This window comes from Mycetomoellerius zeteki, unplaced genomic scaffold, assembly GCF_001594055.1.
Source record: "Mycetomoellerius zeteki isolate Tzet28-1 unplaced genomic scaffold, Tzet1.0 scaffold327, whole genome shotgun sequence".
Classification (NCBI taxonomy): domain Eukaryota; kingdom Metazoa; phylum Arthropoda; class Insecta; order Hymenoptera; family Formicidae; genus Mycetomoellerius; species Mycetomoellerius zeteki.
The window spans coordinates 757,652-829,740 of record NW_017257313.1 but is presented as its reverse complement, the minus strand read 5'-3'; the positions used below and the strand labels follow the sequence as shown (position 1 = coordinate 829,740).

The following is a 72,089-nucleotide window of genomic DNA, read 5'->3' as shown; positions in this document are numbered from 1 at the left end:
GAGAAGAAAATAAACAATTTTTATCTCTAGCAGCTTTTCTGTAAAGTATTTGAGTAAAAAATTATTGAAAACCAATATTCAGCGATTTTTTATAATTAACATCTTGTTAACTATTGCGAAAATTGCAAAATGCTAAACTTTTCGACTCAGTTTTTTTATTAGGAATAGCACTGTATGATTAGTGTACGTTATTTTAGATATACCCTGTATAATTCAAATATTTCTTCAAGATACGAACGGTATGCCGACGTTATGGATTGGCACGTCTCTGGGATCTGTACAGACTGTTGTATTCAACACGCCTGCCCACAGCGAACGCCATGCTCACCCAGTGGTTGTGTCTACTTGTAGTAAGCGAATTTTTCTAGTATTTGATAAATTTTAAAATCTTACAGCTTTGACCAGTAAGTTATGAAGCACTCCTATAAATTAATAAATAAACATTCTATATCTAACAGAAAATAAAGTTGAATAATGTTTATTTTTATAACAATTTTAATATTAAATAAATTTTATAAATTTTGTAAATTCTCTTTTGGCTTTTATTACTGCCTTTTTCAGGAGGACAAAAAAGTGTAATAAATTGAAGGTGTTTAATACTTATAGCCAAGACTGTATTTATATAGTTGTAATTTCTTTTTAACTTAGTTTTAAGTCATACATAATGTGTGGTTTAACAAATGTTTTATGTATACAGATGGATCTACTTTCAAACTCAAGGGTTGTATCTTATCGATGTCATTCTTAGACTGCAACGGCGCTCTGATCCCGTATTCATATGAATCTTGGAAAGACGAGAACACGGATGGCAAAGAACGAAACAGTAGGCTTTATTTCCTGTACTAATTACATATATACACGAGAATAGAAGATGGATGTATTTCTCATATATTCTGTGATTTTTGCGTTTGCTTTGAAGACTCTTTATATGCATCGCTTAGAGTATATTGCATTAACGATATGGATTTTTGTTAAAGAGAGTCAAGGAAAATGTACAAATAGCCGAATGTCACCGTCGACGAACACGCAAGTCAGCGGGGACAACTTCGAGGACAGACAATTTGTCGTGCTTGTATCAGAGAAGCAAGCGAGAGTTGTGGCATTACCTTCCCAAAACTGTATATATAGGCAACAGCTAGCGGAGACTCATATCGTAATTAAAGCAGAAGTTACCTCACTCAAAGGTATAATCCATGTTATTTTTTAACATTCTGATTTTTATTCATTATTATATTTATTATCTAATTATCTTAAATATGCAATCTTTTTGAAATTCATCTTCACGAAACATTTTTGTTTAGATAACGTCTGCCTGGTATGTTATGTTTCGAATGGTCACATCACAACATATAGTTTGCCCAGCCTGAGACCGCTGATAGACGTCGATTTTCTACCTCTTGTAGATTTGAGGTAAGAAAAGTAACTCCTTTCTAACTCTTTTATTTTAGATATCAAAGCAATATGATAGTGGCAATATTTGCACATGATGCGTTGCACTATACGCTATTGTAATATCGCAAAAATTTCTATACTTTTTACTCTTAATATAATACATATATTTACATATTAAAAAAAATCTTAAAAATTACATATATATACTACATAATTCAAAATGATATACAAACATTATACATAGATCCAAAGATTATATATTTCATATATATATACATATATATATTAATATATGACGCAGTCATAACTTAGCAATGCTATGCTAGTAATGTTAATATTTGTAATAATTTGATACGTTTCTTCTATATATTTAAAATCGATAAAATTAGCTTTTCAAGAGACACACTAAGCTTGCATAGAAATTATTTTTATCATTAATCTTGCATTAAGGCTATCATATAAAAATGTAAAAATCTTTTTGGTGTAAGTATTCATTGCCATTGAAGCTATTTTCTAACCAATGCTTTACAGAGAAATTACAATTGATAGGTTGGAAAACGGTTGATATTATATTAAACTCAACTTTTAAATGTGGTAATTTTATACGTAATTATTGCTTCTTATTAGAAAACAGAAATAGGAGCTAGCTTTTAAAAGGTAAAGGGAAGTCCAGAAATTCTTGTTTAAATTAAACAGCGGCGAATCTTTTGTCGTTTACAATCGAAGGCTTATTTACTGCATTCAAATATTTTTAAATCGGTATATCTTTTAATCGATTATGTTTTAAATAAGTTTCGTAGCAAAATTTATCTTCTGCATTTGCATAGCTGATTATTACAAGTTATTTTTTCAACATTTTATTATTACGATGCATGAAATTGGTTAATCTTATTAAAATTTTGCTTATTTTCATCATCGTTTAAACTTTATATTTATTCGCAGTAGAACATTAATAAACACAAATTTGAAATCGACTAGCATCATCGAGTAGATCTAGATAAGGTACCGAAGCCAGAGATATATGCGCTACTGTCACGTAAACGATATTATAGTTGGCTATCAGGTACTTATATTCTCAAGAGTATTTCGATTTACCAATTATATTTTCTATCAAATTCTATTTATAATAATATACTATACTATTTATATATGTGTATAATACTTCTCTAGGAGTGTGCAATTATCAAACGTTCTGTGCAATATAATTTAAAGATTCATCTATTTATAGTTATACAAATTTTAGAAGCACAAGTTTATAACTAAACAATTTAGAAATGGATAATATGGCACACTTCTAGAAATTTCTTTTTATATTAAGGATATTACGCGAATGTTTAGGAGCTAATAAATTCACAGCAGCTTATCTTCTTCTTGATGTTTAATAACATTGCTATTTGTGAAATCGCCTAAAAAAATATGAAGAGTTGACGATAATTTATACACGTAATATATCTATACATATAAATATTGCTCTATATTTATACTCAATATTTATCAAGAAGTGAATTAATAATTACTAACAATAATGTTAGCATGTGACTTTTCTCTATGCAATAAATGCACTCGTTAACCCTTAACACAATTAAAGCATGTGTCATTTGTAGCATTTTTACGAGCACTTCTACTACTGCACTCTTTATCTCGAAGCATATAAGCTTTCAGAGAATGCAGCATTGTGAAACGAATGAAAATGCGGATTTGCTTTTTAAAATTAAAATTGAAAATATTTTTGATCCTAATTCGGACTTACCTATGTTTTTTCGCATAACGTTTCACAATCACGCGATATAAAATTGTCTATCTGTAGCAATTCTTCATCTGCAAATTTTAACTTTTATTTTGAAATTTTTCTATCTCATTATATATGTATCATATCTATTTAACAAAATCTGCCACTACACTACGAACTTTCAGGCAACATTTACCATATTATCGTCTGTTTCACTTACAAATTTTTCTACATGTACAGATAATAAGATCGTGCGAACATATTATGATGAGTCTTCTTGAAATTAAAATAAATATTGGACTGTCTGTGTGTTTTAAGGGTTAATGCTAATTAACGATAACTATATCTAATATTAACCCGTGAATCTTATATTAACCCGTGTACGGTCGAGCGCTCACTTTTCTCCTGTCTCTAAAATCTCTAACAGTTTTCAGACCACAAAACACGGCATTGTAGACCCTATGTTGACCATATGGGGTCATCAACTCTTTGTTAATGGCGATACCGATCAGTAAGTCATCTACGAGTATAAAGTACAACTAACCACACGTAAACCTTGACACAACACAACACGAGTGCCTTGCGTGCAATGTACTATCTCCTTTCAATTTCATGATTTTTTTTCCAGCTTCATAATGTTTCACATAGGAAAGCGTTCCTCCCGTCACTTGAAACCTCTATAACTATCAACCTAATTTTTATGATAGACCATGATATTGTAATTTTATATGCAGTCTATTATCTATGAAACAACGCATTGTAGTAAAGCTGCCTTGTGCATATTTTTTGCAGGATCGCAAAGACGCTTTGCTTCAGCAATCGAGGCCATGGTTTATATCTCTCATCACCAATGGAAATACAGAAGTTCTCCGTTTCGAGTGAATTCTGGTATTGTTTTATATACACATCACTTCTATTTAATTCTATAAAATATGTAATTTTTATACTGAATTTATACTGATACATTCTTTTATTTAACATTAAATTTTACTTAAAATGTAAGTTATATTTTTATTTGGTTAGCGCCGAATTGACGGAGATGATGGGTGATCTGTTTATTGGCCACGATATGCCAGAACCGCCTAAAGAGAGTTTCTTCAAAGGTTTATTCGGTGGTGGTTCGAGGAGTCTCGATCGGGAAGAGTTATGTAAGTAGACATTTTTACTGAATTAACAAATTGAAAATAATAGAAATGAATAATTTGGAGCAAGCTAACTCTTATTGATGCTGATTATAGTCGGTGAATCCAGCGGTCGTGCGTCGCGCACAGTGGCGAAACATATTCCAGGACCAAACGAGGCTCTCCGAGAACGAGTCTCTAGCGCAACGGGCGAGGTAAATATGGCACATCAGATGGTGTTGGAACGCGGCGAGAAGCTATCGCAGCTCGAAGACCGGACCGCACGTATGATGTCGGAAGCTGAGAATTTTTCTCAGAGCGCTCATGGATTGATGCTCAAGTACAAAGACAAGAAATGGTACCAACTATGAGAACGCCATTCGATCCGAGCCCGATGGGACGACGCATGTTTCTTTAGTTACTTAGCGTTCGTGTTTCGTCTATGAGTTTTGTCGTATTAAGAAACTAAAAGCTAGCTATACTACGATCCTCACGCACACATGGGAAACTTCTACACGAAGGGAGAGAGATAAAGCAGATATATGTACATGCGATCATCTGTGCGACGCACACGGTACACACGCACATGTTGTAAACGAGAAACAAAAAAAACATATATTTCAAAGCGGATAAGTATTGCGACGATCTCTCAAATGTGTAAATCTTTGCGTATGAATGAATAAAAGAGAGACGTCAGCGAGATAAAAGTCGCGGCTACGCCGTGATGCATTTGTGCGGATGTGACACACATGTACGTATAATTATTTAAAATATAAAGTACTTATATACGCAATGATGCGACAGAAATATACGCGAGTCAATATAAGCAATTATGTAATAATTCGCCTTTTAACCGGTGGCACTCGTTAATTCATTCGGACGTCCTGTGAACGTGTTTAATGGCGCCTTGCCTTGTTTGCTTCTCAGCAAAGAATTGCCAATAAGTATTTACGAACGTCACATTGTTGCAGAGTTTATGCACTTTCAGGTAGATGGAATCGAGTGAAACGCTAAGAATCGCATTAGTTGTAAATCGACAAAAAATAGTACTTATATATATATATATTACATGAGTTCTCCTATATTAAATTAATATATGTATTATAAAAAGAGAATATATATTATTGGAATAAAATACACATGGCTATTCATATATCATTAATGCCATTGGAAACTCTTACAGTGTAGTATAAAACACATTTTAGAAAAGAGTTGTTATTAACTAATAATTCTTATTCCGCAATGTAAATTTTATAATCATGTACATTGTAAGAGCTGACTTGTATTTAAGTATTTATCGTTACACGATCGTAGACATTTTCTTAAATATGCGTTAAGGAATAGAATAAATGATCAATGCGATTCTTAAAATTCGTAAGTCTATCGAGTTATACAAGTGCAAATGAGAAATTTGTTAGGCTCGACAGAAATGATTTTGTGGATACTTCATGAAAGTTACGAACGCAGGCAAGACGGCACAGCGACACCATTCCGAATGCATTGACAATAAATGTAGTTAATTACTCGGTGAGAAAGAGTATTGAATAAAAGTTGAATGCAATGAAATATATTTTATCCAGAATGGCGGGTGTTGCGCAGGCCGCAAAAGCTGCTATACTCGCCACGCTGATAAGAATGTATTAGTTGTTATCGATTGTAGTTATCGCTAGACATGCTATGTATATAAAGAGATGAATACAAGTAGGACAGATTTCGCGTTATAAAGCTGTTTATATAACAATGTATTATGAGTTACGCTATTTCGATGCCGACGATAAATTCAACTGGATTTACGACACATTTAACCGACGTGACATGAATTAACAACACTATTGTAATTTTAGCACTACACATATAGTTTAGATTAAAATTAAAGACAATATATAAGATATAAAATATACATATATAAATAACCAAAATATGTATATGTATATATGTGTATATACAAGAAGGTATATGTATATATACATATATATGTGGTCATATGTATATGTATATGTTTAAACATATAAGTATGTATGTGTTTAAACATATAAACATATGTATATGTTTATAAATATATACATATATATGTTTATACATATATATGCGATAAATTCGTTTGAATTTATCGGGGCTCTGAATCGTCGTACTGCTTCCATAGCAATAACTGTATAGTTGATGTTTATGGTACTAATCACTCGTATACTTAATAATGTGGCCGCAAAAGATTACTTAGAACGCATTTTTCGAATTGATTCGAGCTCATGATATAATTTCCCTTGGACAATATACACGTATAGAAAATCCGTTGTCCCATTACACACTCTTATCACGGGATGTCTTCACTATTGATTACTAGTACAAAAGAGCGCGAGCTCGTTCGTCGAATTGTAGTGTACGAACTGTAGTTGAAATCCGTATATTGATGCTGAATTTGTAATACGTTCGTGAGAGTGCGCAGATTAGTGTCGAATCTAAAGTTTCGATCCCGTTTTACCTAAACTGCTAACTTTGACAAACGTTCCACTATCTTACTATCTAGAATTATTATTCCTCGAATACCCGACACTCAGTATGTAAGCAGTTCAATGGTAGATAAGATACATTCAAAATAAAATATAAAGTATCCTAAGCAGCGGAGAGATTTGTTAATGCCCGAATTACGAATGCCGGAAATACAAATTAGAGGAGAGAGGTGTTCTTTCAGTGAAGGATCGTTTACCGTTGTAATAATAGAATACATAGATTTAATGTGAGCTAGTTACAGAGAACAGGCATATTATATTATTATTTAAATGTTGCAGTAATATATTCTAACATTTGTTGCACAAAGATTATATATTCGTCGATATAGTTTTTCATTATTTATCAAAGAATTTAATCATATCTCAAAGAAAAATTCTAATAATAATAATCTACTACTTTACAAGCCATAGTGCATAAAAAAAGCCTATATGAGGTCAGAAACGCGATTACTCAACCGTAATTAATCGATTTGCTTGCCGCTTTAGTTTCACACCACTTATATTTTTTTGTAATATAGTCTTGAAACTCAGCAAATGCTATTTATAAAGCAAAGTTTTAACTCTCTCTTTCTAGCCCATATTTATTCTAATTAAATCAAATTATTGGGAGATAGAAGAAAACTTTTGTTTTCTATATCATTTTCATTATTATATCTGATTAATAATATATTGTATAAGTAATAGCGTACAACAATTATAGAATCGTAGAGTGTACAGATATGTCTAAACTATAGGTAAATATATAGCTCACATACATACACGATATTAATTAATTTTAAACATGATCTACAATGCTAGAGAGATTATCGCTGGGCTGGACAGAGATAAACAGAACATATACATCTTAAAGTCCTCTTGTAGACATCTGCAAATAGAGATATAACAGTTACCTTTACCATGTATTTAATCAATTTTTGTACATCGACATATAATTTTTTAAATCATTAATTAGACGTGAATAAAAAAAACGGGAGAGATTTTTTTCATAAACTCGAGGCCGATTTTATCAATATATGTATCATGTTCCTCTCTCTTTTTAAATTATAATATCTTGCCTTTTTTAAAAAGGCTTTGATATTGTTGCATATAAGTTTTGATTCACTAGTTTTGAGTGCAAGTAGTAGCGCTACTAAATTCAATATTATAAACGAAGTTTATCTTTAAGCGTCGAAATACCTAATATTCTCAATTTATACTATTAACTATTAACGATCTAGTAGAATTTTTATTTTTCAACAGATAGACGATATAGGTATCATCTTATAATTGTAAGAGTACTGCCTCGATTACAGACTGTATCTTGGCTCCAATTTAATAAATGAGTTTTACTCGAAGTTCCAAAACGACATATCATCTCTATATTATTGTAATGTCGCTTTATATCAAATATAATTAATTTTGCATAATACCTTTTTATCTTAAAAGAACATGATTGTCAAACTTGTCCTCTTCTGAAACAAGAATTGGGTGCATTCCATTTGGTGATACAAGTGTCTTTCTATCTTTGTTACTCTTTGAATACCAAGAAACATAGAATGATGTTTGTGTCGACTTGTATCATTAAATGAAAAGCACCCACTGTGTTTATGATTTGCGTGTCATTTGCTATGTGTACATATACATACTGTTTCGTTTTTATTATAATAAGTATTTAACATTAACTGACACAGTCAAAATGATTAATTTTATATATATTTTTAAATTGTTTAAATTTATAATTTAGTGTAATACTCTCTCTTTTAGAGTCGACTTTATTATCTCAGACATAAGTTCTGATTATAAAATTATTTAATTTTGCATTAGGGCAATCAAATAAAACGTAACGGACGACAAATTCAGACATTAAAATCAACTAATATGTTAATAATCATTATGGTTGGCAAGGCACTTTCTTCATTGTGAAACCAGATGACGGATGTCCTGTTCATAAAATTCTTTAGGCTGGGATCGAACCTATTCGCAAACAATCTTCTGCACTACTGCATCCGACGGAAATTTTCTGTCTTTTAGATTTTTCTTCAGATCTCCAAAGGTGTGGAAATCGCATGGCGATAAGTTCGAGCTGTAGGCTGGGTGCTTCAGTATTTCTCAGCGGAACTGTGTCGCTATGCAATTTCCACATCTTTGGAGATCTGTACCCCGAGTCTGTGATTTTTAACGACAGTGTCGGTATCGTTATATTGTCATGCAGATATTATACATGGTAAAAAAGCTGCAATGACAACATAACGGTATTGAACTGTCATTAAGAGTTACAGAATTGGAATACTGGAGAAGAATCTGGAAGGCAGGAAATTGCTGTCGGATGCAGCAGTGCAAGAGGCTGTGAGTGGGATCCCAGCCTGAGGAATTTTATGAACAGGGCATCCGTCGTATGATTTCACAATGAAAGAAGTGCCTTGCCAACCATGATGATTATTAACATATTAGTTGATTTCAATATCTGAATTTTTCATCCGCTATGTTTCATTTGACTGCTTCAATACATTAAATTATAAATTAAATGACCTTTGCGCATCGAGTTTCAACGCCACAAGTAGAATAATCTTTCGACAATTTCCTTTACGTTTCTTTTAAAGAAAAACTTCATTTTTGGTTTAGCGATCGTAATGTTCAGTATGGCAAATGAAAAGATTGCATTGCATAATAAACTTTCCCTCATGAATTTTAAGAAAGAACCGCGTAGGTCAAAGCTCTCTTGGAGAACTTCGTTCTTTTTTTGCCCTGCTCTTTAACCAGAAGGAACGGTGACTGCTATCGACACCCGATCTGTAATTAAATTAATTTCTGTGCCTCCACCTTCGCCAGTTATAGGCATCGGCATGGAATAATGCACCGGCGCGACGCGTTGCGACGCGGTGCGACGCGACCCGGCGTCGGCGAAGGTGCTCTCGACCGCACTCTCGCGCACACTTCTCATTTCCAATTTAAAAATAATGAGAATCTACCGCGAATAGGTGAGGCTGTCGCGCACAGATACCCATTGACTGCACTGGCGTCTCGACCGCGCGCAAAGTGGAATGAATTGAAAAAAAATTCAATTTAGCTTCGGGTATACCGCATAGCCGCCGACTCGTGTCGTGACGCGACGCGACTTTTCTCGCCATAAAGGGAACAATGGATCGAAATTTATTTGTCCCAGCTATTTATCCACATCGCGGTTTCTCGAATAAGATGTACACGAGTAACCGCCCTTTAGATTCAGCTAAATATATTCCTCAAATATTCATAAAATGTTCTTAAAGTCTCAAAGTAACGTTCTAAAAATATTCCGGTATATTCCCAAAATATTGGCCATTCAAGCCAGACGAAGCAGCTAGCCTGATCGTCGAGCAATTGAATATGATTGATTGGATCAACGAAACCGATATTATCGTTAAGAATTACAGAACTCCAATGCTAGTGAATTATTATTTAAACGAAATTGATATTATAAAAGAATACATTTTATTGCCTTTCATCTTAAAGCCTAATTTAGCGAGACGTCCTGGGCTAAATATTGTACCTTTTATTCCATCTTAAATATTTGGATCTTATGAGTAATACAGCTTCACCGCGTCCATTTGTCAGTGGAGGTGCGTATTGTTTGCGGGTGAGCCATTTTAATAATACGTACAAGAAATACCTACTCATATAATATTCTAAACATTCTAATATCATTTCAACATTCTTCTATTGTTCTGGAATATACATACGGATCATTTGGAGTACAAATAAAAAATGGGAGAAAAATTTAATACTATTAAATTGGTTATGCGATTAATTATTTATTTTAATTATTAAAAGTATTAGCAACAATGCTTTTAATACTCAAAATAAGTAATTAATCACTAACCATATAATTTAATATTTACAGAAATAAATTTCTCTAAGGGTGCCCAGTTAACGCTAATCATTTACGAAAAATTTGTATTCCTAATGTGCCAAATATTCCGAAACAGTAAAAAAATTTCTATAGAATGTTTAAATATTATGAAACATTCAGAATATTTTATAAACACTTCTTATCTGTATCATTTTATAAACACTTCTTATCTGTATTACAAAAATCATTCATTCGCGAGCAGTACGCATGACATTTTCGCCGACAAAGGGTCAAGGCGAAATGTATTAACTTGTAAATAAGAATTATATGAGAAATAATATAAATAGCGCAGTATTCCGCTTGTAAAGTGAGCTCCGTGAGCCCCTAAAATTGGGATCCAAGGTGAAAGTACATAAAATGTGTTTTTGACAGTATAATTTTGTTTGAAAGTTTATTTAAAGATCATCATCGGACCTGGAATTTCTAGAAAAATTATAATTTTGCGGAATATACAGGATGTTTCTTAAATAGCGGACACTAATCATATAGCGTTATTCCTCATTGAAAATTGAGTCGAAAAGTCCTTTATAATTTTGCAATTTTCGCGATGATTGACGAAATATTAATTTCTAAATATTGCCAAATAAGTCCGTATCCGGCTGCTCAAACATTAACTATCACGAAAATTGCAAAAAAGTAGAGGGCTTTTTGATTCAATTTTTTATAAGGAATAGCATTATGTGATTCGGTAATCGCTTACTCGGCAATCTTTAGAAATTAATATTTCGTCAATCATCGCGAAAATTGCAAAATTATAAAGGACTTTTCGACTCAATTTTCAATGAGGAATAACGCTATATGATTAGTGTCCTCTATTTAAGAAACACCCTGTATATGAAACATTTTCTGAGTTTATAACGATATACAAATGGAATATTTAAAGATTACTTGAACGTCTCTTTTACATTTGACAAATATTTCGGAATATTCCGGGATATTCTTGAAATGTTATTTTGGGATTTTAGGAACATTTTACGAATGTTTCCAAAATATTTAGCGTTAGCTGGAGTGATGGCCGTTCATAATTTTAAAAAAATAATTTAAATAAAAAAAATTATTTCCGTCATGAAATGCATGGATATTATTTATGGATTTTGGGGAACTGGATCCTGGATATAGTCGAAAGACTATATCGTTCGGCTACGGACGCTCATTCTTTCCGATCGATTATAGCGATCGACGTCCCGAAGATCGAGGGCCATTCTCGCGCTGCTCGAATGACAATGACGGCTTGGCAAGCACGCCGTTTGTGTCGGACGAACGTCGCGTCGGCAACGCCAGTAAATAGGAAAACGAATAAAGATCCGAGCGCGAAGGAGCCGGCAGTCTGTCTCGGGCGCGCGCAATAAAATGTAAATTCGCGGCAATTCGCGCCTCACCCTCGCCTCCCGGTATCGGCACCCGGACGCTCCTTTTCTCGCCGTTCCTCGTTCCTCGAGATCCTTGTGTAACGGTGAGTAAGTGGCGAGTGCCAGCGCGGGGCGTTCTCGGAGCCCGCGGGCTTCACCGTCATTTGCATGAGTAACGGCGGAGAGCGCCCGGAACGGTGAGGCTAAGGGGTAGCGAGACGAGTAATTTATAGTCAATAATTCTTGCCAAGGCAATTTTCGCATCGAGCGCGAACGTTTCCTCGGAACGACGGAGACGACGGCGGCGGCGGAGAAGGCGAGAAACGGTGGGAAATGAGGCGGAATGTTAAATAGCCCGTCGTCTCTTTCAGGTAGTCCTAAAACTGTGCGCGGAAATCACCCGCGAGACGATTCTACCCCAGTAAGCACAAAGTAACACAGTAACATACTACATAAATGTTATTATTTACTACTCGACATTGTAACTGTTATGTATAACATGTAGTGTTATATTACAATATTATATTGCTGAGTGGGAAATTATAATATTGATGTAATATTAGCTGTAAGCGTTATAAGTAAGTTACAAACATTTGATTACAAAAGTATTTTAATGAACGACTATGATAAAACGCGTTATAACGATTAAATATAAACGCGTATAATATAATTTCACTGTGAGATATACAAGTTTTAGTGTTTCTAATAATATTTTAGGTTATATTAACATATCTTGCATATAGCTATAGCTATACTAGCATATAACTTCTAGATATATATTAGATCTTTGAATTAATTTTTACACAGAACTAAAAACTGTACTGTCAAAATATATCTCATTATTTTTGCCTTCAAATCCAATGAAGACTGATCGTCTTCAAAGAATTATTTCGCTAAAACATAGGTGAAAAATCTCATAATGTTGTAACGTTGTAACTCTTATGATATATCCTGTGTGGTTTTTTAATTACGAGAAATAGAGCTTCTCCGCGTTCATCTGTCGGTGGTGCCGCGTACTGCTCGCGAATGAACGATTTTAGTGCTTTTTATTTTAAATATGATTAATACACTTTTGATATATTAATTACATCTAGGAGATCTAATTTTCAGTTCGTTATAAAACGTATAAAATGAATTTAAATCGCTTGAGTTTGTTCATATATACATTATCATTAATTAATTTTTCTAAACAACTAAAAAGAGACAACGTCATGCTGCGCTATCGTGGCTCTTGCTGTTTACTCCTCTTTTTCTTTCTTTCCTTTTTATTTATCGCGGCACGTGGCACTTACGTGCAGAAAGTTTAGCCGTGACGCCGAGGGAGGCGAAGATTACCCGGGCAACATAAAACGATACCGAGGATATAAAGGCGCACGGCCGATATTAGATATCAAACCACCCGCCTTAACCTTCCGCCTTCGAGTATCCCGCCGAGAGCTATCAGACTGATAGAATATGTTCGACGTCGTCGTTGTCGTCGTCGTCGCGACGGTGCTGCAGCCCCACCTCCCAAATTCTACATGTCGGCAGTATACATGTAATCGCCGTACGTACGCTGCTTTATTTAGAGCAGCTTTTATCGCGCGCTCGAGGTTAACTTGTGTCCCGAATACTCACTTACTCCCTTCGCACCCCAATGAAGCTATTTCACCTCTTCGTTTACGTTGCGACCGTACATTTATCTAGAGAGAAAGCTGAAAATATCTCATAAAGTACGGAAGCTTACGTGCGAATATGGCATTCGCGAATAAGCTCGGAAACAATGGAGAATGTAACAATGAGTGACTTTTTCTTAGGTTTGGGACTCGGCTTCTTTCAGTCCAGGGTACTTATATCATGGAAAAAAGTCGGAATGGATTCCGATCGGAATTATTCAATTATTTCCTAGATTTCTATTGTGTTTTCTAGGGAAAACGAAATAATTCCGATCGGAACCCGATTTTGTTCCATACGATAGGTGAAACACAGGTTGAATTCAGCTATTAGCAATGTTAGGTAAATGAGCCACAAATGCTTGAGACAAATTTTGGTCAGAAACTTTCAAAAATTAAGGATGATGTAACACTCGGTCTTCGAAAAAACTGCAATTGCGATAATGATCGGGTGGTAACAAGATTTTATCAGATTTCATATGATTATGAGATTCAATTTATCCTGTAGGTTAAACAAAGACACCTATAGTATAGGTCGCGGACTAAGCGCACGGTGTAAACGTAGCTAATGGCTACGTTTAGCAGAAAAAGCAGCTTTGCAATTATTGTAAAATTCTTTAATATGATTTGTCTTGCCCTTAGTTCCTCATTGGATCTAAATGTATAAACCAATCATATTCAAGAATTTTACAACAGTTGCAAAGCTGCTTTTTCTATTGAACGCAGCCATTGTATTTACGATTATTAATCGATGCGAACGTGCGATAAATTCATAGCTGTGAGCTTCGCGCGATCGTAGTAGTGAGATATACCGCAGATTGATCATGTAAATAAATTGATTGAAAGTATAGTTGGCAGTAGTGATCGTAATCAATTTCATAGGTACGCCGCTTATATTCGTTCCGTCGATGAAAAACGCGCAATTGACGTAGATTTATTATCCTTCTTTATTATTATCTTTTACTTATAAAAAAATTGTTTATGTATAATTTTATATAGAATTATATTCCTTTATTATTCTTCTTTATTTTTATCCATTACTTATAAATTGTATCAACATTACATCCGATGAAAAAGTTTATTTTACGTTAAAATTGTCTCATTTGTCGTCCCTGTGCTTTTTACATCAAATCCAGTTATATTTTATTATAATTATAAAATTATGATAAAATTGTAGTATACCACATCAGTCGTAACAACTTCGAAGGCCGATATTTCATGTGTCGTACGCGGGGCTGGGTATTTTTGCATTTAAAATGCCATTTAAAATGTAATTCTATTTAAAATGCTAAATGTAAAATACTTAAAAAAATGTATATTAAAATGTATGTAGGGAAAACCATTCTGTATTTGAAAACTATTTAAAATATCTATTTACCCATTTTACATATAAAGTGGATTCGAGAAACATTTTATATACATTTTAAATACATTTTTTTAAGTATTTTATATTTGGCATTTTAAATGATTACCCAGCCCTGGTCGTACGACACATGAAATATCGGCCGAAGAGTCAAACATATTTAGTCTTGAAGTTGGCCAACTGTGTTCTGAGCAACCACGAAACAAGTGAGAGCTTGCAAACTGAGCACTCCATGTTTCTTCCACCATGGCCACAACTGCAATAAGTATTCACGCGCGAATTAATTAATGCCTGGTTTATACTTCGGTCTTAACCCTAAAATCCTAAAATTCAGCCAATGGAATACAGATTTCCGTTAGGACCAATTAAGACTGGTAGCCCTATTAGCTGAATTTTAAGATTTTAGGATTAAGACCGAAGCATAAACCAAGCATAACTCCGCGAGATCATAATTAGTCGCATTTTTCCAACTGACGTGTGTGGAGTAACGAAAGGTGAGGCAACGAAAGCGCTATTCGTGTATCTCAACTTTTCCATACGTGAAACCGTCGACCATGTTTCGCGTTAGAGTGCTATTATATTTCATTTACGCGTTTTTGTCGTACGACAAATGTGTACGGAACAGAGAGGTCCTCGGATCTCTTTATCCCGTAGCCAATCAGCAGGCTTGAAAAATTTGTCGTACGACAAAAACGCACAAATGAAATAGCACTGTTAGGGCTTCAACACAAAAATGGTCGTAACTGAGTCGTGAAACGTGAGTCTTAAGGTGCGTTCAGGGAGACGCTATTAGCGCTATTTGTGTCATTCTATCCTTGTTTTACGTTTAATAAACAACGAAGATAGAATGACAGAAATAGCGCTATTAGCGTCTCCCCGAACGCACCAGTAGTCGTAGGTCAACGCACAATGTTTTGGTTAACCTACAACTACGACTTACGTTTCACGACTCATTGTCGGTTACGGTCATCTTTGTGCTTAGGCCCCTAATTTGCTCGTCGGTCGTGTGCAACAAATGTTCAGGAGTGCCGTGAAAGGCGACGGACGAGTGTCGAAAAAAAATTAAGTAACCTACGCGATCGTAATCAACGTGCTCCCAACAGTGTTGTGTGAAGCAACAAGCAATCTCTGTATTGCGTCTGTTTATTTATTCGCGTGCAGCGTAGTGCAGTGAATCGCAATGAGTGCAGTGAATCATAGTGAGTGCAATGAGCATGGAGAGTGCCGAAACAGGTGATTATCATGTTAATTTGACTTCTGTCAGACGAGCGTCCGAAATAATGGAGCAGGCAGGGAAACACAACAGTGGTGCTTCGACCGGTGAGTGACTAATTGCTTTATTCATTTAATAAACATAATATTTATCAAGTTAAATATGTGTATCGATGAAACTGCATAATCATGTGCCAGTATCTTTCTCTCCAAGCAACTCGATACCTGCATTGTGCAGGAAATATCTCGTATTTGTATCAAAATAAAACGCCATGTAAAAGCGAAATATCCTAGCAATATGTTTTAATCGTATTCCCTTTTTAGCAATGCCTCCATTCGGTCGCGATAAACGGTCTGTGCAATGGTGTGTAATTTATATTTAATACAAATGCAGTGGATGACGGATTTTAGCGGCTGCGAAATTAAAAGCCTTAATTAATTTTGAAGACTAGTTGATTGGTCAATCGATCAATATACAGTTTAAGTACCTCCGATATAAAAGTTTTTTCCTATGTGGAAAAAATAGTTTTTGGAATATTTAAAAAAAATTTAGCTAGATACACATCGGAAAATAATTATGTTGAATTATTTAAATAATTATATTAAACGTATTTTTTTTTTGCAATTAATTGCTAAAATGTCAAACTTTTTACAGCATTTTTACAAAGTTCGAGTGTCTTATATAATTATTTTTCAATCTATATCTAGCTAAATTTTTAGATAATTTAACAAAATTGTTATTTTCATGTACTGTTCATGTATTTTATGTTGCAAATACATTTTTACATAATTAGTGAGAAATATATCAATAATTCTCATAGTACGAATGAAAATATACGAGAATTGATAACAATGAATAAATGAATAAAAAATAAGGGAAAGCGGTAAATAATTTCTGCAGATAACTACAGATGGGTGCGCGAATGTAACAAAACGAGGATATTTTTCAGTTGAATACATTTAGTGAATCATTCTGTCAGGCTATTGTATCGGCTGCGCCTCTCGAAACAAAGCATGAAACCAACACGGATTAAGCCTATTATTTCGCTGTTCATTATAACAATTACCTGTTGATGGCGGGGCAACAGGGTGGAGTATGCGAAGGAAACCGGCGAAAGAGTAATGATTGAAAATAACAGGAATCATATAAACGTGCAATCACGCTGCGCTGGGATATTCTGGAAGGGTTGTCGGAAATGATCACAGATTTCAGGGCAGTGTGATCAGCTCGGTTCGAAGACAAGCATTATGATAATGATGCTCATTACGCGATCAGATTATAGATTATAGAATTATAAGCCTGTTATGATAAATCATTTTTGCCGTGGCTATTTTTCGTTACGCGATTTAACGATCGCGGTTGATTTACTTGATCGACTTGCATACAAATCTTATAAATATTTTGCAATGTCGATAGATTGACAGCAAAATAATAAGCTTTTTGTGAAATGGCATTATAATCGATTTGTACTTTGTGTTTTATTATGAAGAATATCCAATTCTTGTGGTCAATAAAGTAAATAATTTTTTTATAAATAAGATAACAAAGAAGGGAGCCTAAAACAATTTTTAGGCTTTAAACAAATTTTTTTATAAATTCTAAACATATTAAAAATATTATACATATATAATTGCATGGAGATAAACAATTATGTTAGTAAAAAGAAATAATAAATAAGTTAGTTATATATTCCCTGGTTATATTTTAGCGTTGTCTTCTTTTGCCTCTCTTCGGGTTTCTTATTTTTTATAGTACTCACGTAACATTCACTCGTGAAAATTATAATCGTCTAATATTTTAATCAAATACATATAGAAATTAATTTTAACTGCCTTTTTTCTTTGTTGCGATTTTGAGGAATAATAGCACATACTATAGTAGCATACGGAACGACCGTTTGTTACAAAGGATATAATATCTATGTATCAACCGAATTGATTGAGCAGCTGATTGCGCTATCTTAGGTAATACTATGAATTCACGAGATGAAACGAATAAGGCTAGGTCCACAACCTTGTTTTAAGAAGCCTTAAGTCATAAGTCGAAAGAGATTAAGTAACAATAATTTTTGTTTTTAAACTGTTTTGGCACAGTCTTTAGATTTTAACCGTTAGACTTAAGCGAATTGAGCAAAATCCAATTCTTACGGCTTAAAAGCATAAGTTCTGTGGCCGATATATCGTCACTTACAACTTGAAGCTTAAAGCAAGGTTGTGGACTTAGCCTGATGTGTGCAATAGTTCCGCGTTCATCGGAAATCATTTAACAGAAAAAGAACACTCGGTGAATTTGTTTCGCAATGCGCATTGTATATTTCGTGATTGCAATATATTAAACTAACGTTCGGCGTTAAATACTCGACGTTAATTTTTTCCGACAGAGAGTGTAACGTTGTGTACACGCGTTTTGTTTATACCTCGGTATATGTAGCGTGATGAAATTCGGACGAGCAGATAGGTACGGGATGATATTAAGCTAATATTTCATGTTGTGCAACAAATTTTTCAAGTGTTGATTACTGCAGAAAAAAAATAGAGAAATTCTCAAGCCGCCAGAAATTCTTTATTTTAGCGAATCAACACGTCGTACGATAAATTTTTCAAGTGTATTGATTGGTTACAAGATTTCTAGAAACTCCATATTCTCGAAAAATATCGCATACGAAAATATTATAGTATATGTTATGTATTACAGATTTCCTGAAAATTTTCGTAAAATCGTGCGATATTTTTCGAGAATAAGACTCCTTGTCATGTAAGTGCGTTCTATAATAATTAAAACGCAATTAAAACGTATATATATTCATGTTCATATTCATATTCATATTCATACTTTATTGCAATGCATAAAATTTACACATAACAAATAGCAAGATGTCAGTAGAACTGCTGTTACAAGTCAGCCAGTAAGACGATTAGACAAGGTATTATATTAGATATAAAAGAAACACGAGCTCGTAAAAATAAACAAAATAAACAAAAAATAAACATATTCGAGAATTATTAACCATAACAAGAACATTAGCATTACATTGCATTTACATTTACATTACAAAAACATTTGCATTACATTTACCTTTACATTTTCAATGTAAAATCGCGAGAGATGCAATGAAATCCACGGCGGAATATAATAACCCAAACTCAAGGAATGGGAGTATGTTACTTATAATGCCGTTACTTTTTATCGTTACTTTGTTACAATAACAATTTATGGTAATAACTTTGCGAATTTTTTATGACGGCAATAGTAATAAAGTTGGAAAAGTTAAACGTTATTTGTAACGGGTTGGAAAAGTCACTTATTCCTAAAAAAAGTAACTTTATTTGTAATTAGTTACTTTTATTCGTTACTTGTAATGGAAAAAGTAACTCGTCGATGTATTACAAGTTATTTATTACCCTTTTCAATAAATAACGCTTAATAACGATAATACTTTTCGATAATAATTTTCAAAGTGACTTTCCTAAACTTAGCACAACCTCAGCGTTCAATTAATTATCATTATAGTCATAAAAAATTGCATTGTCATTGTCAAATTGTTATTGTAAAAAGTAACGATAAAAGTAATGGCATAGTAACTCTTTCATTCCTTGCCAAGACTCTATAGTCTATACGATGTAAACTATTAAAGTTTTGGAACGCATCCATGGAAGATTGTTGATTGCCAAATGTTCGTGGAGCGTATGGACGTTTTCTTCCAAGATTTTTATCTCTAAAACATAACTATCGAGACTGTATCTTAAAGGACAATAAGACTAATATTTTATTTATTGTACAAAAAATTTTTCAAGCTTGGTAATTGGCTGTGGGAGTTTATTGTAAAAAAATATCTCATAGAAAATCTGAGGAAATCTATACTATATATGTAACGTCCTTGATAGAAATTTCATGTATTTGTTTTAGCACTGGACTTTTATTACTGGACAGCTATATTAACTGTGTCCAGTAATTCAGAAGTAAAATTATAATTTAGGACCTCTCAATCAAAATGTAACGCCTGTAGTTATTGCGCACAAAAGATGCTCTCTAAATCAGTGGATAATCTAATGAAGTGGCATACTTGGTACTGTATTATCAGCATATCATATTAGCACATTTGGCAGTGGATAATCAGTGAAATTCAACTATAAAAAAAAGAAGTTTGAGCATTATATAGTTGAAATACCGATATTTGTGTTCTAGCATATTATAATTCCAATTTTACAATATCATGTACGTTGAATGCGCTACATTTATACACTGAAGCAAGGTTCGCTATAGGTTAGGGATACCACCTTTTATTCATTAATTAACAGTGATATTTGGCACTGAATCAGTGATTATCCACTGATTCAGATTTAGAGAGTGCGCAAAATTTGTATCCATTTACTGAACAAAAACAGAAGAATAAGTCGACTACACAGTATTTTAACTAATAGTAATCTATCGTATTAATATGAGACAATGACTGAGCAGATCTCTAATATGATTGTCACCGAGTTGCCACCTTTTTGCCAGAGATCCCACTTCTTGTCGGTGATTGATCGCCTATCAAAATTATATCTTATAGTGTGTTCTTTAAAAAAAAAAAAGAAAGTCATCTCAAGACTTTTATTTTTTATAATGTACAATTTTGATAGGCAATCGATCTCTGGCAAGTGAAATTTCTAGAAAGAAGGTGACAACCATGGTTTCTAAGCAAATTGTACATATTTTTACCAGAAAAATTGTCTTTCAGTCATCAGGGAATAAAACTCTATCAAGTTCTTATCCATTACACAGTATAATATTGTTACAGTTAATGAAAACATAGAAACATTAGATAGTCACTGGATGATCTAGGAAATCTACGTACATTTCTATTAGAGATATATTATACTATATAGTATTTTATGATAATATTTCGTACATTTTTGTATGCGATATTTTTTGAAAAAAGAAAACAACTTTTACAGTCAATTAACACGCTTGATAAATTTTTCATGTAACAAATGAAATATTAGCCTTATTGTTGTATTGCTTTGAGACACAGTCAAGACGAGGTTTCGCGGGAGAAATCGTCTGTGTTCTATGAACATTTCGCGATGATCTACTTGCACGATTAAGGACATTAGTCTCGAAAAATATATCGTGAAAATACTGTAGAGCGTAGTAGAATAAGATCCCAGTTAACTTCCACAAGATTCGAATACATACATTCTACACGCGCTTTGACCTTTTTGCTGGACTAGATTATTCGACTATCAATTTTGAATTGAGAATAGGAAGTAATAGATAAATCAATATAAATAACCCCGATATGTCGATCGTTAGTTAATAATACGCGAAGTGTATTTCGATATTGAAGATTCGTTTAGATAAAATGTATCGCGCGAGCAGTCGCCAAGGCAATATAATCATTTCTCAGATATTTTCAGATAATACATTTCATATTTATCTTCAACTTCAATCTAAGCTTTTATATTTGTTTTTTTATTTTACAATACGAAATAATAATCGCTTTAAAACGCGAGTATATATTATTCATATATATTATTCCGAATGGAAAACAATACAAGCAACGGTCGTAGCACCTGAAGTTTGTAGTTTTCGAATTCCCTTTGCTATTCGAGAATTGGCTGTTGTGCTATAATTTACGAGAAGTCGCAGATGTCGGGCGGATCGTTAACTTTGTGCGATCGTATCTTTTAATCTTTTCCGCATTATTTTTTCGTCGTGATATAATAAAACGCACGTCGCGTGCAATTAATGTTGAGAATGCCGTGCAAAGTGCGGTTGTAATTAACCGTATTTTTGTAAGTAAGTGCGATGTGACTGCAAGGAGAAAGTGGACCTGAAAGGTGGGCAAAGACCTGAAAAGCATCAAACAATGACGGAGCTACTATAGAGTTAGTAATGCAAAATTTATTTATCATTTGCTACTGACAGAAGTAATTGTTTATATTTGTGATGATATACCTATACATGTAAAATTTTCAATGTTTGAGATTGATAACAAAATTCTTTGAATTACTGATATGAAGATAAAACTTTTATTTATCGAATATTATATAAAAATTTGTGTCAAAATCGCATGTGATGTATCTATATGTTATTATATATCTATATGTACACATATAAGATATATAAAAAATATGGAAAAATTAAATAAAAAATTTTTCTGAAACGATAATTATATTTGAGAAACAATTAATAATAAAAATTAAATATTTGAATTTATTTGCCAACAGTTTGAATCTATTTTTTTCCCTATAATTATGATATCTGAAAAGATATTAAAAAATTAAATTAAGAAAATTAAGGATATTAATAAAGATAAATCTCATTATTTCACAATATTTCTTATAAATCCATTATACAATTATATAATAACACAGAGATTTAATTAAATAAAAACATTAAATAGAATTAAATAGAGAGAGAGAGAGAGAGAGAGAAGGAAGAAAATTATTTTCCTATAATATATGTATCTAATATACACGCATCAAAATCGGTATCTTTACATACTTTAAATTATTTTCATAATGTTATTAATTTGTAATTAAAATTTGATTATCACTATTATTTATTTGTAAATCTTTTCTCTTTAAAATAATTAATAAATATAATCAAATACACGTATATCATCTATAATACAGGCGCGAGAAAATGATCGACTGATTTTATTGAGAGCTTATATTTTTCGTTTTAGTTTCTAGATGTCGCAGGTTGTCTACCTACGTCCTACACATAAATAAATCTGATGAAAGTAATAATGCTTATGTCTTAAGCGTTACTCTCATTTAAAAATTCGATCGTTAAATTGAATTATTTTAAAAATATCAATTCTAATAAATATTATAAAAAATAATTTATGAAAACACACACTCTATAGATAAATTTATCATTTTCATTTCACTAAATCGAGTACGTACATTTAATCAGAGTATATATACATACAATATATACAATAACGGATGCTTATTGTATCATATTTTCTTTTATAACCGTTTTGATTCTCAGAATTCTAATTTTTAAATATCATCGTACTATCGAAAAATAGTTGAAAGAAGAAAACGAGAAATTTTACACATCATCCTTGCTTTTACGGATAAGTATGACGGCTGTCGGGTAGACAAATCATTCAGTATTAATTGTGTCAGAAAAAGATTAATGAGGAAGCATGCGTATGAAGGGTCGAGCGGGGCAAAACGCTGAGTCAGGGAAAGATGATAATGCAACACCATTTTATGTTAAAGTCACGTATATATAAATGCTCTCCGTCGTTCCTGAAGATATTGTATGTAGAAGTTGAGTTTTATAAACTTGTATATCGTATAAATATTGATGAGGTTTCGAAGCATAATGAAATGGATATAGGAACAGAAATTAAATCATCACATTCAATGAAACGTCATTAAAATAGCACTGCATAATGAATAAGATAAATGCAAAAAGTATTCATATATACAGGGAAGATTTTTGTAAAAAGTTTTATTTGTAGAAAATAAATATACATTAATTAGTAATTTATTAATAATAAGTATTTTTTATCTTAATATAAACAAAAGAGCTTCGCAAAATAATAGCAGTCATTTCATTCATGATCTTCTAGAAGCTAAATTTTTCCATTGTATGAATACTTTTTTGCGTCTAAATACAGTTTTAATACTATTCTTCGTTTTCGTTTATTATTAAAATAATATATTTTATTTATTACACACATTCTTAAGTAAAATAATTTTGATAAATATATATATTTTATTATTTGTTAATAAATTGCTAATCAATACTTATTTTCTAAAAAATAAGGTTTTTCAAAGAAATATATATCTTCCCTGTACGAATACTTTTTGCACTTATTGTATCAACGTGTTGCGCACTTTTGTTTATCAAAGCAAGCAGTTCAGTAAACAATCGCAAACGGACGTTGGTTAAAATTCTATAATATGCAATATTACATACCGTTTAATCATACAATAGCGTTATCATACAATTTTCGTTATATATACAGTTGTGTTTGTAGTTTTAATTGGCAATATTTCAACGTTATATTAATTGATAAAAAAATTCGTACGAATGAGCTGAAGGGAGTTGCTATATCAACCGCTCTCGCTAAAAAATAGTAGGATATCGCGGTGACGATCGAGAATTGAATAGAAATAGCAGTGAACAAAGAAATCAAAGGACAGTTAGCTTCCCGGAGCGATTCTGTATGCTATCGGTTTTACTCTTCGTTGGTCGCCGTTACAACGGGCCAATTCTCACCCTAGTCGAGTTCTGAAGCTTTTCGCGGTCGTTATGGGGTATTTGTACAACACAATTTATCTCGCCCCGAGGCAACGAACCACAATGGCGGTTGTGCGACAGCTTCGTCAATTCGGCTCGAAGGAAGTATCCGCCGTATAATAATCGATTACCGGTGAAAGGAGAAAAAATCATCGAGAGATTCGTCACGCATAACGCACACATACGCACAGATATTACTGGCAGGAAAACCCAAAACTTCAATATACGCTGCGTCATCAGATTAGATAGACAATTACTCGATAATATTCAGAAAATCCAATATATACGAATTTGGAAGAACATTAGCGATGCTACGTCGCAATCGTCGACGCATTAAACAGCGAGTTACGTGCTTGTATTGAGAAAGGTTTTGGTATTTGTGACTATAATTACATTTACCGAAAGAACAGTTTTGCTGAAATATCTAAAAAGATACAAATCTGAAAATAATTTTATTAGACTATTAAAATGGTTATGCAGGACGCTCAAATTAGTTGTTGGAATGTCAAAACTTTTTGCAGCATTACTCATCATGCTTGAATTTTCTACATAATTATTTTGATGGTTCAACAAAATATTACTTTCAGATCTGTATCTACCTAAATTTTTAAACTTTAGCGAAATTCTTCATTCCGTGCGATAAATAATTACAATAGTTTAAAAAAATGTTTTTTTAAAATTACTTTGAACCAGATAAGGTGTGTCTTGTAGATTTTTGGATGCTGGAAACGATGCCGCAAATTAAATTTTACTAGCATGTTTCCGAAATAATTGAGATTTAATATGCAAAAAATGATTTTTTGTGTTATTTGACATTTTTTTGTAAAAAAGATTAATATTATCTTGAAATTCTGATCAGAAGTCATGAATGTATTATTTAATGAATGTCATTCCATATAAAATGTATTTGTTTCAATTTTAATGTCTTATTTTTAGCCATGTTATGATCAAAACATAGAGTTTTTCTAAAATTTTCCGCCTATGACAATGAAGTCAGTATACTTATAATTTTTAATTTATGACTATCGATATACTGTATAATTTATCATTATAGACTCCACTAAATATGTATATGTATAATGTATATACATATGTTTATACATATACATATGTATATATTCATACAAGATATCTTATTTTAATTGCTCACCTCAAATATTTAAGAAAACGTATTTTCAAAAAAGTTTCATATATTTAAAAAAAGTATAATTCCAAAAACGACTAATTGCATAAAATAATTATTGTTACGCACTCCATTTTTTAGAGAGTTATTACTGCTATAATATTAATAATTATATTTATAGTTCTATATCAAAGAGAATATATAGATATAGCTCTAAAAATTATAATTATTTTGTAGTCGTTTTTGGGAATAATCATATATCCTTTTTGATATATATAACTATAAATATAATTATTAATATTATGACAGTAATAACTCTCTATAAAAATGGAGCGCAACAATAACAATAATTATTTTACCATGTAATTATAATTTTGTAGTAGTTTTTGGAATTATACTTTTTTTTAAATATATGTAACTTTTTTGAAAATGCGTTTTCTTAGATATTTGATGTGAGCAATTAAAATAAGACACCTTGTGTGAATATATACATATGTGTTTATTATTATTACTAACATTATATAAAGTAGTAACTATAAAAATGAAGTCGTAACAATAATTATTTTACCATACAATTATAGTTACAAATATCAAACATACTTTCCTTCTCTCACAGTATGCAGAAATAAAATACTACAAGATATATTATAAATTTGGTCGTGCTTTTCAAGCGTGCATTATAATTCTGTAATCTAAACGATGGCTCATTCTTCGCGCCTCGACGATTTCTTTGTTCGTGTGACTGAAGATTTAGTCCCGAGTTCCCCAATACCGAGAGCGCGGTTTCAGCGTCCCCGTCACAGTCCCGTCCGGTTGTCCACTTTCGTGTTCACACATATCCCGGAGGCTATAAATAAGCGTGGTCACCCGACATGGTCGCTTGCGACACGGGAAAACTTGACTAATTGCGAGTAACCACGCTGACATCGTTGCTCATTTCTTCTCGTCAAGATATCGTCTTCGCGTGGCTATCCATGCCTTTTACGGGCTTGTAATATACAGTTGGAGCACACACCGTATTTTTTCGTCGACCGTTCATCATTCTGAGACTAATCTCTTCTACTTGGCCTGCGCTGACGCATCGTTTGTCTTATCCTTAACATAGAGTAGGTAGAGTCTTAGCCTCAGTTGGAGGGCTTGTCTGTCTCGGATCGAATCAATTTTTCCCAAAATAAAATGCAGTCGATTTTTAACTTTATCTTTTGAATTCGTATTTCAAGCGTAAGAATGTGATTTTCCATCTTTTAGTAATCTTTATTTATTATACTAGTGCAAATTTATCTGAGTGTCATAAAGACTCAGGAAAGACATGAATTTTCCTTGAGAAATAAATCTTTATTTGCTTTGGTTTATACTTCCCGGTTGTTGAATATATCTTTTTTTTTTGTTCAGACAAATGTTGTTTGTGCAGACAATTATGTGAATGCTTTAATAGCTCAATTTCTCTATAAAAGTTCCTATAGAGTTCCTAAAAGTTTCTGCAATGTTGATAAAATTCTCAGCTGGCAGTGATAATAGAAGAGAACTGTGCAGGAAATAATATTACACGCTTAATATTACTCTTACAGGGTTACATTTGTCTCACGCAAAAAAATATTTTGCTGCTCCAGCTAGAATTATAGCTGTTATATTTGTCTCACGCAAAAAAATATTTTGCTGCTACAGCTAGAATTATAGCTGTTTTTTGTATCTGATAGAAAATTATGTATCATAGAATTTATAGCACAAATCTAAATTCTATCTCTGTCACCTTTATGATTAGATGCATATCCAATATCGTAGTATTTGATAGAAATTTATCTATTTTAGCTACTTTTCGTACTTAGATCATTTTCGCTATAACTGCAAAATCACTTTTTTGAGTGCTATTCATATATGGAACATTAAAAATTTTAAACAGTTTAAATATAACTGACAATGAGTATTCAATGCAATACGTACCGTGTATTAACGTTGCTTCGCTAAAACCTGTCGTATTTTCTCAATAACAATTTCAAAGATTTTCACAAATAGCTTTGCTTGCGTGAAACCAGATCAATTTGTAGGGTAGTTTTCGGAGGAGTCCGAAATGAGGGAGTGATGCGAAATGACGAAGCCTGCGGCCACATAATCTCGTTTAGCGGAGGTAATTGCTTCCTAATCGCGCGCGACCAATCAGCCTAACTGTGTTACGTTGTCCAATTCGTTTATGCGGCAATGTTGTATCGGTCTAACCCCTCTTCGGTCCTTATAGAAGCACTGGATTACTCGGATTCTTTTCCGTATATAACTCCATTTCTATGATTTGCCCTAATTCCAATTGTGAAACCTGTCGGTCTATAGGATAGTAATCGCTTTGGCGTCGATGAGTATGTGTGTGTGTTTGTGTGTATATAGATATACTATATATGTATATGTGATCAGTTAATCGTTTTCTATTTGTTCCCTGTTGACCATTCCGTTCAGATTGATGATCTCACGATTTTGAATCTTAATATTTCGAGAGAGAAAGTTATCAAACGTCTCGATTATTGTCATATTTAAATTAGGGTAGAGCGGGGTTAGTTGTGACACTTTTTCTTTAAATTATTATAAATCGTCACATAATTATGATAGACTAATGATAAATGCTTTAAAATGTTGCATGTTTATCTAGCTCAATAATTAAGTACTTATAAATCCTTAATATACCTCGTAAATAAGAAAAAAATTACGTTCATTATAAGGATGCAAAGTGGACAATATGCCCCATCTATGGGGTATCCTCGAAGGATAAGTTGACCCATGAAGATAATCGTTTAATGAGGTTATATATTATTAAAAACATGAAAGGATTATGTGTATATTATTCAAATTTTTATTATTTGCATTTTAAATATAATAATTTGTAATGTTTCTATAATTTGTAATATTCTTTCTTTTTAAATGCTTTAATTAATAAAATTAGAAAAACTAAAATCTTTACTTTTTATAATAATAATTAAACGTAAAATATATGTTTAATCGTTAACATAGAATAAAAAGCATTGATAAAGACAGATTTCATTTTTAAGCAGCTGAGTTTATAAAATTAGTTATGAGATACTGGCCTAACAAGCCCCATATCGGTGTGTTGACTGAAATACTTTTTTATAATTGAAAAACCGTAAATAAAATAGCAACTTAAACATTACAGTTATAAAATACGATAATAACTTATATTCAATAAACACATTTGATTATTATCAATTGCTTTAATTATCATGTAGACCAAAAAGAATATTCACCTAATAATTTTACTTTCGATATACAAAAACGAAAAAGCGCACGTATTTGGCTATTGACAGCCGGACAGATTATTATATTAAGGTACAGTAATCTCTGTCTTTGTGCTACATTACGCAACCATAAACGTATCTATATATGTTTTAGTTATTTAGATATTTGCATTTAACCAACTTGTCCCTATGCTCAAATAGCCCCGCTCTACCCTACTCGATTATTGTCATATTACTCAATATGTGTTCATTCAAAATTTTTTCTTTATTGCACGGAAAAAACGGTTTTGCTGAAGTATTTAAAAATTTAGCTAAATACATAAAATCTGAAAATGATTTTGTTAGATTAACGGAACAATTATGTAGGATGCTCAAATTGATTTCCAGAATGTCTTTTGCAGCATTGCTCATTATGTTTAAATTTTGCATATAATTATTTTGATGATCCAATAAAATTATTTTTAGATCTGTATCTATCTAAACATTTTTAGATACTACAAAAAAATAATTTCCTTTTATAAATATAGACAAATAAATTGGAAAAATTCGAAAAAAAGAATTTTCGAGAGAATAGAAATTTATGAACTCAAGATTATCATTCTTATATTTTATACATTTTATGTACTTTCGTACGTATATTTATCAAATCTCAAAGATGGAACAGAAAATAAAATTGATATATTCGATTAAGACAGACATATTCGACTGATATATTCAATTAATATATGTAATAATTGAAAAAAATGTTTATATATATATATATTAAAAAAATGAATATATAAAAGAGATAATGTAAAAACATGATAAAACCGGTTTACCGACCAGCGAGCGGAAATCATTGAATTCACTGGCGCCAACTAATCCGTTTGAAGTACTCTTCAGCAAGTGCTGCTTTCTTTTACCGCCGTCGATGCCTTTCCTGATGCAAAACATTGCCGGAAGAGCACACTCTTGACTATGGTACTTGATGCGTAACTTTCTTGTCATGGCCAAGAACAGACGTACACACTTTAGTAGCCGCGAGTAGCAACTTCGACGGGAAATGATAAACATTATGCGCGCGTACATTATAATAAAAATTGATACATGGAAACAGACACTCTATCTATCGAACTTTACGAGATTAGTGACAAAGCGCGGGAAGGAAATATTTTTCTTTCTACATTTTTGCTTTCTCTTCGTACTAAAGTTGTATGAAAGGAACTGCTTTAAAAAAAGGCAGCGCCTACAAGTCTAATTGTTATTCAAAAGCTGGGATCTTTGAAGCTATTTTTCTACGTTCGCTTTTGCTTTGCGCAGTTCGATAGAAGCTATAATGCGGCTAAGGTTGGCCACTCATGAATACATTATCCTTTCTAACGAGGTGAATAGGTCAAGTAGATGGAGTCGCAGCGTTCTGTCCATAAATCACTTAGAGGGCAAGCGAAATCACCCCATGTGCACAAGCCGGTTCGACTTCTCGTGCATCTGCTTCCGCTTTTTGTTTCGTGGCGTGGTACCGACGGAAGGGACATGCCCCTTGTTCTTTTATTCAACTTGTCGCAAAATTATCGTCGTTCTAGCTTTTTTTTTATCGTCCTTATATTCACGCGGGATACCTCGTGATGTCGCGTGTCGCATGCCATCAATATCCGTTCATGCGATAGAAAAGCGATAATAACTCGCGACATGCAAATCGGAGATATGCGAATCGTTTATGTATTTTGCTGTTTTCGCGGTACTTCTATAGAGGAAATTCAAATCCACCTGATATAATAACAGTTACACGCTTCACCGTCCGTAAAGTCGGCATATAAACGCTATCCAGCCAGAAATCAATTTTATGACGTAATTTAAATAATTTAAGTTTCCAGGGGACAGTAAATTGTCATCAATTGTCATCGGAAAATCGATGCTTTTATCACGCGACCGTTTGTTATATTGCAAATGATTTATTTCAATGTAGCAACGGTGATTAAGGTTGTGCTTACACTGGAAATGCGAGTGCGCTAATATTGATTCGCCGTAACACGACAGAAACGATGACGACCATAATTTATAATTCTCAGCGGAGCATTTGACTGAACATTATTAATTTACGCAGTCGGTTGAACATTAGGTGAATTTACATACAGTCGTACATTATACATCTGCATGTAATAATTTTGCACACGATAAAGCACTCTGTCGTAGAAAGATTTTTATAATTTAAATTTTGTGCAAATATTCTATGAAATGAATCCTTGAATCTTGAATCTCGAAAATTATGAGCAACAATTTATTTGTAATCAGTTACAAGAGATCAATAATTTAAATATTAATAAGAATAACGAAAACAGAGACATCAATTTATACATTATAATAAGCCATATTTTTTATATCGTCGGGTAAACATTGTATAAATGTTTAATTATCATTTTATGAATCAATTAATGATTTAACGATTTTAAATTTCCAATTCAATTATTCAACATGAAATTTTAAACGATACTTTTTATGCTTGTGTTCGATATAATGAGCATTAAAATTTTTTTTACATATGAAATCACATTTTAAATAAACGTTATGCGTATATTGGACTACATAAATAAGATATTAAAAAATATATAATATTAATATATATTAAAAATATATTAAAATAGAAAAATGAAATATATTTCGCAAAATCGTCTAATAATTAACTAATTGGAACGTTGTGATGCAGTGATGGTGTTAATAAATACGAGAATCTTATTTTTTGTAAGAAACGATTTGCTGTATTTCAGTTTTGAAAAGAATCAAACTCTTGAGTAACATAGAATAAAACAATGATAGAATAACGACAAGTTGATGTAGATAATGACACTGACGCGTGCCAAGTGTAAATACAAAGCTTTGTAACCACATATAAAAATCAGAAATACATAGAGTCAACGTAAGAATTAGAATTGTGAGCAAATTCCTCGACATTCGCAATGTCTTTCGATTGTAACTACCAACGTTGCGTTATAATAAAGCTATTTACAAATTACAATACCTCATAATAATCATCATTCACGTCGCTCCTCAATATGTCATGTTACGTAAAGTTCGATGCGCTACGTAATATCGACAATATATCGATAATTACTAAAACTTTGGTTACGCAAAAATAGACGCAGATATATATATATTTATATATATATATTCATATGTATATGTACTTATATACGTATGGATATATGTATATCCGAACTATATTCGCCTCCTTATTAGGGATTTGTTAGAGCTTATATACCTATAAACAAATGTACAATAATTACAAGGGAAGTAGGACATTGATATAATTTATAAATAGTACATATATAGTGATACATTATATCAATTATTTATTTCCCACAATCGCAAAAACGGAGAATACTTCAGTCGAAAGTGATGAAAACTAAATTTGTTGCACTGCAGTTCTGATCAATTTCGAATGAATAAAATGTTAAAAAATATTCCATACATTCATTTCTATATTTGTTTGGTATTCAAATATTTATTTGTGCCTGTGAATGCCAAGCAAAAGTACAGTGATTGTTTCAAACAAAGATTGTTATACAACATATGTTTTGAAACAATAATCGTATTTTTTTAATCAAAAAAGCAGAAGTATTATATTGGCGCGTTAAAAAGAAAATATATGCTATAAAATACACGAATAAAAAATAATATTAAGGATTTTGGCAATCTAAATCACGTTTGAAAGATTGACAACTCGCAATAATTATAACACTAATAACAATATAATTCAAACACAATTTAAACAATAAATAAATTCCGTGTAGAAATATGGAATGTATTTTATACATTCTTTTTTTTAGTACAAATAAACGAAAGAGAAAACCTCGTTATTGTGAAGTTTGTTTGCAAAATTATCGCAATGATTTGTATATAGCAGATTTTTCGTTTCCCCAAACGATTAAAGTAAAACGCGTGATAAAATGTATGTTTATCCGATTACGCCGATTACTTTCGTTCGAAATAAAATCCCCGTAATTGCGCGTTCATTAACAAATTCTAGTCGCACACATATTCGCACGCGTATAATCTCTTTTCGCGAAGGCTCATCGCATTCTCTCCCTCTCTTTCTCTCGCAACTTTCTCACTCGGAAATCACAGTTAAACATTGGTTTTTCGACGTTTGGTGTGGCACTCGTCATCCGATACTGAGAGGTACGTCCGACAGAGCAGATGGACAGAGAACGAATAAAATATCGAAAAATTTACTCTCTCGCGCGTCACGTAACTTTTAATCGTAAATTAAAATCTTGTCGGCTCTCTGAAAGAGTTTATTAGTTTAACAGTACTGTTAAATTGCACACATCCAAAGGTACAGCCTGTCCGATGCACTGCCGTTTAATGCGGGCTTTCGTCATAAATTCGTCGCTTCTGGTTTAAGCTGATACGCGGGGATTTGTTCTCGATGCTTTCAGCAGTAAATATAAGAGAATTACGTGTCTGAAAAGATAGTGCCGAATAGCAGACGAAAGCAGTCAACTCGGCGACGTTCGCATTAGGCGTTTAACCCTCGGACAGCGGAACGTTTACAGTCGCATGGAACGCAGTATCTGAGTCCTTTCGCTCAACCGTAGTACAAATTTGTCCATTTTAAATATCTCCTTCACATTTTGATTTTATTGTAAAATTAAACTACTTTGCTACGTAAAATAATAAGAATAAACAAATACAATTATCGAATAGAAAAATAAAATAAAATAAACGACTTTAAAACTATCAAAAATAATTCTAATATTTTTTACAATTTATTCTAAAAATGAATGAATTTCATAAATTCATCGTTGCTTCTCATGCATTATCAATACTGCTGAACGAGGGTTAATCGTCCTAAAAGTATTTCAAATGCAACGACAAGATTGAATCATTACTCTTGCAAAGCTGAGGTAGCCATACGCGATAACGACGGTGTTTTATCTTTTCGAGAATAAAAGATGAAAAGACATAATATAACATTTTTTCTCTTTACTCTGCGAAATAGCATTCGCAGAGTAGAATGCTTCGATACTATTGAGTTCTATTTAAAAAAATTAGTATTTATTAAAATATTTTAATATTTAAAGTATAAAATATCGGGTCTGTTCGCGGCAACATCGAAACAGTAATGATTCGCACCTAAGGATAACTACAGGATGTTTCATGTGCATATTACTTTCAAATTCTGTATTAGATTTTCAATCATATGGTAAAAAAAGCTTAGCGTACAGCTTGCGGAAGACGCACCAAATATACTATCGCGTAAACTCAGAGAAAAAGACATAATAGCAACTGTAGGTGAAAATTATATAAGTTTTATACGTAAAATTAACATGCACAGTTGTGTGAAAAAACTATTCTATAGTTATTGCAACTATAAAATAATTTGTTCAATTATATATGAGACATTCCACGTTAACGGGGACAAGCGTCTGAGCAAAATTTGTGAAGTCGAAATAACACGTTCGAGGACTTAAAATTTTCGTTTTTATGTATGGTTAAGAAAAAACGTGGCATTTTTTAAAATTCAAAGCGGCTGCTCCAATATGGCGGTTAGAATGAATAAAAAACTTATGAAAATTATTGAAAACGAGTTTATTTCATTGATCAGGTGGTCCAAAATTCATTCGATTTCCATGAAAATCGATATCTGGGTTTTTCGAATCACTCGTGAACAATCCGTAGTCATATTTCCAAAATTCGAAATGATCCAGTATGGCGACTGTAATGAATGAAGAATTGACTGGAATTCTTAAATCATTAATCAAGTAGTCCAAAGTTTATTCAATCCTAAAAATCGATGTCTGAAAGTTTTTCGGGTCACTCATGAATAATCCACAGTCAGATTTCCAAAATTTAAAATGACTAATGCAATATGATGACTGTAGCGAAACAAAAATTGACTGGAACGTTTAGATTCTTAATCATGTGATCCAAAATTGATTTTTTCCCATGAAGATAGATATGTGAGGGTCTCCCAAGATGCATTTCGTTAAGATTCATAGATTATGAACAAAAATTTATAATGAATTGGAAAATACATTCTGGATCCGTCATTTCGAATTTTGGAAATATGACTACTGGTTGTTCATGAGTAATTCGAAAAATCCACAAATATCGATTTTCCTGGAAATTGAATGAATTTTGGACCACCTGATCAATGAACTAAATATTTTCGATAATTTTCATACGTTTTTTATTCTAGCGATATTATTGGAGCAGCCGTTTTGAATTTTCAAAACGCCATTGTTTTTCCTTAAACCACACATAAAAATGAAAATTTTAAGTCCTCGTTTTATTTCGACTTCACAAATTTTGCCCAGACACTTGTCCACGTTAACGTGGAATATCCCATATACATTAATTCTACATATAATACTTGTACAGTTGTCACCTGTATAGAGTTGCTAACACTAAGTTTTTCTCCAAGTGTAGTAATCGAGAAAAAAAAAAACATTCCTACCGCTTCGATATCCGTTTTATGACTTCAGATTCCTTCGCGAGATTCCGTGACAAAAGCACCGCGTATAGTAGAACCGATGCTCTTCGTTCACGTACTCGAATCCGTAGCAGAATCACAGTTCGCCGGCCGATTTATCTCGGAAGCGTTTGGCTCACGAGAACGCTCATCGCCGAGAACTCATTGGTGCATCCCGGAGGTGGCACCTAGACGAGATCCATAGATAGAATACGGCGAGAAATATGCTAGTCCAGCAGTCGCGTGTGGATGCGGCGGCGGTGGTGGCGGCGGCGGAAGCGGCAGCCCGAGCGTCGACAGAGACGGTGTCAAGAGCGGCGAGGGTTTCCCATAGGGATGGTAGCGCGCGGTAGCGAGTGGACTTAAAGGCGGCGTAGGGTAAGACCTCGCGAACAGAGGATGAGTCGGGTGCAACGCCGGGGGTGGCCCAGGCAGTAGGGAGAGCGCGGCAGCCGCACTTGCGGGATCGGTTGCGCCGCTCGACATGTTCGTGTGACTTCTGAGATGTTGCAGCAGCTCTTCAGACGTACCGAATCTTTTTCCGCAGTACGCGGTATCACCCGCGATCCAGTTGCAGACATAGGGTAGCTGCGTGCCGGCCAGTGCCGCCAGTTGCGCATGCGCGTAAACCAGCGAGCCGTAGGGCGAAACGCTGCCGGGTTTGTGATCACACTGAGCGCATCCAGCCGGACAGGAACCCGGCGTCGCGCCCGCACCCGACGGCAACTTGCCATTGGCGTGCCGCTGCGGCCGTCGCGGGGCTCGACAGTAGGTGCGAGTTGAGTTGGCAGCCGGTGCAGAAGGGATCACGGCATATCGGCATCAGATTGTCCGCGGGTCCACTGGTACTTTTCAATCGTGCATAGAGATAAGGGTTGATGCCATTCTTCAGGGCGGCGTGATGGGACATGAGTGAATTGGCCATCACGTCGATAGGTAGTTGACCGGGACTGTAGCCCAAGTAGGCGGCGGTGGAGACTGGTAGACTGACGCCAGGCTTAAACGTGCCCAATGGGAGATCCTTGATTGATGGATCGGCCATAGCAAGCACGCTGACGGGACTGTAGGCGGGTTTCACTTGTAACGAGGGACTACTCACGGTTGGCTGACTCGTGGAAGCGTCTGCTGTACTCGAAGGCGCCGAGTTTCTTGAAACCGGCGAGTCTCGCGTGACCTCGCCGTTTGGCGTTGCTGTTTTCCTACCTTGCGGCGTGACCGCGCGCGTCGACGCGGCACTCTGATTGCTCGGGCATCGTTTGCCGCTGTTACCGGGCGTCCTCGATCGGCCGGACGTCGAGTGGCTTGACGTCGATCGCGACTCGTCCGGCGTGCACGCCTTCTCACGTCCCAGGCAGGATTCGTATGGCTTAAAACTAGTCTTCGTGGACTCGCTCGGCACCGTGACTGATACCGTCACCGCCGGCGAGGATTTCTCGCGAGACTGTTCCGTAGTTTTGGATGATCTGTTACTCGATGTCTTGTCCAAGGAACTTAGTAATGATTTGTTGGACGGTGGATCCGCTCCTATCTGACTGCAGGTCTGTGCGAGCAATGCGAGTGGACTTTTCTTCGCATCCAGCTGAAATCAAAAGACGGAAAATGTTTATAAAATAAAAAGTTTTTTAATTCTGGAAGGGATATTTATATTGAGAAATGACAAGTTGAGTTTTCGAATACTTTGTTGATCCTCGATACAAATGTCGTGTTGAAAAATTATTTTTCTTACACTCAGGGAAAAAGACATACTGGTAGCAACTATATAGATGACAACTATACAAATTTATATCTAGAATTAATGTACATAGTTGCAACGTTCAAGGCAATTATAAAGTAGTTTATTCTCAACTATCATGTCAAAACATTAGGGCACGGAAAAAAAAGAAAGTAGCTGTCGTAACTAAAAACTACATGTGATAACTAAATGGTAGGTGTAAAATGTGGACAGCTAAAATATAGGTATCATAGCTAATGTCTTAGCTGTGATATCTATATTATAGCAGCAACAGCAAAACCATTTCGCTGTAGTATATAAATTTATAGTTACGGCAGCAAATATATTATAACAAACTAAGATTAGCTGCGGCAGAGAAAATCTTTTTTTCTGTGGGCCCGTATTCATAATCAGGCCTTATATTTAAGGCTTCTTTAAATTTATCTTCAGATGCTCTATGAATTATTTCATTGGCTATTGAGCATCTAAAGATAAATTTAAGGAAGAGCCTCAAGTACAAGGTCTGACTATGAATATGGGCATAATTCTACTAAAATTCTACTATAAAACTTGTACAGTTATCATTCATATAGTTGGCTATTATTATATTTTTTGTTAGTGTAGAGAGAGTATAGAATATAAGTTTTTTAATATAGAACTATTGATTGTACAGTTCGCAATTTTTGTTCAAAGTATGATTTCACATTGAACCTACTATGTGCGTCGCTATAATATAATTTTTAGTATCTTTTAGAACCGAACTAATGATTTTTAAAATAACCGATTATTCAATATAATTTCGACACTCCATTTTATCATTTTGAAATTCAATTCAGAGTATGTCGACGTTGACTGATGTATAAAACTTTCTTATGTTTATAAACACAATAATGCAATCGTTAATATTAATTGACTCGGCAATAATTAATATTTGTTGGTTGTGAATCTGACCATTTGACGAGTTCAACCTGTTTTCGAAATACGTAACGTTAGTGATTTAAGTGATTTTCGATCGACTGCTACACCGCAATGCACGATCTGACAACCCTCGAAACTTGGCGCGTGACGCGTCTGGATGGAGGCAAGTCCAATTAATGACGCGCAAACCGCAATCTGTAGCGCCGCGTCACTCTTTCGCCGAGCGAGAAGTGACGTGGATAAAGGGTGCGTCGGACAAACTTATCCCACGAAACGCCCGCCCTTTTGATTTATTGAGAATTTTTTACGCGAGCGACGTGTCCCCGAGATTTTTTCCTAACGACCTGTCAACGTTGAAATTGAATTACTTCTACTAACAATGATAAATCCTATAGATATTAATTCTAAACTTATGTACTTGAGAAATCGCGATTATGTCCATTTCTACCAATGTAGATTAATTTTAACCCTTTTGTCAATGCATAATTTTTCACCTTTTCACTACCACGTTTTACAGATAAAAATGTAAAAGTAAAAACCAGATGAAATTTATGCAAAACTGTTCTCTGTTATTCGTAAGGTGAGATTTTTGAAGCATCATAATGAAATTCACACAATATAAAAATTTTTATTTAATCTGTTTAAGGATTCTTCAGATATATGAACTCTACAAAAAATAACTGAAATTGAAAATTTATACTTTCAGTATAAAAATGAATGTCACATACGTGTGAAATAGTTTAATAAGGTTCATTTATATTTAATACATAATTTTATAGTTTAAATGAAAGTTTTCTCATTTTATCTTAATTATTTTTTAAAAATATGTCTACTTCATGAAACAGTTTCTTTATCGAGGTTCTAAATTACTGCCGAACTTTTTGTATTACTTTCAAATACAATGTAGAAAATGTATAATTTTTCAGTAACATCCTTAAAATTTGATCTGTACCTATACATTGATAGAAAAGGCTTTCTCAGTTATTCTTTTTATCTTTTTCTAATTTTTAAAATATAGAAAAGGTAAATTAAACCGAAATTAAAATTATTTACTAATTAGTATATTACTGATATTTTACTACCTTTAATAACCTACTGAAAGTTATTAAAGGTTAATTCTATCACTAATAGAAATATTAATGATCTTTATATGTGCGGATAAACAAGAAAAGATATTTTCGTGCGCGCATGATTCCTACTATAAATCTGGAATACGACACCACGTCAATGATGCGAAACGTTGCGACGATCCGCGCAGAATCTTTCCTTATCTTTTTGTTAAGAACGAGATTCACCGGGGGGAGAGATAATCAATATGCTATTGCCCGATACAGACGTCATTAGCGTGTAAGTGCGGGGAATTTAACATCGGCGCCTTCGCACATCTCTCGAAGTGGTCACGATGATGCACTCGCTATAATTAACGTATAGAGAAGCGATATTTCTCGTCGACTGATACGTCCACTGAACAGATGTTCCGCCGTAATTAAAATGCAACGATCATGCAACACTAACCCGCCGTCGCCGCTCACGGTCGGGTCTGTACTAATGGCGCGACGCCGACAGATATTAATGTCGTGAATTGCAACAGGCCATTACGGCAACGCGAGGCTATATATTAATTGCGCTCGTGAAAGTTAACGGGAACGTTCGAACGTAATATTTTAATCCGCTAATTCCGCCCGCCGGCTTTTGATTGTCGTGGTTAATTTATGTCCCTCGAGACAAGAGAAACTTCCCTTTATCCACGCTTTACGTGACTTCTGCTGAAATCTTTTGAATATATCCTTTTATTTTCCTATAGTAAATTTTTTACAAGCAGTAAGCATCACTTTCACAAAGTACTGAAAAAAGTGTCATGGGAAAACAGGTGTTTTTTTTTTCCCCATAAAAGTTAGACGTCGAAGAGAATAGCCTGTGCTTTGCCTTTGTTTTGAATTTGACTAGTGGCCCAGCGGGACAGTTTACAAAACGATTTTGCGATTCTTTTATGTCCTTTGCGGAGCGGAGAGTGCAAACTCAATTATTTATTCATTACATTACAAAGTCAATCACGCGTAAGAAAATTTTTACGTCTCATAACTTAAGAGATTTAAACTGCCTGAATATATACTCGTATTTTTCTGTATTGTCGGACTGATTTTCTACGAGCAGTAAACATTGTTTTTGCAAAATACTGAAAAATAAATCAACACGGGAAAGACATTTTTTTTCACGAAAATTAGATGTTGAATATAACCACTGCTTTACTTTTGTTCTGAATTTAAATAGTCCAGTTACTGCGAAACAGTTTATAATAAATTATTTTATGATCTTTTATATTCTTTGTGAAGTGGAGATTGCAAATTCATTTATTTATTCACCACGTTACAAATTCAATTAAACGCACAAATATTTTTGTTTTTTATAAATATTAGGAAGACTTGTGTATCGTCTGAACATAACTCGTATTTTTCTATATTGTCAAACTGATTTCCTGCGAGCCTTAAGCATCGCTTTCGCAAAATACTGAAAAAAATAATCACGGAAAGCCAGGAGATATTTTTTTTGCACCAAAAAAACTATCGAAGAATAGTCAGTGCTTCGTCTTTGTTCCGCATTTAAATGATCCAGCTACTGCGAGACAGTTCATAATAAATGATTTTACGGTCCTTTATATTCTTTGCGAAACGAAGACTGCAAATTCATTTATTTATTCATTACATTACAAATTCAATCATGCGCACAAAAATTTTTACGTCTCTTATAAATATTAGAGAGATCTGAATCGCTGAATATAAGAGTGCACCGTCAACATGACCGTCTGTACCGAAAAGCCGATCGAACGCTCTATTCCACTCGCTTTTCCATCCTTCATCCTCCCCCTCTTCCCTCCCCTCCCTGCGCAACAATCAGCATTGTATTACCGAATCGCGCTTTGATTTATGACGTGCGTAAATCAGCGCGACGCACGCCGTGACTTTGCCAACGCACACTCGCTGTCCCCAAAATAGTTTACAGGAGTTTGGAGCATAAAACGCGGCGCGCGTGTTTCCGTCGGGATTAACGGAACGACGACAGGCGACGTTAATGAGCCGCTAGGAAAGATATTTTTAAGCAAGAAAACTCATGCATACGTGACATTTTAAGCATTTGGGCTATTTGCGTTTGCATTAATGACATAAACGTTGCACGCGAATATCCGTGAGAGATTATTAGACTAAAATTAACATTGTTTATCGATCATACTCCGATTTTCGAATTGTCGGTACTTACGGAATGTTTACAGTTTGTTATTTCTAGCGCGATCTGTTTATCATGTTAATTTTCAACGTGATTTATTTACAACACGTTGAATCGCTTTTCTCACTTTGAACGCACATTTTTTTTTTCTCGGGAGAGACGCAAAGTAGAGAGAACGAATAATAAAGAAGCGATGTTTTTCATGCATTTCCAGGCGAGGTTTTTCATTTTCTGGTTAACTCGTGGTTTAAATTTAACCTGATAATAATGTAAAAATGGAATTTTTCTAGCTACGGTTTTGTAATGATTTTTTAAGTCACGCTACGAAACCATTAATCGTAATTGAAACGTGATTAATCATAATTATAGAAAAATATAATTTTTATATTATCATCAAGTTGAGTGAGATTAAGTCTAAATCTCAAGTTAACCAGAAAATGAGAAACCGGACTTCAGAGAAGTGGTAACAACTATAAAAGTGACAGCTATACAAGTTTTATGTGTAGAATTTTAATCTTTAGAGGACAGGGATTTATTTTTAACATTTTACAGCTTTTCGTTGAGTTAGATTTTTTGTTATAATTTATTATTTTTTATATGAATACAATATTGTATTCCTTGCCTCAAAATATGAATCTGTTTCAGCACTTTCACTGGTGGTTTTCCCGTTTTGTTAATGTACACACACACATAGTTGCATAAACTATTTCATAGTTATTGCAACTATTATATAAAATAGTTCATTCAACACTACACTAGTTTACTCAACTAAATTCACATAAAATTTGTACAGCTATCATCTTTATAGTTGCTGTCATACACGGAAAGAATGTTTTGCTGAAATATCAAAAAAAAGCTAAATACAGATCAAAATAATTTTGTTGACATATCGAAATAACTATGTAGGAAGCTGATTGCTAGAATGTGAAACTTTTTGCAGCATTACTAACCACGCTTGAATTTCCTATATAATTATTTCGAATTTATCCAATAAAATGATTTTCGGGTCTGTATCTGTCTAAATTTTCAGGTACTTTGGCAAAATCGTTCTTTCCGTGTATACTTTTTCCCGAATGCACGTACGTTGTTATTCCGTCGCGCCGCCGTTCGAAATGCAAACAGCAAATAGGAAATATCGCTCGTTAAATACGAAGCCTTTAAGACGTTGAGAGACGCGTATCTCGACAAATCGTTAACTCGCGACGAACAAACGGGCACACGGAGGGGTATGAATAATGGACTCCGTAAATAGCGACGTGGAAAGGAGAGACGAGAAAAGCGAATAGACCAGCGGAGAGAGAAAGAAAGAGACTAACCGTAGTAGGTAGCGGCGTGAGGTAATGATCAGGACGGAGATACTGATTCGCGCTGGACGTCAGCATCTTTCGCGGTCGATCCTCTCGCGCCGTCGGTCGTATTACTCGACGATAGGCACCACTTTTTCTATCACACTCGACGGCTCATCGGCGATCCAGCCGCGCGATCCGTCGCACTATCTTCCTCTTATATCCGTCGCAGCAGTGAAACAACGATATCACTCTCGAACGCGAAGCCATGCACCAAGCTTAAGCTGATTCGGTGACGAAGCGGCACTTATCTGTGCGCGCGATACGCACAAAACCCTTTTTCTTCACAAGCACTAAATCATGTAGAGAGAGGGAGGGAGAGAGAGAAAGGGGGAGAGAGAGAGGGAGAGAGAGAGAGAAAGAGAGATAGTAGGAAAACGGATCGTCGGAGCACCCTTAGATCGGCAAACCAGCGTCCGTTGAAACGACGAATCACGCGGAAACAAAAAAAGAAAGAAAACGAACTCGCGTCACAGTTACAGTACAGTTATCGTACTCGGTATATCTTCGACACGTTGACGCGGTGAGATTCGACTCGCTACTAAACCGCTCGGAGCGGTCGACGTGGAGCGCTCGGTTTGCCCTTCTCGTCGCCCGACCCTCACTCCACCGGCGTTCAGCTGACTTCCCCTACCTCGTACACCGCAGATTCGTGCTCCCCGGGGGAGCATCTCCCCTTCTTCGAGCGACTCCGCGACAACATCGTCGTAGGGTGGCCCCTCTCTCCTCCTCAGGCGAGCGGAGCGGACGGTGTATCGCGACTACGACGCGGGCTACGACGCGCGGAACGACACGAAACACCACGAGCGGTGGCGACTAACCAATGCGGGCGAAAGAGGCGAACGCAAAGGTGACGGCGACGGCCGTAGCGACACGGTGGTCGTTGTCGGTTCGCGGCTACGCCGACACTTTTGCCTGCTTTTGCCGGGTGCGAGAGAGCGACCCGGCCAACGACGTGTCAACTGGCGCGGAGTGCCCTCTCGCAACTCCCATTACGAGCCTCCATTTCCACCGAGGAAGACTCTCTTTCGCAAAGACGTCCGCAGGATTTTTCCTAAAGGAAGGCTGATCCAAAATATAATAATAATAATAATATCATTTTTAGACCGTGTATGTGAGAGATACAACCGATAAATTAGAGTCCTGTACGGTCGAAGCTAGATCTTAAAATGCTTAAATAATTCAATCTTGAATCACTAAATATGATATATATGTACTTGACATACATACCACAATTGTAATCTAACAAACTGTGCACCGAAATATTTCCGAACTAAACATAATTAAACCACTGTAGTAATTTCGCGAATTAAATTAAATACTAATAATTTCGATGCTCAATCAGGCATCATATTTCAAAGATGTTAATATGCTGAAAAAATAATAATAATAATAAATAGACAAGCTTGTTATTGCTGTAATTTCGAGAATTAGAATATATACATATATAATTACAAATGTAATACATATTTTGGTATTAAAAACTTTTTCACTACGACAGTAGGGATAAATTGAGAAAGAAATTGTATTAGAAATTGTCGCCCAGAGGGGAGGAGACAAATGCCCTCTTTTTTTTGCCCTCTCCCTTTCTAAACGCTCGTGTTCTTTCATACGTCTAGTCTGTACTTCTGATACTGTTACTCCGCGATATTTTTCGCCTAACATCGTGGCACTGTTAAAGAGATACGGACGCCATCATTATTGCCATCGTGTAGCGCCCGGCACCTGCCCGGTCCCACGATTCGCGCGGCGCGCGCGAGTGCAGCGGAGAGATAAAGGCCTACCTACGAGATTCTCGTTGAATTCGTAATCATCAAATCGCGTTCGACGTACCGATCGTTCCTAGGAAAATTGCACGCGCGGTACTTCTATTTTTACCGACGGGAAATAAGGTGTTGGCACGCAAGGAAGATATCGGTTGTTCGCGTTCCCTAAGAGTCGAATTAGACTCTCAATTCGCGTACGTCGACGGATTACTCGATTTTTCATTCTTAGACACCATACAAAGTTTCAAAATCAGAATAAAACGTCTTAACTTTTACAGAACGGGAAAGCCAGTATAGTGTGTGTGTCGCTGAAAGTATCATATTTTGAGGCAAGAAGTAAAATGAAATAAGTCTAGGTTCACAACCTTATTTTAAGAGGCCCTAAGCCATAAAGCCGCAAGAAATTGACCAATCATAGTCGATTATTTTTTTTATTTTCAACCGTGATTGGTCAATTTCTTAAGGTCTCTTAAAACAAGGTTGTGGATCTAGACTAATGAATTATAACAAATCTTACTCAGAAACACATTAAGTTAAAAAAAATAGACTCCGCCCTCTAAAGAGTAAAAATTTTTGCGAAAACCGTTATAGACCCAGTTTTTTTATTTTCTGATTAACTCGTGGTTAAATCTACCTGATGATAATATAAAACTTATATTTTTCTAGTTATTGTTAATCACTGATGGTTTTGTAGAGGTAATTTTAAAAGTTACACACTAACTGATTTTATAGTCAATAACTTTTAAAGTTACTACTATAAAATCGTGAGTTTAGTGATTAATTATGGCTAGAAAAACAATTTTTACATTATTATCAGATTAAGGATCAAGAATTGCCGTTCTCGCAATATATGGTTACCTAAACATTAAGTTACCAAGAAATTATGAATGAATTTCATTAATAAATCTCTTGCTACGTTAGTTTAATCTAAAGTTAATCACAAATTAATACAAAAAAATGAAAAACCGGCATCTTAAAGGTATTTTATGTCTCGATTTTAGATTTTGTGTTGTCTGCGTTATCTATTTTGGAATTTCCGTTTCGCGCAGAGATCGTACTTAATTTCTGCCACAAATTCTTTTGATAAAGATATGAACTTTTGTTTTTTATCAACGAGAAACTAAAGAATACGTTCAGTTTTATGTCTTTAGAATTCTTTATTTATCCAGTAGAGCTAATTCAAACGGGAAGAAAAAACAGGAGGCTATTTCTCGCGTACATACAAAGCAGACGTTTTATTTCATCATCGCGTCCTAGTGCGTAGAGCAATAAAGTATCGAACAATATAATATACGAGCAAGTAGAGCGTGAAGCAGTATAACCATCGCCTTATGCACTTAACGCAGCCTTTGTTCGTGCGTTTACGACGATGCACTCACGCTTGAGATCCAATGTACGCTAACATCATCGAGGCGCGTTATAAAGCTCTATCCGCAATAAAAAGATACCAGAACAGGTATAGATTGTAAAAGATCTCCCTGCCTAAGCACATCTGTAAACACGCGCGATGGATGTTAGGGGTGTATATCACATCCATTTTTATAAATGTATTAATATTTATACTTTAAATAAACGATATACATAAAAGTTGTATAGGTAACTCGTTTATAACTTGTGTTCTATTTTTATTGAATATTTTTTCGAATTTATTTACTTTATTTGTTATTATTTTTTTATTGTAACGCCAAAATTTAAAAAATAACAGCAAAAATCTTAATTTTTTTGTATGCTTACCTTAAATATCGAAAATAGTTTATATAAAGTTTCAATGCAGAGATTAGTTATTTTATAAATAAATTTTATTTATTTTTCCAGCACAACTAATCTTTACATCGCAATAAAACTTTGCATAAATCATCTTGAATACTTAAAGTACTTTTATATTAACAAATTTAAGATTTTTTTACATTATTTTATAAAACATTTTCATACATTTTCATTGAAGCATAGATAAAAAAAATTCTACTTATTGAAATAACTTTTAATCCAGATTTTAAACCGTTGCAAAATTTTTTGTATTACTTTTAAATACGATCTAGAATAATCTGTAATTCTTTCATACTTTTTTTTTCATTATTTTGAAGATATATGTAATATATTATACACATGTGATGAAGTTAAATTCGCTCTAACGGAAATCTTCGGAAGTATGACTTTGAATAGTGTTTCTCCTCACATAAATTTTAACAAGTTTCCTTTTGAAAATCTTGGTATTTCCATATATTGACAGTTATAGACGTACATTATCGCATTAAAATGAATTCATTCGAAAAAAAAAGAAAGACGCAAAATTAGCGTTTATACTATTTATAGTATTTTACCTGAACCCGAACAAAGGCTGTTCGTATATTACTACCAGTTGTATACATCAATACAGTATAGTATATGTAACAGAAACTATAGATTTTCAGTCTGGTAATATACGACATAGTCAAAATCTTTGTATGATTCTTTGATTTTCTCTTCTGCATTGTAAGATTCTTTAATATAATTGGTATAGAATATACATTTAGACCTAATGAGAAACTGAGGGCATGACGCAATAATATTAAATTTTACGATTGCCAAGCTATGCTTTTTCTACTGATTCTAGGAAATACTTTTCAGTCTTGTCCTTTAGCATCATATGGTAGAAATCCTAAGCTTTTTCTTAATACGTACGTAAATGGTGAGAAATTGGAAATTGGCAGTAGAAAGACCAGGGAAAGTTACAGTTTTTCGTATGTATTCAACGATTTGACACGTACGGATCTTCGCAGAAAAAAATGCTCGTAAACTTATTAGATAGGCTGTTGTAATCGTAAACTGTTTCACTTTTAGCAAATGCATTGAAATAGCGTTTTTATATTCGAGATGCGTGGGTGAAATTTAATACGAAAATAAATTCAATGCGAAAACGTTTAAAACGCTTGCACGTTGCACGCGGTCTAATGCATATTGTAACGATTAATGAATTCGACTAAAATGGATTGAAGTGGTAATGGCAGTGGTGTATGTTGGCGGATACGGATGCACCGGCGATGCATCGAAACGCATATCAATTGTTTCATGGAAATTCGAGTGTCAATTCCTCTCATTACTATACGCAAAATTATAGGATTGTATTGCGTGTCCTGTGATTGTGTTGCATGTGCCAGGCAGGAAAGGTGATTTACGTAATTCGTATTGATTATTGAATGGTACATTATCGTGTAATCTGATTTAATTCGGCACTTTAATTAAACATTCTAAGAGAAGACTGCACGTAATGTTAACATAGAATTTGGAAAGGATACATTTAATGAACGCAAAACACGATGCAGTGGCGATGACTGTGGCAATTTACGTGGCAAATTAAAAAAAAACAATTTGAAAAGTTTTGACTGAGAGCCATGAATTTCCAAAATTAATCACGTGCCCCGAGAATTGATAACGATGATTTGATATTAATTGAAAGCTTTAATTGAATCTGATATACGCGCTGAAATATTGGCACATGCAAATTAGGCATGCAATATACAGCAATTTCGCGATACAAATTTTTTAAAAACAAAAGCCTAAATTTGCATCTCGTTTGCAGTAATTCGGTCGGAGCATATACGTATTTAGTTTTCTTTTTAACGCGCATTTACGTGCATTACGTCTCTCGACGGCGTGGCATGCATCTGTACACGCAATCACGTGATGTTATTAAATCATAATAAATTCAGGTTACAGCACGCAAAGATATCACCAAGTTCGTAATTTCTTTGGTGCAGCTGCTACGTGCAAGAAATGCTAGATTACTTGTTACTCATTTCGACTCTGCCACCCTCCTTCAATGACTCGTCGTCGTCGTCGGCTGGTCTGATGTCGCAGATAATACAAGACACTCTACCAGGCTCCTTCAGTCGGCGCCACATAAACACGTCGTCCTCGTCTGTTCAGCCGAGGGGAGAAGAGGCATGGATAATTATACACCGCTCTCATCTCTCACCAAAGCGTATCCTCTAACTAGCGCTAATAACGCCGCTAATGCTCTTCCGTGGAAACTGTTCGTATCTAACAACCGTCCGGAACGTCGCCCGTCGCAGGAAGATAAGATAGAAATAACACCGGGATATTGTCCTGGTTTCTTTCGGGATGGGAAAACACTGGCCGAGAATTGTGCAATATGTTCTTATTAGAACTATTAACACATTAACTTTTTACAACGTCGTTTCAAATTAAATAGCGCACGTATAATGAAACTGTTTCTTACAAAATATCTGTTCATTTAATCCCTATATATATTTCGTTTTTACGTCAATACTGGTAGTCTTCAATATTTTCCCTAACTCTGTGGATAATAAACCTATTATTTTTTTTTTCGTTAAAGCATTTTTACGATATTTACAAAAACTTTTTCGTTATATTTAAAAATATTTTTATATGTATCACGTAATATATTTTGACATTTATTTTATTGCAAATGCAGGTTGTGAAAGAATAAATATTTAGAGACTGATTTAGAGAAGAATTTTTTATCCGTTGCTCGATATAAAAATTTTTTCATTGAGATCGATTAGTTATTTATACATCAGTTATATACAAAAAACGTTAAATACTGCATACACGGCTCGACCTGATCCGCTCATGACGATAAATATACTCGCTATTCAAAACAGAAATATTTTACGCTCGATTCAGCATGATACTCGAGCATTATGTCACACATTTCGTTTTTCTGTACATGAAGTGACGCAAAAACGAAATTTGCATGACTTTGTATTCAAAAGCTATAGTTAAGGTATACAGCACATGGTTTGCGCGAACATTATCGTTATCGGTCTCCGGTAATAACAGACTATGCAGCGCGTTGCGCGCAATTACGTGAACGATTTATAGGTTTTCGTCACGCAGTCCTACTTCCTTTGACTTCTTAATGAGTGTGCCAGACTTCTGAAGTTATTCCGTCGGAAAGTTTCCATTATTTTCCATCATCTTGCAATGAATCATGCTAATTATGTCTAGGAGCAATATTTATCGCGTCGTTGAAAATTACGAATAATTGCGTTAAATTGCCCTCCTAGCACCGACTGATTTTTCCATCGAACGTTTTTTTCCTTCCTAGCTCTTATCTTCCCCTAGAGAATAATTTTTAATAGCCTAAATTCAATAACTAAAATAGTATCATGTGTGTGGAGCTATGCTCCAGGCCACACTCTCTAAAATTTTTGGAGTGGAATTTAATTTTAAAGAATGACAAAGGTGATAACTATTGTTGAAAAAGAGTGGTTCAATTGTCAATTTCTAAGAGTGAGATTTCACTCTTTAGATTCTATTCTAAAAATTTTAGAGAGCAGTGTAAGAACTTAGGTATTTTCACTTGACTTTTACTAGAAAGTATGGACCTCAAAATGAACAAATTAAAACACTAACACTAAATAACATATTGATTTTAACCTTCTGTTGGTCATGTGGAATTTTGCACCTTTTGTCAACAACCTGGGCCTTTGAATTTTAGTGCAGATTTTTATATTATTCCGGACTGTATAAAAATCTAAAAAAAATTCTTGCATATTTATAAAAGCTTTAACGAGTCTTTACTATCATAGAAGTTGGATTGTATTTTACTTATTTTTTACATATTTAAATTTATCTATCAAAATTCATAATCGATATATGCTTTCAAAGTCCAAAAAGATTAATACTTGGTCAAAAAGATAATACCACATAATACATATTTATTAAAATTATGTAAAGAGACACACGTAGATGTACTAACACATATGCCACTTTATATTTAATTACAGAATCCTCACGAAAAGACCAGTAATTTTATAGAAATGCACTATCAAATATTAAAAGAATAATCTTATCCCTTAAATATATTAAATAACATTTTGTTATTTTTAACTTTCGTGCGAGAAGGTAACCACTCAGAAAATAGGTATAAACCTGAACTTCTGACTTTAAGACTTCACCAGTCATGGACTTCATCGGACTTCACAGAACTTTACTGTCATGATCTTCATCGGACTAGGTCAGACTTCGACGGACTTCGCCGGACTTCATCGAACTTCGAGGAATTCATCGGACTTTACCGAAATTCATCGGATTTCGTTCATCGGACTTTACCGAACCACATCGAATTTTATCGGATTTTATCGGACTTAGAGGAGTTCAACGGACTTCTTGTACATCGGAATTCAAGAGTGGTTATTTTCTCGTTTTCGTGCATTAAAAATGTAAATCAATTAATTTTTATGAATTGAATTTCTCTTAGCTTCAAAGTAAACAGTATTAGCGTATGCACTTAATCCATATTAACGTATGCATTTAGTAAATAAAAAATTAAATTTCCGTCAAATTAGATATTTCTTGAGTTAAATTGTTTAACTCCACTGTTTTAATTAACGACATATATTAAGTAGAGCAATGGCAGCTTATAAAAATGATTAAGGCTTTTGTTCATTTATTACTATTATTACTACTTGTGACGTCAGAAGCGAGAAAATACACGAAAAATTTTTGCAAAATATGTAAATAATATAAATGAAAATATATTTTAATAAAACAACATTTACAATTAATAGAACCAATTTGTGAAATACATCAAAAACTCTCCTTTTATTTCGTTAATTAATAAACTATATATATGAAAACAAATTATGTCTAACTAAAGATGACGTGAACAAAAGTTATATATTATTAATGTAAATAAATATGATTAAAAAATAAAAAATAAATAATAAAAAATAAAAAATAAATGATTATTAAAATAAAAAATTATTATTATAAATAAATATGATTTAATTTCTTCCCAAAATAAGAAGATAGTTCCCCCCCCCCAATATATTTTATAAGTCTACTCTATCGATTGTAAACGCTTTATTCAAAAATATTTCAAATATAGTTTGTAAGAACTTTATTGTGCTATGCCATTTTCTAGTTTCTGACGTCATAATCTGAAACAGTAGTGATGAGCGAACAGGCTTAAAAATAACTCAAATTGGGTATAATTTGACATTATGAATTTAATAGTATGGACATACCTATATTCTTATACCATATACCCCAAGCTGACTTTGCCAGTCCGTGATTCCTCACGCGTCATCGTGTTTCACCGTAGCAAGCTACTCGGGGACGGATAATCACCCTCCGTTCACCGCGCATCGATCAGGCGAAGCGTAAACACGATTAGTATAACGCACGGGTAATGAACTAATCCCGCCACGTCGTCGGCGAGCACGAACGCGCGACGCCCGATCGACGACGTTCGCGTAACGTCGCGCTGACGTTTCTCCCTCCTCCTTCGTTGCCTTCTTCGTTCGCCATCCTTCCACTTTTCGCTTCGACTCTTCTTCTTTCTATTTTTTTTTTACTACTTCTTCTCCTTCCTCCTCCTCGCGCGCGCGCTCCAGAAACGAGCGCGTTATTTATGGGTAGTCGGTTGCAACTCCACTGGCGCATTCTGCACAAGGGCTGCACGAAATCGACAGCTGTCGCCTCGTTCGGCAGCTCCGTATATCCATCTTCCCCTTACTCCACCTTCTGCGCCACCCTCCTCGGACTTTTCCACCGATGTGGCAGCTTCTGCCGTATATCCTACTCCTTTGCTCGGAGGTTAAGTTTGTCATCCTATTCACGTACGTACGTATCCATACATTATGTACCAGCGGACGTATAAAGCGTCGCGTTAGTCGCAACGATATTTCCATGTGACATGATTTCTGGATAAAAGCGCTTAAGTGCCGTTGCCGCTCGATTGACAAGGAGGGGGAATTCGGCAAAATGCGTAAATACGCTAAAGCTTTAAAAATCGTTACACATACGTGATGTAAAGCACTGTGTTCATAGAAAATCGCTCCGAAATCTTGAATGGAGATAGAATTAACTCAACTACCCAGATAGCACACGACATTAATAGAATGTATAATATATGAACGTTCTAAGAATTTGTACATTCTTAAAATGTTCTGTGAACGTTTTTAGAACAAAGTTTGGTGCTGTATGAGTAACAAATCAAATTTAAATAATTCGGTCACCCGACCAATCCGATTGTCGATTCTTCCTCTGTCCAAGATCTCGGAGCGATTTCTAGCATCATGAATGCAAGGCTTGACGCATGGCTGTGTGTCTGCATTTTTATGCTTGCACTGTCTGAACTGTGCACATGGGTCAATAAGTTGAAGTGAAACAAATGTATACTTGTTTCGCTTCAACTTATTGCATCAGTCCAAAGAGTGCAAGAATAAAGAACAGAACTTGTCCCTTGTTGCGATTAGAATCCTGGATAATCATAGTCATAAAAGGATATGATTGGCTGTCTAAAGAACCCAAAAAATATTTATAATCTAATAGTCTGATTAATTATGACTACGTTTAAACGGCACCCTTAATCGGATTTAAGGCTCCTAAGTAGTCACTATAGCCATATTGAATCGTGACTTTAGAAGCGAGAAGTGACAATTTGGATAAAACGAAATGATGAGATCACTTTAAAATAATTGTAAAAATGGACGAAAGCTATACCCTTATCTCTCCCTGACAGTCAGTAAATAATCGTAAAAAGTGATGAAAAGCACGTGAAAGTGAAAATAGGCTACGCATGCGCATCGAGTAAAAGCAATTCACGTATCCGTTATCACTTTTTACGATTATTTTCTGACTCAGTAGGAATAAGGTTAGCTTTCGTCCATTTTTACAATTGTTTTAAAGTGATCTTATTATTTCATTTATCCAAATTCCTTTATTATAATTTAAAGCAATTTTATTATTTCATTTTTATCCAAATTGTGTCTTTATTTATTACAAATGGCACATATAAACGTAGTCTATCATAAATAAGAAACCAAAATGGCCCTCTGATTATGTGATTTAGACAGCCAATACGCGGATAAAATTTTTTGTTATATTTTATTTTAGCAAAATTCCGTACAAATACCTTGTTTAGTGATAAATGTGGAACAATTTATAACAACCTATTATAATTAAATATTAACAGTAATGAGAGATATATAGGAATTTTTTTAATATACAAAAGATATTTTACAAACTACATAATAAAAATGTCCAAGCAAGTCGTAAATTACTCAAAGACAAAATATTTACAATGTACTTAGGAAAATTGACATATTACATTTTACTATAATAGTTGCTATTATATTATTACATTTTAGCACATATAACTTCTAAGAATTATTAGAGTTTTTGAATTAATTTTGGTACAAAACTAAAAAATGTACTGACAAAATACAGCTCATATTTATTTTCGTTGTCAAACCCAAGTTTGAGGTCGATAAATGATCTCTGCGCCTTTTATTCTGCCCTGACTGATTTTTTTTACTTGTAAGAAACTGAACTCCGCTGTGTCCATCTGTCAGCAGTGTCACGTACTATTCGCGAGTAAGCAACTTTAGTATTTTTAAAAGCAAGAATGTCATCAGACGTTCAATTATCGTGTTGTAAAATTATCATAAACGATTAATGTAAGTTAAGTGGAAAATATTATGTATGTAAAATTTATGTAAGATATGTTTTGTATGTTATCACTACTTGACACACACACACACACACACACACACACACATTTTACACACACACACACACACACACACACACACACACACACACACACACACACACACACACACACACACTATATTTATATATATTATATTTAAAACAATAAGGAAATTATTTAACATATTTTAAGATTACTGAAATATTAATATATTTTTTAGTAAAATTATTTAAATATATTTTATATTTTATTCCGGAAATATTAATAAGTTAGAAAAAATCACACAAAATTCTTCGAAATCAGGTTGTCTTATAATTACTATGATTTTCAGAGTAAATTCTAAGAGAAAATTTTCTCCGTGTCGTTCTATATTATTCTAGAAGGAACTGCAATGACGATAGCAAACTAACAATTTAATAACTTAATCGACTCAATGTCGAATCTCTGATTACATAGAATTATAGTTATGATACAAGAAAATTTCAAGCGTTCCAGATAGATTTTTCGATTTCGACGATGATTTCCCGCACAAACTTCCGCGTGAGGTGTGTCATAAGATAAATATGATATTATATAACGGTTCAAAATATTTCTAACGCAATCGTGGTCTCTCTTACTTCAGGCTTATCTAAAATGAAGTTATAAACAGTGATAATTATCGCGGTAATTTGCGTCGCGAGCTAATAACGCCCGTGCGCGCGCGCGCGGGTCTCCGCTTCCTCGATTTAACAGCGAGAGAGAGCTAACGTTAAGAGGGCGGTGCGCGCCAGCGCCGATAATGGATCGCCGCTTTACTAAGAATCATCCGTCCGATGCGCGAATAACGGGGGAAGCGTATACACGTCCATACCGATATGAGCATACAGAACGTGTACTAGCGCAAAAGGCGTTATTTATGTCCTCTTTGTCGGGGCTATCGATAACCGCTGCGGAGAACTGCGGCACGGCACGATGCGGCGCGGCGTAGTGTGGAACAGCGTACAGCATAACGTGTGGCGCGGCGCGGCGTGGCGTGGCCTAGTGCGCGGCTCGTGTCGGTGTATACGCACATAAATAATGCGAGCGCAATTTCCCATGTAATTGATGGGGCTCCCCTACTTCTCCCCTCCCCCCCACACCCGCCCCGTTCCCGTTCCATAATGGTGAGTGAACTGGGCTCGGGATGTTAGCCGGAGAGTGCACCCCGCGGGGCGTAAACTCGACAATGCCTTCGTCACGCCGCGCATTGTTTGCCACCGCCGAGAGTTCACTCTCGCGGCTTGATTTACCGTCTCCGGCTGCGCTCACGAGTCGCGGACGGCCCCGCAAAGAGCGTGTACCGAAATTTTCGCCGAGAGACATCCCTGTTTCTCTTTCCGCTGTCACCGTGCGCGATTCCGCGGAGGGATGGATACTACTGGATACGCGCGGCTTAATTCAATTGCTGCTTTTTTTCTTGCCTTTTAATTCGAGTATTACTCGACCATCATATTTGATCATATTAACGTTATGCGGAATTAACGGTGGATTTATTGAACCCATTATATTTTTTGTCAAAAAAGTTAAATGATTTTTTTAAGTATTTATTATCTGGATTATTTTTATTAAAATTGTTGATTCTTGCATCTACCAAGTAAATATGTGTTTACATTTAATAAATATTTAGTTAGTACTATTCAAACAAAGAGAGAAAAAGGGACAGAGAGACAAAGAGAGTATAATTTCATAAAAATTGATTATTTCTCGTCATAAGTCTAATGGGAGAAGTACTTGTTTTTCACGACCATCTGTATAGTTTTACATATGCATTCAATACGGATTTGTTCCTTCAAACCATGTCTGCGATTCAGAGTCAAGTTTCCGTTGGGAAAAAAAAAAAGAAATTGACAGTGTCGATCGAAACGAGATTCGGATTTTCTTTTCCATTTCCTTTCGGAACGCGGAACACGTTGCTTCCACTTCTGTGTATACGCAAGTACACGTTATCTCGTTCCGACAATCCGATCGGGCATCAAGCCGGTCCAGTCCAGACGGGCAGACTAGATTAGGAAGGGTTAACCAACGCGTCGGTGATTTAAATCAATGACGACGGCACATCTGCTGGCAGAGATTAATGATTAGACGCACGAGAATGAGCCCCGGACTCGGCGCTTTCAGAGATCAGACAGATTAGAAACTAATTTAACGAGCAGCTTTCATCTTGCAATCCAATATCCATCCCAATCCCCCTTACTGTATCACGTGGGCAGCCACTACTACTACCGGGTATATTGATTGATCGATGTCGACGATGCGGTAAACGTGGCGCGGCGTTTCACCGCCTAGATTCGTCCTCGCTTTCCATTTTCAAGGCACACTTTTTCACATGTTCACTTTCGAGGCAGATGCCTTTTCGTTAATCATGAAACTTTATTTTCGAATTAGCCGTTTTTTTTTCAAGTAAACAAAATAAATAGGAACTTTTAGCTAATCGAATTTAGTGTTATAAATCATTGAGTTAAAAAAAAATAGAACTTTCGCAAGTGATATTTTTCGAAGGAAATGCAAAAAGAGAAAGAAACAAACATTTATGTTAAAATATGTATTCTCTTTCATGCTAATTATAGCTGTTATCGTAACGTTATCATATTTATGCTGGGTTCTTGATACTTGAAAGGATACTGTAGTTATGTATCACAGCAACTCTATAAATACATCGGCTGACAGTTTACGACAACGCGGAAGCCATTAAGCGATGACTTGTAAGACGATGCTGCAACTCTTCTTGAAATACTTCGAAAATACATGTCGATCGATAATATTGACGTCTACTGATTGCTAATAAATTTCCAAGCGTGCTCGGAGTATTATATTACATTATCACTTCACGCGTCACAGAGATGACTTTTGACATTTGTTTTATTTACTTAAAAATCGTAAAAATAGATAATTCGATGAAAAAAATTTACTTTTGAATGCAAATTCTAAAAACCTCTTGAATTTTTTAAATGTTATTTTTCCAATTTAACAAATTATAAGTCATAAATTAAGTCAAATATAAATTAAGTTAACAGTTTCGACATCGGCGATTGGGTGAATATCCGTGATAAAAATGTCGCAAAAATTCCATACAGCACTGAGTTGTATTTATTCGCAGATTGGTAAACGTGCACCGAAATAATTTGTGTATCGCGATTGTAAGATTTATAGCGTAATTAAATGAACTATAATCCTAGTGCACGCGACTAATACATGTATAACTTGCGTCACGCAACCATCCTATATATTTTGCCCGTTTAGTTCGCAAGGTTACCACAACTTTTTGAAAAAAAAGAACTTTAAACGAATGTATAAAATAAAAAGATTTTATAATTAACATATTCATAAAATTTGATGTATTCAAGCCTATAATAAATTCGATAAAAATGATAATTGATACAGATAATCTAATTAATAATAATAATCGATACAGAATACGAATTTATATCAGAAAAGATTCAAAGGTCGATATTCACAGTCGGATCTTATACTTAAGTACAGTCTTAAGACGGTCTCATGTCATGAATTAATCAGAGAGCCGTATTAGCATTCTAAGACATACTTAAGACTTCTTCAAATGAAAACGGACTACGAATATCGCCCAAAGAATTTTTTGTTTTTAGATACTGTATGATATAATAAATTTGGCTAAAACGACCCATAGATCTTACATACGATCTTATATGAGATCTATGAAATGACTATACAATCGATACAGAATAAAAATTTATATGAGAAAAAAATTATTTTTAATTTTTTTTGTTTTCACATACTGCGTGAATCCTCCTTATCTCTCTCTCCTATAATAAAATTGGGATGTTAAATCGATAGTCGAATTCATTGTTGCCCTTTTTCCGCGATGCGGATTGGTTGTCTGGAGCTCGATCGTATCGCGTGCATAATTTTGTGTCATGTCGATTTGGTTCTCTCGCTGCACTTACTTCGTGAGCGGCTGTCATCGCGGAGATCGCGCGTTTGACGGTTACGTGTATCGAAGATTAAGTGTAATCGATTAATAAATATTATATGCATATTTGTATATATAATATTAAAATCTTAATAGCGCGCGCGAAACGCGCACCTGTTATGTCTAGTCTTCTCTCTCTCCTATATAATAAAATTGGGATGTTAAATCGATAGTCAAATTCATTGTTGGCCCTTTTCCGTGATGCGGATTGGTTGTCTGGAGCTCGATCTTATCGCGTGCGTAACTTCGTGAGCGTCTGTCGTGTCGATTTGATTCTCTCGCTGCGTTCACTTCGTGAGCGGCTGTCATCGCGGAGATCGCGCGTTTGACGGTTATGTGTATCGAAAGTTAAGTGTAATCGATTAATAAATGTTATACGCATATTTATATATAATATTATAAAAACTTTTATGTAATATTATTTATTTTTACATACGTCGAAACGTTTGTACGAATATTAAATATTCTTTAAATTTTAATTGGCTCATAGCCCTTCTTTTATATTTATTGATTAAAAACTCTGTTAGCGCTTGTTATGTCTAGTGTAATAAATTTGGCAAAAATAACATAATCGGTATAGAATAAGAATTTATGTGGGAAAAGATTTTAAAAAATTGCCTGTTTTCTTTTTACATGGTTTCAGATATTGCGTGAGTAAATCTCGAGGCGCGGGAATCGCGAGTAAAGCTTAAGAGTCCGCTTGAACAATAAGAGCGTTATACAGTTAGTCTTTTAAAAGATACCTTTATCGCCGTGCGCGCATTATTGCCGTATCTTCGGAACGTTACGCGAATTGATGCGCATCAAAACGAGGTACCGGAGTCGGTGCGCGTCGCGAGAACACGATAAGCACGTCTGGCCGGTTGTTTACGAGAATGCGGGAACCGTGTAACGGTGCAGACCGCGTAAGGCAACGGCCGGGTAGCTCGGCCCGAAACACCCCTGGAACACCCCCCCTGATGGCTATAAAACTTCCGGAAAACCATGCGCGCCTGTCCGCCCGCTGTCACATACGCTCTTTCCCGCTTACTGGGAGTTACGAGGCTGTAATTTCAGAGCGAAAGAGAGAGAGAGAGAGAGAGAGAGAGAGAGAGAGAGAGAAAAAGAGAAAAAGAGAGGAGCGCCTCTTCCACCCTCTCCGCTTTATCTCTTCCTCCTCCCCTTTCTCCGCAGATCCGCCGTCGCCGACCCCTTTGTGCTTCGCTGTAATCCCTCTGCCGCACTAGCACCGGCGTACAGGTCTGGTCTGGTCGTCTCCTGTCCCACGATGGAAACACCGTCGGCGACAAAGTTGAAGTTACGAGCGCGGTGAACTCACAAAAGCTTTTTACAAAACTGTTAGTCGGTTCCGGTGTGAGGCGGGAATCCGAATGATTTGCGGTCGCGGGGCTCGCTATTCGAATGTCTCGCGCCTCGCGTGTGCCTCCTGTTATCCTCCAAAGAATAATATCTCGTGATCCCGACGTCGTCTCGAATAGCTTCGATAGGGATATGTACACATCAAGAGACTTTATTTAAGGAAAAAACTTATAGTATTCCATTCTTGTAATATTCGCATACGTTTAATGCACCGATATTAGTTATGTTAAATGGAAACAAAATATACGAAAATATAAAAGATCAAGCAAGTTTCAAGTACCAAGCATAAATGTATACGGTATGTCGTAAAATGTATTTAATGTTTATTATTAATCGGTTACCGTACTATACCCCGCGAAATAAATTATAATCAAACGCAGCACGAGATTGTTTTCATCGTGTACAGTTTCTATGAGGATATTATAACGTTTATTGCCTATCGTAAAAATTTCTACTGACCTCGAAATATCTACAGTTTAAGATGTATCACTGGTGAAAAAATTCTCATAATATGATATCATAATAATTTTAAGAATTTTTCATACTTTAAATTTATGAAGATTTCTGAAAAATATATCTTAGACTTTTTCACATTTTGTAAATTTTCTTTAAGTAATAGAATGAGAAATCTTGGAATATTTCAAATTTCATAGATTTATAGAGAGAATTTCCGAAAAAACTTATTCATCATTTCTGAAAAATGTTTCAATTTATATAAAAAAAATATAATAAATATTTTAAAAAGTTACAAAATTATATAAATTTTCCAAAAATTATAGAATTATATAGAAATTCTGAAATTTATAGAAATCCTGAAAAAATTATGAAGAATCCTAAGAAAAATCCTCACCGGGCGATCAGGTGCGTTTTACTCATCGTCGAAGAATGCAGTGAAACTCTTTGGTAGGGTGCGTTTTTTCAGGGGAAATAAAATTCTTGGCGCCAAATATCCAAGCGGCGAAGGGAAAAAGGAACAACGAGCTAAGTGGTGCATTGTTCTTCAACCTGCGACGAAATGGTCAGGAGGACGCACCTGCACGCCGGTGAAACGTCTGTCCCGCTGTGGCGGGAAATTCGCGTTGGACATCCGGAAACGAGGCCTGTCCAAACAGAACGTTCCCGTTGACAAAGGCAACGAGACGCGCGCAGTTTGTACATAATGACTCGGGGACGCGGGATACACGGGGCGCGAACAGCTGCCCGTCACACGGCGTAAGGCAGAGAAAAGACCGAGGAGCGTGCACGCCGACGTTGTCACGCGGATGAATACGGCGCTACCGTGGATAGGCACAAGTCCCTGACGAATAGAGTTAATGTCGAAAGTGTCAACATGAAATATTTGAGTGGCGAATAGGCCGAATAGGCGTGACTCTGTTCGGGGGGGAGGGTTGCAAAAGTATCTTTGTACGCCGTTTATATAAAGGGGCTTTGTATTTCCCCTTGGATTTATTGGAGCGGTTTCGCAATCGGTCAAATGTCTTGACAATACTGACGTGCAAGGGACTTTGATGGACCAAATGCGACACTGTTTTGCCTTACAGGTATCTCGATTCAGAATCAGCGACTTACATGTAAATTTTTATAATCTTGATCGAAATAAGATGAAAATGTTAAACGGTGATTTGCGACAAGATACTACACTGAAAAAAGTCTACACAGTTGGAAAAAATGTGTTGAATTTAGCATAAACCGCATGTCTCATAACGAAATTACTTGTGTAAAATTAACTCAAATTTTTGAGTTAATTTTACACAAGATGAATATGTTAGAAGGTAACACAAATATTATGTAAGAGAATAAATACAAAGAAAGATAACATTGACATAGTTTGTAAACATACCGTGAGAACATTTTTTTTTTTTTCAGAAAATTAACATTTATGATATGTTAAATTAACACATATTTCATTCATTTATCTTAGAATTTACGTTTTAAAACACATTTTTATATTTTTATGTTACTTGTTCACTTACTCATAAATTGTGTCACTTTGACACTAAAAAACATTGAATATCAATTTCACAAACAATCTTTAAATAACATAATCATATTATGTTAAATTAACACTCGAATATGTTAAAAAATTCAACACAAACTGTTAACACAAACATGAGACAGTTTCCAACACAAATACAAAAAATTTTTTTACTGTGTAGTAAAGTTACCAAATATATTTGGTTTAGCGTATATTTGATAGATCTTATCCAACATAATAATATAATAGTAACCAACTATTTGGTAATAATTAGAAAAGTATGATAATTTAGAAATTTGCTAATAATTTAGAAAAGTAAAGTTAGCATTTAGTTGCTCAAAATATTATATTAATCGAACATTTGATGAAAATTATTCCACTGAAGCTTTAGTATAACTACTCATACAGAACAGACTTTTGAGGCTGTATGTCCTAAGGACATGCAGAGAACCCTATATTCAGGTCGCTCGATTTACGCTTACAGTACTCATGAGTATCATTTGTCTTTATATTTCACATTTAATAAACAATAAAGATGAAACGTAAGCTTAAATTAGACGGCGGTCTAAGAACATTTCCAGAATATCAAATAAAATATTCTGTGTGCAGTGTGGATATCATATAGGTTTGATTATTATCATCAAACTTTTGTTAGTGCACGAATGAGATTTCAATTTTTAGAACTCGTAAATTAATTACAATATCGCAATCCTTTAACTTGCTCTTGAGAAAATGTCTACAGATATATTTTGATGTCCTATATTTCGGATTTTAACGAATAGCTAGCAGCTTTCGTTGGATTTTGTTTTGCCTTACCGCGTAAGGGTGGCGGGCAGAAAATTCCGAAGATTCCGAAACGATCAAATTGAGCATCGTTACTACACTAAAAGGATATTTGTTTAGCGTACGTGCCAACCAATCGGGGGATCTTTCCGAAAGTGTCAAACGGTTAAAGTTGTTTCTGCAAACAGACCGTACAGTAGCACCGACGTTCTGACTGACATGAGCGTCATGACGTCAGTTTAGCGGGGACCAACCGCAATCGCGAAGAGCAGCGGGACCGTTCACAAACACGAGCTACGCGGACGATGTTTGCACAGTCGGTTAGCATCGAGTGCTACTGTATGCATAGGCTTGTTGTTGCCATCGCGGTCGACGTGTGCGTCCGATAGCGTAAATAAAGTAGCCGCGAGCGCTAAGTCTGCTAAGTGCCCTCCCAATCTGTATGCGTTTCCCATTAGCGTTTTCGGCAAGAGTAGGGTGACCCACCGATCGCCAAGCGAGTATGTCACGGAAGCTGAAGTTAATACACAGTCCTGATCCTAAACAAGCAGTGGTTCGGTATGCTCTTCCCCTCTGTCGAAACCGCCATTAGTTATCGAGTACTTTCGTTCTTCGTTGCTCATTAGAAAATATGGATTAATGATTTTTATTTTTAATGTTAAGAAATTCAGTATCATCGAAAATAATAAAATGATTGGATAGAAAGGACAGAGCACGAATAATAGTTTGTAGAGGAAAAGAGAGATATACAGAGTGTCTCCAGATTTTCCGTACAAACTTTAACAGTACGTTCTACGAGCTGAAATAAGAAAAAAATATTACATAAACATAGATTTTAAAATGCTTTATTAAAAAGTTATAATAAAAATATGAAATATGTAAGAAATATTTTATCCAAACTTATATTTCAAAGTACCGTCTATCTCCGGTTTTTAATAGGAAGGTTTTCTCTACCTCCGTAAAAAAGGTGATAAATTTAAAATTACATTGACGTCAAACTTGTATTGTGGACGGCTTTAAAATGCGAACTTAAATAAAAAAATTTTTTTTACGCATTTCATTTCTTTATTATAACTATTTAATAAAGCTTTTTAGAACTTATGTTTAGGCCAGAGAAGATATTGAAGTTTTGATGAAAAGGGAGTCATTTTGGACAATAGAGTGACAATTGGAGCAAATTTCTTCGTATAATCATTTATGCAATTGAAAAATATTCCACTAAAAGAATAATACATCATTCCATTAATAATTGTTTAAGTACTGTGTGATTCTATTCCAACAAGGATGTGTGTTGCAAGCAAACGATGTACCAACCTCTTATTAATATTTAATAGAATAAATAATGTATGTACCATGTATGTATCTGCCAGGTGTTCATATTATCTTGTCTATCCCTTATATATAATTGTGTGTAAAATAAAATCATTATACACAAGTGTGCACGCAAATCAGACATTATAATAGCATTTGTCAAACTGTCTGCATGTATTACCGCACGTCAATCCACGAGATTCTCGCTTAGGATAATCTATGTCGTACATTCAAGGATTCTTTGAAGACGAAACTTCGTGACTATAATGTAACCGGAGAAGATTGTCCTCGACATACGATTATACATATAATTTGTAGACCTCCGTGCAATTATGGGACGATATTTATCTACAATGTATGCAGGCATAAATTGCCCATTCAGCCTGGTAATTACACTCTGCACGTTTTGTCCCGATGTATCGTGATGACACGACCGAGGATGACTCGAGCAGACCGGTCGTCCAGTATCCAGTGTGCCTCTCTCTAAGTAAATGAAAGATGTAATTCAACAAGTTTATTTTTGCATATATAATTTGAGATTACAGACTTTTTAAACAATTTATCGATATTCGAATCTAAAATTACTTTCATCGTTACCGTCATCGATGATAATGCTTATATCTATCATAAATCTGTCATATTAGCCGAGAGTCGATATAACTGATATAAGACGGGAGTATTAGCCACGTCACGGACATTCAATTGCCCGGAGGAGATTAATCTTCACGAGTCTTCACGTTCATCGCGTCTAAACTTAGTAGCGGATATCATCGGGTTCGCATTCATTGCGCAACTCGGTCATTCGGCTAATCCTGACGAGACGTAGCTTCACGAAACGATCAGAATTAATAAAGCGTATAATATTGTTCCTGCGACAGCTAGGCAAAAGATATCTTTCAGACACCGCCATTACGGCCGTCACGATGCGGCACCCCTCTAACTGCCCCTCCTCCGCCTCTTCGGTCCTCGTTCCATCCTCCTTAAGCTATATTCTCGCCACCAACGGTAAATCTGTGGGCTGTCAGGGGCGAAAGGTGCGACATATCTTATCGTAAACGTCTCATAACGGCGTTGCGGCAGTAACGATGCGTGACACACGACGACGTAAAGCCGTGGCCCTCGTCAGAAGGCTCTCCCGACTCGTAAACCTCAGCTAGCTCGCCCCCTTCGTTCGTTGAAGTACCGCGTTAGCGATCAGGATACTCCGCCATCATTCTAGAGGACCTTGTCCTTTTATATAAATGTATATATATATATTTTTTCTCGGTTCTACCGTTTCAACTAGGGGTGCACTCCGAGTTACGCATGAAGTGCATGATGTATCATTTGTCTTTGTTGTCCACCGAATAATAAAGAAGGATAAAATTATGGTGGAGTTAGACAATGCCCGCCATGGATGAAATGATACATTATGCGCTTCATGCGTAATTCGGAACGCACCCTATATCGTTCATTGGTATCTCTGTAGTGTTCTAGCAATTTTTTGACACGGCCCTGTGTCAAGTTTATCGCGCGTACTATATGTGAAGTTTAAAATATTTATAAAATAAGTACCGTAACTTTGGCTCAGTAAGGATAACGTTGGTCTAAATTTAAAAAATGTCTAGACAGTCTGCATGTTCAAAATCAGAACATAAGGTGTCATAACTTTCCATCTGAATGACATTTTTACTTCCTCCATCTTGGGTATCTTTTTAACCAGTCCAAGTTTTTTTAGTGTTTTAGATTTTGTAAAATGTGGACAAATTCAGGGTTACTTTTCAACATCTCTACTACGTCTATTACATTATATTTTCTATTATATTGTCAGTTGAAGATATTTTTTAACTTAAATATTAAAATCTTTATTTAATAAAAATTGAAATTTAAGAATGAAATTTCGTTTATGCAATGCGTGCCGGGGTATTATCAAAATTTAAGCCAAAATTAACCATGGTAGTTCCTGTTCGGAATATCATATGACACGTTTATGAATACAAATATTAACAATTTATTTAAAAATGCAACGATATTTTAATTTTCTCTCACATTCTATTATAAGCAATATATTCACCGCCATGTCATTGCAAATTATTCATATTCAAATCGTGTCGTATAAATCCATGCATCGCGCACCGCCTTTGTCGTGCAACGCGGAGAGAATGTACTTAAAAAAAAAACACGTAACGTACTACAAATAGAACCGTGTCCGATGTGTATATGAGGTACCAAGCGTTTATAACACGACACTGGCTGTCCGCGAGGGGTTGCATGGTCGAGGGATTGCAGGCGTTTGTGGGTTATGTGATGAAGTGGAGGGAGACAGGGTAGGGGGTCAAGTTGGGCTAGGGTCTCCGAGTACGAGAGAGGAAGGACTACCTCATTTATGACGTCACGGGCCCTTCGGTACAGCCCGACGCTGTCACAATCATGCAGCGGCCATAAAGTAAACATCCGACATCAAAGAGCCGCCCGGGTAACGGCGTTTCCTGTCTCGATTCTACAGTACCCGTCCCTCCCCTACTTGTCTGCGCGTCCCTTTGGAGCGCGTAACGCGCTTGTGGGATCTCCGCAATCTGTACAGCGCGGTTTCACCGTGGTTTTAAAATTCTTGAATACATGTATCGTTTCGTTAATAGAAAAGTGGCAAAGTTAGCATTTTTGAGAAATATAATGAAAGAAAATTGACCTTAAGATTAATGTTTTTGTGGAAAAACAATCATATTTGTGACTCTTCTAAAAAATGAAAGTATTACAACTTTGATGAGAGATGACATTTACACTATACTAAGATTACAGTGTTTGAAATTTGGAAATTTATAGTTTTAAAGAATATTCTATGATTGAAAGTATAATGTGGAAAGTCACGTGATATGCATATTCGTTATCCTAATTATAACGTGGTTCCAATTATGATAGAATTTTAAAAATACCTTACTTTGCTAATTTTTAGATGTGTCACTTTTCTATCAACGAAACGATATTTTATTGTTTTATTCAATAATGGATTGATAGACATGTTTTTATACGACACAGTTATTGATGATGTAGATCATTACAGATACATTTCAGCGAATAATTACGCATTAATAAGAAGCGAGGAAATTGCAGACGTGTAAAGAAGCATCTTCATTATGTCTAATCTTCCTGTTTGCGCGAAACTTTTGATCGTTATTACGACGTAGTTCCCTCGTTTGTATGTTACGAGGCTACTGACGTCGAAAATTTGTTGGCGTTGATTATCAGAATCACGCAGGTCATCGAGCGAACGTGACGAGAGTGGCGGCCAACATGGTGCGCCGGCGCCGCCAGAAGGTAAATTAGACAGCCTTTTGTAACCTTTGGCGTTCGTCGAAAAATAATGGCCGGGTCTTATACTACTTAAGGGATCCCGGTGTATCCATTTATTAGGCGCAGAATGACGGGCGGTTTGAAAATCATCCGCGGCAATTAGACACGCCGGGGCCAATTGTTTGCATGGCGGCGCTTTGGTGGAGTATTCTTCAAATTATTGGCTTGACGTCGGATCGCCTCTGGCATCGGTGCCATTACAAAATGAGAAGAGCGGCTTTTACGACGAAACTAATGTAAACTACAAGTCGCGCGGCTGCCAGTCGCCGTCAGTATATTCCGACATCGAGCGAAGGGTCGGAAATCCACAATCAACTACACACGAAAAGAATGGTTGAAGTATATAAAAATTCAGCTAGATATACAGATCTGAAAATAAACTTTGTTGAATTATCAAAATAATCACATGAGACGTTCAAACTGGTTATTAGAATGTCAAAACTTTTTGCTCATCATCATGCTTGAGTTTCCTACGTAATTATGTTAATATTTTAACAAAATTATGTTTAGATCTGTATTTACTTAAATTTTCAGATACTTCAAAATTGTTCTTTCCATATAAGAAAAAGAAAAAAATATTGAGTGAATAATCATTCTAGAAAGCAATCAGCAATAATAGAAATAATTCATGTTTTAAGTGCATTAGAGAAGTTTAACTAAATAATTCTAGCTCATCGAATGTACATATGAAAGATCATAAGTGTTTAAGTGAATTACATTACATTAATGGTATGTACGATCGATAATATGCGTTGCAAAAATGACAAGGTTTCGCTACATTATCATGGCAAGACAATCGCACGATGCATTTCCTTTTGTTTACAGCCAGAGATAATAAACGTCTTACGGAGGTTCGGATCGAAACATTGAATTATTAATACCACTTAAACGTCGGCTTCGACAGCCCACTAATCATGCAAACGTTGATTTCAACCGTGATATCGTAGATTTTTTGTCATTATGAGATGTCTGAATATTATAGGGGGGCGTTGCAAAGGCGGAGTTTATCATTGCGGTTCGTGCGAGGCATGCCGCATTAAAAATTCAGTATTCTCAAAGGAAACAATGCGTCCATATTACAGAAAGATATAAATCGATATAATTCATCTCTTTTAGAAATAAAGTGTTCTATTTTTCAGTGTTAATAAATTGTAGTTTACATTTTTTTCGAAAGGAGGGTACAACTTTCATTTTTTTTGCAACCGTTCAGGGATCGTTTCATTTTCTCTTATATATTTTTCTTCATAGAAAATATCATAATAATGACGCTACATCCAAAGAAAAATTGGCAAAATCCTTATTTACATCTCATCGTTACAAAATCGCTGTCAGTTATGTTTTAATCATTTAAAAATTAATTCAGAGTTGTTAATTCAACTTTGAATTATAAGTTTTTAAATGACTGAAGAATTTTATTAACTTTATTTCGCGCGCACACACAATGTACAATTTTTTTCTTGAGCTTTAGTTCATTATTATGATATTTTTAGTTTTAAAGAAAAATATATATCTCGAAAATGCAGAATAAAACAATTCCCGAATGGTTGTGACAAAAGTTGTTATCCTCCTTTTATATTTGTGAGAGTTTTATTATTAGTTACGCTGCAGACTCCCTGGTTATATCGAACAATTATTGCACCGAAAATACTCTGGAAATTTACTGAATTTAACGATCATTATGCGCAAACATATCTAGAATTTAACGACTCGGTCGTGAAAGATGGTGAAAGCGTTCTGCTGGATAATTTCTGTCTCTAAAATGGAGCGATGGAGTTTGGCACCGGTGCCATCTGGTCACTTCTAAGCGTTGCTACATTATGCGAGTTTAACCTCAACTACTTTATAAATTTTTTTTAAAGTGAAAATTTTAGACAGTTGACATGACACTTATATGATTTGCGTTTAGACTTTAAATTCTAGGTAAAAAAAAAGTTTGAATCTGTCTCTATCAATCGCCTGTGTGACGAAGGTTCAGTTCATGAAGAATAGAGACCGAACTTATATGGACGACGTCAGATTATGTGTCCAGAAGTGGTCATCTGAATTAGTCGAGATGAAACATCGATCGAGATGTCGCTTCCGTTCGACGACACCGTTCTCGCAGTTTGTATGATAGGTCGTATCAGTTTTACATGAAGAATGCTCTATTCTTCATGCAGTTTTAATGACAATTTATATCTTCCTGTTACTACCAAAGCACACGCAAAAAAATATTTTGTTGCTCCAGCTAGAATTATAGTTGTTTTTTTTTGTATCTGATAGAAAATTATGTATCATACGCATAGAATTTATAGCACAAATCTAAATTCCATCTCTGTCATCTATGATATTGGATATGATTGCACCTAATCATATACTATGTACAGTTAGAAATTTATCTATTTTAGCTATTTTTCGTACTTAGATAATTTTTGGTATAACTGCAAGATCACTTTTTTGAGTGCATTATATCAAAGAATAACGTCTCTATTCTTTGATTATTGTATGCGTAAGCGAATGTGAGAGGAGTTTCGTGATTTGAATGCTGCCTATCGAGCACCATCAATACTAATTTAGAAACCTGATTTTGATCACATTTTCTAAAAGCATATTTCGGTCTCCTGATCTCTATTCTTCATGATTCAGTTATATTCTGTACTCCGAACCAGGTAAAGATTAATGTTTTTTTTAAGAATAAAACATACTGTGTATTTTCTTAAATATATTTTTAATGCCTCAAACATGCTTTAAACAGTACTATAAAAAAAAACATTTAAAATATATTAAAAACATCAATTTAGCATGTTTTAAACTGTTTAAAACATGTTTAAAACATGTTTTTTAACAACCACACATGATGCTTTATAAATCTGATGAAATCAGGAAGTTACAGATTCGTAAGTTTTTTTTTACTAGCATTTGAAATTAAATAGTCTGATGAAAAAATAGTTTCATTTATAGAAAACGAATTTTTGTTGTGGAAGTGAGGCAATTGTTGGCTCCATTTACTTTGAATAATAAAATTATATAAATTATATGTAAAAATGGTGGAATAATTGTTTTATGAACTGTTTAATCGATATTTTTTAAATTAACATTTTATTATTTTTAAGTGGCTGAGATATTTTAATATTTAATTTTTATAGTAAAAACTGGAAACAAGAACACAAGGCGTTCACCATATAAACTTTTATGCGTTGTAATTAATCATAATTAATCATAATTTCAATATTTGTATGTTAATAAATATTTATGTTATAATATTATATTTAACAAATTATTTTGCCTATACTTTCAAGCATGTTTCAAAATATCTCAATTTTATCTATAATTATCTTTAAATATCTTAGTTTAAAATAATATACCTACTTTTCGAAACCAAATGTTATCTATATTTTTTTAAATTTATAATTTTCTTTTTTTAAAATGCTACTTTTTTGTTTTTCAGTTTTTTTTCTGTACGTACGATTTTTAGAACAAAATTGATGTTTTATCAAAACTTGCTTAAATTTTTTTACATAACTTTTACATAACATTAACATGATATTATTAGCAAAACGGTTTTTTTTATTACAGATTTAAAGTCTATACAGTTCAGCGGTTTGATATAAAAACAAATTAATCAAAATCCGTTGAAACTTGTGGAAAGATATAAAGTGGAAAAAAGAAATCTCGAATCCAAAATTTCCATAGATGTAAATTAGAGTGACTTTTAATATATAGCTGTAGTTGAGGATTTAAAGCCTTAAAAGACTTTAAGTCTCTGTATTATGAATAGCGATAAGGGGTTTGGAATCTTATGTGATCAATATACCTACAACGATAACAAATAATACCGCAATAAATCAACGTCACACGCCAACCAACGCATGACAATGTTAAATTTATAGATATTTTTATTTTTGCATGAAAAAAATTTATCACGATTTGCTCTCAATTCAAATAATCAAAGTTTAATTAACGTATTGCATTTTTTATTCTTTTCTTTTTTGCAACTTCGATTGATAAAGTGTTTAATATTAATTCTGCACGCGCGCCAGTTAAATCCGTACCAAAAACAAATCGAAAGATTTTATCAACCTTTTCTTTTCACAAAATTTCACAAAAAAAAGTTGCGCATTTGAAAAAAGATTGAAGGAATTTTTAATCGCTCTTAATCCGTTCGAATTAGTGTATGTAGGGAATTCCTAAAATTGCTTGTGAAAGTGAATTCTGTTTGCCGAGGCGATAAAATTTTCACGGACGATAAACTGACAGAGTACGCATGCACAACACAGTTTTCCTCTTTTCCTCTTCCCCCACCCTTTGCTCTCGCGCGAGCGAGTACGCACACGTGTTGTGACTCAGGAATGATAACCGATGATTTATCCGTGACAGGCTGCAGGTACCGCGGATGGATTATCGTTCTGATTGCAAAGTATGAAATAATTAGGGAGCGGGACCGCCGGCCATCCATCATCGGGCAACGATGGCCGCTTGTCAGGCGCCGTTCATTTATCATACTCGCTCAGCCATCGCCCTCTTCCTATTCCCATCGCATCGCCGATGTTCCATTGTTCGTATATCGGACGTAACCGTCCGTTACTGCTAATTACCTCCTGCCCCTGCGAAAGATTACGCGGTCAAGGTATCGGACGTATTAACGGGTGGGTTACGCGTGCAACACCGACGTATTTCGGGATACCCGTCAGCCGAACGACGACTCCATTAGGTACGTGTTCACTCGGCCAAAGATTCCGGATAGCCGGACTAGCTAAATCGTCGGCTTCTCGTAGTCGATTTATCACATGCGCGGAAGATCGCGCCGGTTTGTCATCAGCTGCCGCGGTTCTTACAGTCAGCTAACGACGACTAATGTATACGAATGGACATCGTATAATATCGACATAAATCGATACCAGAATTGAACGATGGCCATGGTTATTTTCCGGAGAGAAGAAACTCTCAGAGAAAAGTAAAACTCTGTTTTACAAATTGAATGGAATTAAATCCAGCGATACGTCATGTATATTTCAGTTCTGAAAGCTGTGGCGCCTTAAAGTATAAGTATTTATTGCTGACACACAAAACCTTCCTATCTTTCTGTTGTTGAAAGTGACAGCGTGTCTAAACACTTAAGTTATTTTGAGATTTCTCTTAAATCAATTTCAAACAGGTTGTTTTTCTTACAGTTTTTATACAGTTAGGTTTATATAGGAGTTCTATTTTCTCCATAAAATAGGACTAGAAACCCAAAATGAGTCTCAACAATGCATTTTAACACTTGAGAACTGTAATCTCGAAGATCGTAAAGGTCGAAAGAGTTATTTTTACCTACTTCTACCTCTTTGTTTGCAACATTTGTACTCTGAGATCTCATGCTACTTAAATATCCAAAGCCTCTGATAATCTTCCCAGATTACACTGTTCTCCGTTTTTAATGGATCGACGAAGTACTTGAAAGATAACATATCAAATATGTATTTGATCATTCAAAATATGCTCCATTTAGCGAAAAATCTTTCGGGCTAATTTAAGAAGAGGTCGTAATGATAAAGATACGTTGGAAATTAGTCTACATTTGCAAATTATTTTTTTATTGCAAATTATACTTTCATTTTTCTTCACAAATTTTAATTTCATTTTTGTTTTCTTTACTTTCCTTATCATTTGTTACTGTATTTTATTTATTTTGCACTATTTTTTGTTTATACTTTTTTCTCTTATGT

General features: G+C 34.7%; 2 protein-coding genes across 8 annotated transcripts in view; one reads left to right on the top strand and one right to left on the bottom strand.

The window, feature by feature from the left end:
- The window catches only part of Tomosyn (syntaxin-binding protein tomosyn), a 42,504-nt gene extending 37,221 nt beyond the window's left edge, over positions 1–5,283 (top strand). For 6 of the 7 annotated variants that reach the window (XM_018452000.1, XM_018452003.1, XM_018451998.1 and 3 more), the window contains 8 exons: positions 231–350; positions 698–823; positions 978–1,184; positions 1,302–1,410; positions 3,549–3,632; positions 3,914–4,009; positions 4,145–4,269; positions 4,360–5,283. In XM_018452000.1, the coding sequence (XP_018307502.1) occupies positions 231–350; positions 698–823; positions 978–1,184; positions 1,302–1,410; positions 3,549–3,632; positions 3,914–4,009; positions 4,145–4,269; positions 4,360–4,613 (1,121 nt within the window). In that variant the 3' untranslated portion in view covers positions 4,614–5,283. The remainder of the gene's footprint in view (positions 1–230; positions 351–697; positions 824–977; positions 1,185–1,301; positions 1,411–3,548; positions 3,633–3,913; positions 4,010–4,144; positions 4,270–4,359) is intronic. The other variant, XM_018451999.1, reaches the window with a different exon arrangement.
- Positions 5,284–33,545: 28,262 nt separating this feature from the next.
- Positions 33,546–42,977, bottom strand: LOC108725178 (zinc finger protein Elbow). Its single transcript, XM_018452029.1, is given in 3 exon segments — positions 33,546–35,990; positions 35,992–36,830; positions 42,419–42,977. Coding segments are annotated over 3 exon segments (1,482 nt in total). The 5' UTR covers positions 42,485–42,977; the 3' UTR covers positions 33,546–35,413.
- Positions 42,978–72,089: the final 29,112 nt, after the last annotated feature.